At 39.4% G+C, this 72,089-nt stretch overlaps 1 protein-coding gene and 1 pseudogene across 1 annotated transcript; one reads left to right on the top strand and one right to left on the bottom strand.

Annotated features, from left to right (window-relative positions):
- The first annotated feature begins 24,379 nt into the window (after nt 1-24,379).
- On the top strand, nt 24,380-62,176 carry LOC127668494 (STAM-binding protein-like). The gene is made up of 6 exons (XM_052162133.1): nt 24,380-24,392; nt 40,529-40,653; nt 41,404-41,541; nt 47,039-47,151; nt 48,168-48,267; nt 62,141-62,176. The coding sequence occupies exons 1-6, from the start codon at nt 24,380-24,382 to the stop codon at nt 62,174-62,176; spliced, it is 525 nt and encodes a 174-aa protein (XP_052018093.1).
- Nucleotides 62,177-64,047: 1,871 nt separating this feature from the next.
- LOC127668814 (60S ribosomal protein L36-like) lies at nt 64,048-64,361 on the bottom strand (annotated as a pseudogene).
- Nucleotides 64,362-72,089: the final 7,728 nt, after the last annotated feature.

Genomic DNA, 72,089 nt, shown 5'->3' with positions numbered 1-72,089 from the left:
TCTGTCTGTCTCTCTGTCTCTGTCTCTCTCTCTGTGTCTCTGTGTCCCTCTATTTGTCTCTCTGTCTGTCTGTCTCTCTGTCTCTGTGTCTGTCTCTCTGCATCCTTTGGTTTATTATGAAAAACTCTGATATGACATCAGTGATTCTATCTGCTGCAGGAGGAAGCCTTTCTTATAATGGCTGAATAGGGAATTGATCAGTGGGATTAGAAGAATTGGACTGCTAGATTGTTTCTTTTATATAATTGTTTAGAACAGTAGGATTTGATTTTAAACTAGTTCTCTGGCCATCTACACTCTGTTTTTGTCACCTAAGCGGTGTCTTGTATGGATTCTATCTAATTAATTGGGCCCTAAGTCAAATCAGACATATCTATATTATACCTAGATGTTCTCTGACACCACTGCCCTAGCATATCTGGCAGGTAGAACTGCCCAATGAGACTGAATAACAGACTTTCAACAGAAAATATTGTAGGTCAAGGGTTTTGTGGCTGAATTGGTATTTGTTTCTCTTTTGGTGGCCAACAGAGAACTCTCATACAACAAAGAAACTAGAACATAAGGGTAAAGGTTTGAAGCATGCATCTGCTCAACTTCAATGTCAATGTGCTGAGTAGGTGTTGGTCTAAGCAATTGAACTCTACTCTCAGTTAGCAAACAGTGAACAGTTGTCTTAGCAACAGCCTGGGTTGTTTGTGTATTTCCATGGGATGACCTTGCAGAACAACTCAAATGTATGCAATGCAATCACTTTTCATGGAAGCTTTATTGGTGACAAAGAGTGGCCAGTAGAGATTTTGTTTCCCCATCAGTAGAAATCACTAAGATTGCCTTCCTATAATTTAGGATTTCCAGTACACTAGGTTTCCATGTTATGCCTCAAATGCCACTGCAACTGAACCTACATCTCCCAGGATTCTCTTCCTTCCCCTTAGCTCCCTTCCTATTCCTCAGGGACTGTGTCCATTGTCTTTCACATAGGTCACCTGTAAAATCTAATCAATCTCTCACTTCCATGGAGATATATGTATCCATCCTAGTTCATTTCTTCATACCCTATCTCTGGATGTATAGATTAAAGGTTGGTTAGTATCCTTTAGTGACTACTATCCAGATTTAAGTGCATACATAAAATATGTATATTTCTGGATCTTGGTTATGTCACTCTGGATGCTTTTTTTTTATTACCAAATTTTTTTCTGCAAATGCCATGATGTCATTATTTTTTAAAATATCTAATCTGCCACTATATAAATGTATCACATTTTCCCTAAAGGATCTTTTCAATCTAGGACCATGCTTTGGTTGTTGGAAATTGCCCAGTGAGATTGAATGACAAACTTTCAACAGTAATAACTTTGTTCAGCCTAGAGGTCTCTCTCCTTCTTCTTCCATTTCCTGATGATTTGAATGAGAACAGCCCCAAAGACTTATATATTTGCATCATTAGTCTCTTGTAATAACTGTATGGAAGGTCAGAAGGTATGGCCCTGTTGAAATTATGGTGTTTATTGGAAGAAGAATGAAACTTGGGGGACTGTAGGATAGGATGTGTCAATGGGAATCTGGAAGTATATATTAGAGGAGGTAGGTCCCTAGGGGAGACTTTTGGAGGAAGTATTTAACTGGGGGTAGGTTTTGAGAGTTAATATACCAGTTACAGGACCTGAATGTAACTCTGTTTCTCCTTATGTTTGTCTCTGTCTCCATCTCTCTCTGCCAGTCTCTGTCTGTCTGTATCTCATTCTATCTTGTTTCTGCCTCCCTTTATCTCTGTCTTCCTCTATCTCTCTGTCTATCTCTCTCAGTCTGTCTGTCACTGTTTCCCTCTGTCTCTCTAGCTGTCTGTCTGCCTGCCTGCCTGTCTGTCTGTCTGTTTCTCTTCTCTCTCTCTCTCTCTCTCTCTCTCTCTCTCTCTCTCTCTCTCTCTACTCTTTGGTTTATTACAGAAAGACTCTGATACGACATCAGTGATTCTATCTGTAAAACTATAAGGAAGCCCCAATTAAATACTTGCTGTTCAAAGAAATTCCCCAGTCATGGTGGTTCTTCACAGCAATTAAACAGCAAATAAACACACACTGAGGACATATCTGTGACTAGAACATACACTAATATTCTCTGTTAGGATGTATAATCACATTTCAATGATAAGTGTCTTATTAACACTTGCAAGAAATGTGTGACACTCTTTCTTAACTAAGAGCCCAGGAAATAGGAATTACCATCTTTGGGGTTTGTGCTTATAGCTGCCATCATTTCAGCCATGTCGGGCTGCCCTAGGCTTGCTTTCTAGCATGGTGTCAAGTCTGTCCCTTTTAAAACATGGCTTCTGAGATTACTGTTGGCTTTCATCTGCCTTCTGACATCAGATTCCTTTTCAGCCAATCAGCACTTAATAGAATCTTGAGGTTACCATGGAGCTGAGTAAACAAGTCTGGCTCAGTGTTCAGTTGAACTGCTTCAACGCATACACGTGACTTGTGCTTGTGAATCTCAATAACCCGTTGACCTTGTGAATCCCAATAACCCGTTTACCACCCCTTTATCCAAATCCTATACCTCTACTTGTCTTCCTGCCTCCACAATGTCAGGTAGGAAAGAAACTAACATGTTTATTTAATTGAAAGTTCCTCAAATAGGGAATCATCAAAATAAGGTGGGATTGGGAACAAAGTATTGAAGGACAAGACTGTGCCCTAACTAAGGTCTTGGCTCTGACCTTTCCTAGGGTTGTAACTTTGTCCTGAACCTTTACTTATCTACTTGCTGGCAGATTCTAGGGCTCTCTAGGGAATTGAGTATTTCGGAGGAGGGGATAGAGAAGGAATCCAGATAGTTCTTGGGGCTGTTTCAACTGAAGCAGAGAGAGAACTGTGTACAGACACAGGAGAATTGAGGCCCAAGAGGCTTTTCTTTTGATGACAGACTACAGAGTATTACACAATAGTACTTCAAAGATTAGCTGATCAACAGTAATGTTGAGATAAGGAGATTCAATCAAACATCTTCCACTGTTCAATTAGCAACTTAGATTGACTAGTTTTTGACAACTGGGTAGATGTATTTTCCTCCTACATGGTTTCACATTTGTGTTCTCTGAAGCTGTCAGGTGGAAACACGTCTTTCCCTGACAAAAGTATAGTTTGTTACATTCACCTGCACATGAACAGCTGTGTCCACCCTGGTGCTGCACACTGGGTTGAAGATGGGCACCTTTCTAATGGAGGAGGTTTCCACTCAATTTTGGCAAATGGTTTAAGATAATTACATTCCTTGATTGTCATTACAAACAAACTCCTAATGTGAATAGCTAGAGTATGGTGGCATACACCTTTAATGTTCGCCCTTGGGAACCAGAGGCATGAGAACCAAGGTGAACATGAGAGTTTCTCTTGGACAGTAACTTCAAGAAAGTCACTCAGGGGCTATAAGACGGTTCCTCGAGTAATAAAAGGAAATGGATTTTAAAAATTAGCATTCCCAGTATTAGGAATCTTACATCTGAAACCCACTAAGAAGGAAGTGTAGATCACAGGGCAGTAAACAAACTGATACTCTTGAGAAGGCAAGCTAGGGACCATTTATAAAAAGATCACACCACCTTTACCTAGATACAGTGAAGAACATGAAAAAATGGGCCAAGATTGCAGGAGAGGAGAATATGAAAGAATAGATGAAATGAGAAGACAGAACATAGAGGTGTTAGCCATGTAACACAGGAAGCTCACCACTGAATGCTCAAGGCAGACAAATGATATTCATAAATACATTTTCAAAGGAACACTGGCTAAAAATTACTGAGTACATGGCAAACATTGAAGGATTTAATGAAATATAGGTCAAGAGTTCAGGAATGATCCTGAGGCTGGGACAGGATGTGAGTAGAAGGACCAACTTATCAGGAAAATGCATTTCATGTTTAGTTATTGCCCTCTGATTCCCTAAACGCTGATGATGCTTTACAATTAGGAAATGAGCTTTCTATACATATATTGTAGAACCAATTCTTAGTGCAATGTCTGGGCTCAAGAGTAAAATTCTAGCTCGCAGGTGGCATAGGCAGAAGGATTAATGCTAGTTTATCCCCATTCTAGAAAGAATGATGAATTATAGGCAAACCCTGGCCATGAAGTCAAATTATTACTCAAAAGATATATAATTTTTTTTGAGAACTTGTGTTTGGGGATTTTGTTTTACTCTGACCTTGAGCATACACAGGAACTGGAGAAATGATGGTGATCTAGATATTCTTTAGTATTTGAGATCAAGCTAAAGCAAATTTCCTAGCTTTATACACATTTACCTCACTAGACACATTATAATCTTTGTAACAAGGAATTATAAATCTACGAAGATAAGACAGGAATCCATAAAGACACAGTTGTATATCACTCATAAACTTGTGCCTCCCCAACCAGTAATTCTTGGGATAGAGCTACCAGTACAGTTTCATGATACTATTCCACCTATTAGCCAATCAAAACCTGAATCATCTTGAGGTCCCTATGATAAGTACAAACCTGTTTTCCCAAACTGTGTACACATTGCCAACCTCACAATGTCTGGTATGGAAAGAAATGGGAACATTTCTTTAGCTGATATCCCCATATTTTGAGAAGTCCAGAATGTATGGATGCATAGGGAATGTACTGAATGAGAATCTAGTGCCAAGTGTCAGTTTTGGCTCTGATATATCTGAGATTATGATTTTGGACAGAGCATTCTCCCTGTCACTAAAAGGATCTTCACATTCCATAGTAGCAAAACTAACAGGCTGACCTGTTAGCACAAGTAGATATAGAGTGCTTAAGAGATTGCAGTATAGAGAATGCACCCAGCTAATTCATGGGAAGTTTTACAGATAAGCAGGCAGTGTTGGCGCACACTTTTATTCACAGTGCTTTGGAGGCAAATACAGGTGGATTTCTGAGTTCGAGGCCAGCCTGGTCTAAAGAGTGAGTTCCATGATAGTCAGGGCTACACACAGAAACCCTATCTGGAAAAAAAAAAAGAAAAAGGAAGCTACATTTGTTTGCAGATGTCCTGCAAAGGATCTTTGTAGACCCAGTTCTTTCTGCTTCTCCCAGTTCATGCTAGCTTTGCTCAAGTGAATTGGAGGGCTCTGTTCTTCTTTCATTTTGTCTGCTTTGACAGTATCTTGCCCTCATATTTCCCACAGTTCCCTAATGTATGAATGGGTCTGTATAGGGGGATTGATGAACACACATCACATAGGACTGTGCGTTTCATTCTCTGTCTCTGACTTTGTGTCTCTGTTTCTCTCACTCTGTCTGTCTCTGTCTCTTTGTCTCTCTGACTCTGTCTCTGTCGCTGTCTCTCTCTCTCTCTACCCACATAATATATTGGTATGGAACTCTATATATATTCCCATTTGCTGCAGGAGGAAGTCTTTCTTATACTGGCTGAATAGGGAATTGATCAGTGGGATTAGAAGAATTGGACTGCTAGATTGTTTCTTTTATTTAATTGTTTAGAGCAGTAGGATTTGATTTCAAACTAGGTCTCTGGCCATCTACACTCTGTTTTTGTCACCTAAGCAGTGTCTTATATGGATTCTATCTAATTAATTGGGCCTTAAGTCAAATCAGACATTTCTATACTATACCTAGATGTTCTCTGACACCACTGCCCTAGCATATCTGGCAGGTAGAACTGCCCAATGAGACTGAATAACAGACTTTCAACAGAAAATATTGTAGATCAAAGGTTTTTTGGCTGAATTGGTATTAGTTTCTCTTTTGTTGGCCAACAGAGAACTCTCATACAACAAAGAAACTAGAACATAAGGGTAAAGGTTTGAAGCATGGATCTGCTCAACTTCAATTTCAATGTGCTGAGTAGGTGTTGGTCTAAGCAATTGAACTCTACTCTCAGTTAACAAAGAGTAAACAGTTGTCTTAGCAACAGCCTGGGTTGTTTGTATATTTCCATGGGATGACCTTGCAGAACAACTCAAATGTATGCAATGCAGTCACTTTTCATGGAAGCTTTATTGGTGACAAAGAGTGGCCAGTAGAGATTTTGTTTCCCCATCAGTAGAAATCACTAAGATTGCCTTCCTATAATTTAGGATTTCCAGTACACTAGGTTTCCATGTTATGCCTCAAATGCCACTGCAACTGAACCTATATCTCCCAGGATTCTTATCCTTTCCCTGAGCTCCGTTTCTAATCCTCAGGGACTGTGTCCATTGTCTTTCACATAGGTCACCTGTAAAATCTAATCAATCTCTCACTTCCATGGAGATGCATGTATCCATCCTAGTTCATTTCTTCATACCCTATCTCTGGATGTATGGATTAAAGGTTGGTTAGTATCCTTTAGTGACTACTATCCAGATGTAAGTGCATACATAAAATATGTATATTTCTTGATCTTGGTTATGTCATTCTGGATGTTTTTTTTTTTCATTACCAAAGATTTTTCTGCAAATGCCATGATATAATTATTTTTTTAAAATATCTAATCTGCCACTATGTAAATGTATCACAGTTTCCCTAAAGGATCTTTTCAATCTAGGACCATGCTTTGGTTCTTGGAAATTGCCCAGTTACATTGAATGACAAACTTTCAACAGCAATATCTTTGTTCAGCCTAGAGATCTCTCTCCTTCTTCTTCCATTTCCTGATGATTTGAATGAGAACAGCCCCACAGACTTATATATTTGCATCATTAGTCTCCTGTAATGACTGTATGGAAGGTCAGAAGGTATGGCCCTGTTCAAATTATGGTGTTTATTGGAAGAAGAATGAATCTTGGGGGACTGTAGGATGGGATGTGTCAACGGGAGTCTGGAAGTATATATTAGAGGAGGTAGGTCACTGGGGGAGACTCTTGGAGGAAGTGTTTCACTGGGGGTAGGTTTTAATATTTAAGATACCAATAACAGGACCTGAATGTAACTCTGTTTCTCATTATGTCTGTCTCTGTCTCCATCTCTCTCTGTCTCTCTCTGTCTCTCTGTATCTCATTCTATCCTGTTTCTGCCTCCCTTTATCTCTGTCTGTCTCTGTCTATATCTTTCAGTCTATCTCTCTCAGTCTGTCTGTCTCTCTGTGTATCTATCTCTGTGTCCCTCTGTCTCTCTGCCTGTCTGTCTGTCTGTCTGTCTCTCTCTCTCACTCTTTCTCTCTCTGTCTCTATCTCTGTCTCTGTGCTCTTTGGTTTATTACAGAAAAATTCTGATATGACATCAGTGATTCTATCTGTAAAACTATAAGGAAGCCCCAACTAAATACTTGCTATTCAAAGAAAGTCCCCAGTCATGGTGGTTCTTCACAGCAATTAAACAGCAAATAAACACCCACTGCAGACATATCTGTGACGATAACATATACTAATATTTTCTGTTAGGATGTATAATCACATTTCAATGATAAGTGTCTTATTAACACTTGCAAGAAATATGTGACACTCTTTCTTAACTAAGAGCCCAAGAAATAGGAACTACCAACTTTGGGTTTTGTGCTTATAGCTGCCATCATTTCAGCCATGTCGGGCTGCACTAGGCTTGCTTTCTAGCATGGTGTCAAGCCTGTCCCTTTTAAAACATGGCTTCTGAGATTACTGTTGGCTTTCATCTGCCTTCTGACATCAGATTCCTTCTCAGCCAATCAGCACTTAATAGAATCTTGAGGTTACCATGGAGCCGAGTAAACAAGTCTGGCTCCCTGTTCAGTTGAACTGCTTCAATGCATACACGTGACTTGTGCTTGTGAATCTCAGCAACCCGTTTACCTTGTGAATCCCAATAACCCGTTTACCATCCCTTTATCCAAATCCTATACCTCTACTTGTCTTCCTGCCTCCACAATGTCAGGTAGGAAAGAAACTAACATGTTTATTTAATTGAAAGTCCCTCAAATAGGGAATCATCAAAATAAGTTGGGATTGGGAAGAAAGTATTGAAGGACAATACTGTGCCCTAACTAATGTCTTGGCTCTGACATTTCCTAGGGTTGAAACTTTGCAACTGAACCTTTACTTATTTACCTGCTGGCAGTTTCTAGGGCTCTCTAGGGAATTGAGTATTTAGGAGGAGGGGATAGAGAAGGAATCCAGATAGTTCTTGGGGCTGTTTCAACTGAAGCAGAGAGAGAACTGTGTATAGACACAGGAGAACTGAGGCCCAAGAGGCTTTTCTTTTGATGACAGACTACAGAGTATTACACAATAGTACTTCAAAGATTAGCTGATCAACAGTAATGTTGAGATAAGGAGATTCAATCAAACATCTTCCATTGTTCAGTTAGCAACTTAGATTGACTAGTTTTTGCCAACTGGATAGATGTATTTTCCTTGCACATGGTTTCACATTTGTGTTCTCTGAAGCTGTCAGGTGGAAACAAGTGGTTCCCTGACAAAAGTATAGTTTGTTACATTCACCTGCACATGAACAGCTGTGTCCACCCTGGTGCTGCACACTGGGTTGAAGATGGGCACCTTTCTAATGGAGGAGGTTTCCACTCAATTTTGGCAAATGGTTTAAGATAATTACATTCCTTGATTGTCATTACAAACAGACTCCTAATGTGAATAGCTAGAGTATGGTGGAATACACCTTTAATGTCCGCCCTCGGGAACCAGAGGCATGAGAACCAAGGTGAACATGAGAGGTTCTCTTGGACAGTAACTTCAAGAGAGTCACTCAGGGGCTATAAGATGGTTCCTGGAGTAATAAAAGGAAATGAATTTTAAAAATTAGCATTCCCAGTATTAGGAATCTTACATCTGAAACCCACTAAGAAGGAAGGGTGGATCACAGGGCAGTAAGCAAACTGATACTCTTGAGAAGGCAAGCTAGGTACAATTTATAAAAAGATCACACCACCTTTACCTAGAGACAGTGAACAAAAGGAAAAAATGGGGCAAGATTGCAGGAGAGGAGAATATGAAAGAATAGATGAAAGGAGAAGACAGAACATAGAGGTGTTAGCCATGTATAACACAGGAATCTCACCACTGAATGCTCAAGGCAGACAAATGATATTAATAAATACATTTTCAAAGGAACACTGGCTAAAAATTACTGAGTACATGGCAAACATTGAAGTATTTAATGAAAATATAGGTCAAGAGTTCAGGAATGATCCTGAGGCTGGAACAGGATGTGACTAGAAGGACCAACTTATCAGGAAAAATGCATTTCATGTTTACTTATTGTCGTCTGAGTCCCTAAACGCTGATGATGCTTTACTATTAGGAAATGAGCTTTCTATGCTTATGTTGTAGAACCAATTCTTAGTGCAATGTCTGGGCTCAAGAGTAAAATTCTAGCTCGCAGGTGGCATAGGCAGAAGGATTGATGCTAGTTTATCCCCATTCTAGAAAGAATGATGAATTATAGGCAAACCATGGCCATGAAGTCAAATTATTACTAAAAAGATATAGAATTTTTTTTGAGAAGTTGTGTTTGGGGATTTTGTTTTACTCTGACCTTGAGCATACACAGGAACTGGAAACATCATGGCGATCTAGATATTCTTTAGTATTGGAGATCAAGCTAAAGCAAATTTCCCAGCTTTATACTCATTTACCTCACTAGACACAGTTTAATCTTTGTAACAAGGAATTATAAATCTACGAAGATAAGACAAGAATCCATTAAGACAAAGTTGTATATCACTAATAAACTTGTGCCTCCCCAACCAGTAATTCTTGGGATAGAGCTACCAGTACATTTTCATGATACTATTTCACCTATTAGCCAATCAAAACCTGAATCATCTTGAGGTCCCTATGTTAAATACAAACCTGTTTTCCCAAACTGTGTACACATTGCCAACCTCACAATGTCTGGTATGGAAAGAAATGGGAACATTTCTTTAGCTGATATCCCCATATTTTTAGAAGTCCAGAATGTATGGACGCATAGGGAATGTACTGAATGAGAATCTAGTGCCAAGTGTCAGTTTTGGCCCTGATATATCTGAGATTATGATTTTGGACAGAGAATACTCCCTTTCACTATAAGGATCTTCACATTCCATAGTAGTAAAACTAACAGGCTGACCTGTTAGCACAAGTAGATATAGAGTGCAAATACAGGTGGATTTCTGAGTTCGAGGCCAGCCTAGTCAAAGAGTGAGTTCCATGACAGTCAGGGCTACACACAGAAACCCTATCTGGTAAAAAGAAAAAAAGAAGCTACATTTCTTTGTAGAGGTCCTGCAAAGGATCTATGTAGGCCCAGTTCTTTCTGCTTCTCCCAGTTCATGCTAGATTTGCTCACGTGAATTGGAGGGCTCTGTTCTTCTTTCATTTTGTCTGCTTTGACAGTATCTTGCCCTCATATTTCCCACTGTTCCCTAATGTATGAATGGGTCTGTATAGGGTGAATGGTGAACACACATCACATAGGACTGTGCGTTTCATTCTCTGTCTCTGTCTTTGTGTCTCTGTCTCACTCTGTCTGTCTCTGTCTCTTTGTCTCTCTGACTCTATCTCTGTCTCTGTCTCTGTCTCTCTCTCTCTCTCTACCCCCATAATATATTGGTATGGAACTCTATATATATTCCCATTTGCTGCAGGAGGAAGTCTTTCTTATACTGGCTGAATAGGGAATTGATCAGTGGGATTAGAAGAATTGGACTGCTAGATTGTTTCTTTTATTTAATTGTTTAGAGCAGTAGGATTTGATTTCAAACTAGGTCTCTGGCCATCTACACTCTGTTTTTGTCACCTAAGCAGTGTCTTGTATGGATTCTATCTAATTAATTGGCCTTAAGTCACATCAGACATTTCTATATTATACCTAGATGTTCTCTGACACCACTGCCCTAGCATATCTGGCAGGTAGAACTGCCCAATGAAACTGAATAACAGACTTTCAACAGAAAATACTGTAGCTCAAGGGTTTATGGCTGAATTTGTATTTGTTTCTCTTTTGTTGGCCAACAGAGAACTCTCATACAACAAAGAAACTAGAACATAAGGGTAAAGGTTTGAAGCATGGATCTGCTCAACTTCAATTTCAATGTGCTGAGTAGGTGTTGGTCTAAGCAATTGAACTCTACTCTCAGTTAGCAAAGAGTAAACAGTTGTCTTAGCGACAGCCTGGGTTGTTTGTATATTTCCATGGGATGACCTTGCAGAACAACTCAAATGTATGCAATGCAGTCACTTTTCATGGAAGCTTTATTGGTGACAAAGAGTGGTCAGTAGAGATTTTGTATCCCCATCAGTAGAAATCACTAAGATTGCCTTCCTATAATTTAGGATTTCCAGTACACTAGGTTTCCATGTTATGCCTCAAATGCCACTGCAACTGAACCTATATCTCCCAGGATTCTTATCCTTTCCCTGAGCTCCCTTCCTATTCCTCAGGGACTGTGTCCATTGTCTTTCACATAGGTCACCTGTAAAATATAATCAATCTCTCACTTCCATGGAGATATATGTATACATCCTAGTTCATTTCTTCATACCCTATCTCTGGATGTATGGATTAAAGGTTGGTTAGTATCCTTTAGTGACTACTATCCAGATGTAAGTGCATACATAAAATATGTATATTTCTTGATCTTGGTTATGTCATTCTGGATGTTTTTTTTTTCATTACCAAAGATTTTTCTGCAAATGCCATGATATAATTATTTTTTTAAAATATCTAATCTGCCACTATGTAAATGTATCACAGTTTCCCTAAAGGATCTTTTCAATCTAGGACCATGCTTTGGTTCTTGGATATTGCCCAGTTAGATTGAATGACAAACTTTCAACAGCAATATCTTTGTTCAGCCTAGAGATCTCTCTCCTTCTTCTTCCATTTCCTGATGATTTGAATGAGAACAGCCCCACAGACTTATATATTTGCATCATTAGTCTCCTGTAATGACTGTATGGAAGGTCAGAAGGTATGGCCCTGTTGAAATTATGGTGTTTATTGGAAGAAGAATGAATCTTGGAGGACTGTACGATGGGATGTGTTAACGGGAGTCTGGAAGTATATATTAGAGGAGGTAGGTCACTAGGGGAGACTCTTGGAGGAAGTGTTTCACTGGGGGTAGGTTTTGATATTTAAGATACCAGTAACAGGACAAATGTAACTCTGTTTCTCATTATACCTCTCTCTGTTTCCATCTCTCTCTGTCTCTGTCTCTGTCTCTCTGTATCTCATTCTATCCTGTTTCTGTCTCACTTTATCTCTGTCTGTCTCTGTCTCTATCTCTTGGTCTATCTCTCTCAGTCTGTCTGTCTCTTGTCTATCTGTCTCTGTGTCCCTCTGTCTCTCTGCCTGTCTGTCTGTCTATCTGTCTGTCTCTCTCTCTCACTCTTTCTCTCTCTGTCTCTATCTCTGTCTCTGTATTCTTTGGTTTATTACAGAAAAACTCTGATATGACATCAGTGATTCTATCTGTAAAACTATAAGGAAGCCCCAACTAAATACTTGCTATTCAAAGAAAGTCCCCAGTTATGGTGGTCCTTCACAGCAATTAAACAGCAAATAAACACCCACTGCGGACATATCTGTGACAATAACATATACTAATATTTTCTGTTAGGATGCATAATCACATTTCAATGATAAGTGTCTTATTAACACTTGCAAGAAATGTGTGACACTCTTTCTTAACCAAGAGCCCAGGAAATAGGAACTACCATCTTTGGGTTTTGTGCTTATAGCTGCCATCATTTCAGCCATGTCGGGCTGCCCTAGGCTTGCTTTCTAGCATGGTGTCAAGTCTGTCCCTTTTAAAACATGGCTTCTGAGATTACTGTTGGCTTTCATCTGCCTTCTGACATCAGATTCCTTCTCAGCCAATCAGCACTTAATAGAATCTTGAGGTTACCATGGAGCCGAGTAAACAAGTCTGGCTCCCTGTTCAGTTGAACTGCTTCAATGCATACACGTGACTTGTGCTTGTGAATCTCAGCAACCCGTTTACCTTGTGAATCCCAATAACCCGTTTACCATCCCTTTATCCAAATCCTATACCTCTACTTCACTTCCTGCCTCCACAATGTCAGGTAGGAAAGAAACTAACATGTTTATTTAATTGAAAGTCCCTCAAATAGGGAATCATCAAAATAAGTTGGGATTGGGAAGAAAGTATTGAAGGACAATACTGTGCCCTAACTAATGTCTTGGCTCTGACATTTCCTAGGGTTGAAACTTTGCAACTGAACCTTTACTTATTTACTTGCTGGCAGTTTCTAGGGCTTTCTAGGGAATTGAGTATTTAGGAGGAGGGGATAGAGAAGGAATCCAGATAGTTCTTGGGGCTGTTTCAACTGAAGCAGAGAGAGAACTGTGTATAGACACAGGAGAACTGAGGCCCAAGAGGCTTTTCTTTTGATGACAGACTACAGAGTATTACACAATAGTACTTCAAAGATTAGCTGATCAACAGTAATGTTGAGATAAGGAGATTCAATAAAACATTTTCCACTGTTCAGTTAGCAACTTAGATTGACTAGTTTTTGCCAACTGGATAGATGTATTTTCCTCGCACATGGTTTCACATTTGTGTTCTCTGAAGCTGTCAGGTAGAAACAAGTCTTTCCCTGACAAAGGATAGTTTGTTACATTCACCTGGACATGAACAGCTGTGTCCACCCTGGTGTTGCACACTGGGTTGAAGATGGGCACCTTTCTAATGGAGGAGGTTTCCACTCAATTTTGGCAAATGGTTTAAGATAATTACATTCCTTGATTGTCATTAAAAACAAACTCCTAATGTGAATAGCTAGAGTATGGTGGAATACACCTTTAATGTCCGCCCTCGGGAACCAGAGGCATGAGAACCAAGGTGAACATGAGAAGTTCTCTTAGACAGTAACTTCAAGAGAGTCACTCAGGGGCTATAAGATGGTTCCTGGAGTAATAAAAGGAAATGAATTTTAAAAATTAGCATTCCCAGTATTAGGAATCTTACATCTGAAACCCACTAAGAAGGAAGGGTGGATCACAGGGCAGTAAGCAAACTGATACTCTTGAGAAGGCAAGTTAGGTACAATTTATAAAAAGATCACACCACCTTTACCTAGAGACAGTGAACAAAATGAAAAAAATGGGGCAAGATTGCAGGAGAGGAGAATATGAAAGAATAGATGAAAGGAGAAGACAGAACATAGAGGTGTTAACCATGTAACACAGGAATCTCACCACTTAATGCTCAAGGCAGACATGATATTAATAAAGACATTTTCAAAGTAACACTGGCTAAAAATTACTGAGTACATAGCAAACATTGAAGGATTTAATGAAATATAGGTCAAGAGTTCAGGAATGATCCTGAGGCTGGAACAGGATGTGACTAGAGGGACCAACTTATCAGGAAAAATGCATTTCATGTTTACTTATTGTCGTCTGAGTCCCTAAACGCTGATGATGCTTTACTATTAGGAAATGAGCTTTCTATGCTCATATTGTAGAACCAATTCTTAGTGCAATGTCTGGGCTCAAGAGTAAAATTCTAGCTCGCAGGTGGCAAAGGCAGAAGGATTGATGCTAGTTTATCCCCATTCTAGAAAGAATGATGAATTATAATCAAACCATGGCCATGAAGTCAAATTATTACTAAAAAGATACAGAATATTTTTGAGAACTTGTGTTTGGGGATTTTGTTTTACTCTGATCTCGAGCATACACAGGAACTGGAGAAATGATGGTGATCTAGATATTCTTTAGTATTAGAGATCAAGCTAAAGCAAATTTCCCAGCTTTATACTCATTTACCTCACTAGACACAGTATACTCTTTGTAACAAAGAATTATAAATCTATGAAGATAAGACAAGAATCCATAAAGACACAGTTGTATATCACTAATAAACTTGTGCCTCCCCAACCAGTAATTCTTGGGATAGAGCTACCAGCACAGTTTCATGATACTATTCCACCTATTAGCCAATCAAAACCTGAATCATCTTGAGGTCCCTATGATAAGTAGAAACCCGTTTTCCCAAACTGTGTTCACATTGCCAACCTTACAATGTCTGGTATGGAAAGAAATAGGAACATTTCTTTAACTGATATCCACATATTTTGAGAAGTCCAGAAAGTATGAATACACTGAATGAGAATCTAGTGCCAAGGGAATGTACTGAATGAGAATCTAGTGCCAAGTGTCAGTTTTGGCCCTGATATATCTGAGATTATGATTTTGGACAGAGAATTCCCTCTTACACTATGGGAATCTTCACATTTCATAGTAGCAAAACTAACAGCCTGACCTGTGATCACAAATAGATATAGAGTGGTTAAGAGAACACAGTATAGAGAAAACACCCAGGTAGTTCATGTGAGGTTTTATAAAGAAGTAGGCAGTGGTGGCACACACTTTTTTCTTTTCTTTTTTCCTTAATTTGATATATTCTTTATTTACATTTCAATTGATTTTTCCCTTTCCAGGATCCCCCCTCCCGGACAACCTCATAAGCCTTCTTCTCTCCCTGTTCCACTATCCATAACTTCCCACTTGACTGTCCTGGTATTCCCAGGCACTGCTGCACTGATCTTTTACAGGAGTGAAGGCCACTCCTTCCTTCTTCTTGGACATCATTTGATATGTGCATTGTGTCTTGGGTACTCCAAGCTTCTAGGTTAATATCCATTTAACAGTGAGTGCATACCATGAGTTTTCTTTTGAGATTGTAATACCTCACTTCCGATGATGTTCTCCAGTTCCATCCATTTGTGTAAGAGTTTCATGAGTTCATTGTTTCTAATGGCTGAATAGTACTCCATTGTGTATAGATACCACATTTTCTGTATCCATTCCTCCGTTGAGGGACTTCTGGGTTCTTTCCAGCTTCTGGTTATTATAAATAGGGCTTCTATGAACATAGTGGAGCATGTATCCTTATTACATGCTTTGGAATCCTCTCGGTATATGCCCAGGAATGTTATAGTCGGCCCTCTGGAAGTATCATTCCCAGTTTTCTAAGGAACTGCCAGACTGCTTTCCAGAGCGGTAGTACCAGCTTGCAACACCACCAGCTGTGGAGGAGTGTTCCTCTTTCTCAAAATCCATGCCAGCACCTGTTTTCTCTTAACTTTTTCATCATAGCCATTCTGACTGGTGTGAGGTGAAATCTCAGGGTTGTTTTGATTTGCATTTCCCTCATGACTAAGGATGTTGAATATTTCTTTAGGTACTTCTCAGCCATTCAATATTCCTCAGGTGAAAACTCTTTGTTTAGCTCTGTACCCCATTTTTAAGAAGGATATTTGGCTCTATGGAGTCTAATTTCTTGAGTTCTTTGTATATCTTGGATAGAAGTCCTCTGTCAGATGCAGTGTTGGTAAAGATCTTTTCTAAATTTATTGGTTGATGTTTTGTCCGTTTGACAATGTCCTTTGCCTTACAGAAACTTTGTAGTTTTAAGAGGTCCCATTTGTCAATTCTAGATCTTAGAGGATAAGCTATTGGTGTTCTGTTGAGGAAATTTTCCCTTGTGCCCATGTCCTCAAGGGTCTTCCCCAGTTTCATTTCTATTACTTTCAGTGTGTCTGGTCTTATGTGGAGGTTCTTGAGCCACTTGGAATTGAGCTTAGTACAAGGTGATTAGAATGGATAAATTTGCATTCTTTTGCATGCTGACCTCCAATTGAATCAGCACCATTTGTTGAAGAGGCTAACTTTTTTCCACTGGATATTTTCTGCTCCTTTATCAAAGATCAAGTCAACATAATTCTGTGGGTCCATTTCTGGATCTTCAGTTCTATTCAATTGATCTACTTGCCTGTCACTGTACTAATACCAGGCAGTTTTTAACACAATTGCTCTGTATTCCTGCTTGAGGTTGGGGATACTGATTCACTCAGAACTTCTTTTACTGGTGAGAATAGTTTTAGCTATCCTGGGTTTTTTGCTATTCCAGATGAATTTGAGAATTGCTCTTTTTAAGTCTATGAAGAATTGAGTTGGGATTTTGATGGGGATTGCATTGAATCTGTAGATTGCTTTTGGCAAGATGGCCATTTTTACTATGTTAATCCTGCCAATCTAAAAGCAAGGAAGATTTTTCCATCTTCTTAGGTCTTCTTCAATTTCTTTCTTCAAAGACTTGAAATTCCTGTCATATGGATCTTTCAATTGTTTGGTTAGAGTCACACCAAGATACTTTATATTGTTTGTGGCTAGTGTGAAGACTGTCATTTCTCTAATTTCTGAGATTACTGTTGGCTTTCATCTGCCTAGTCACATCAGATTCCCTCTCATCCAATCAGCTCCTAATAGAATCTTGAGATTACCATGGAGCTGAGTAAACAAGTCTGGCTCAGTGTTTAGTTGAACTACTTCAACAGGCACATGTGAATTTTGCTTGTGAATCCCAATAACCTGTTTATCATCCCTTTATCTAAATCCCATACCTCTACTCATCTTCATGCCTCCACAATGTCAGAGAGGAAAAGAAACTAACGTGTGTATTTGACAGTCCCTCAAATAAGGAACCATTAAAGTAAGGTAGAATTGTTCAGAAAGTATTGAAGGACAAGACTGTGCCCTAACTAAGGTCTTGGCTCTGACATTTCCTAGGGGTGTAACTTTGTAACTGAACCTTTACTTATCTACTTGCTGGCAGATTCTAGGGCTCTCTAGGGAACTGAGTCTTTAGGAGGTGGGGATAGAGAAGGAATCCAGATAGTTCTTGGGCTGTTTCAACTGAAGCAGAGAGAGAACTGTGTATAGACACAGGAGAACTGAGGCCCAAGATGCTTCTATTTGTTGACAGACTACATAGTTTTCCACAATAGTACTGCAAAGTTGGCTTCTTTAAGAGTAATGTTGAAATGAGGAGATTCAATAAGACATCTTCCACTGTTCAATTAGCAATGTAGATTGACTAATTTTTGCCAACTGGGTAGATGTACTTTTCTCCTCCATGGTTGCACATTTGTTTTCTCTCATGCTGTCATGTGGAAAAAAGTATTTCTCTGACAAAAGAATAGTTTGTTACATTCCATTGCACAGGAACTACTGTGTTCTCCCTGGTGCTGCACACTGGGTTAATGAAGGGTACCTTACTGATGGAGTAGGTTGCCACTCAAATTTGGTAATGGTTTAAGACAATTACATATCCATGACTGTTAGCACAAACAAACTCCTAATGTGAATAGCTAGAGTAGTCTTGCATAGTCTTAATATCAGTCCTTGGGAACCAGAGGCATGAGGACGAAGGAGAACATGAGAGTGTCTATTGGACAGTAACTTCAAAAGAACCATTCTGGGGCTATAAGACAGTTACTCCAGAAATAAAATGAAATCCATTTTAAAACTTATCATTCTCAGTATTTGGAATCTTATGTCTGAAAACAACTGAGACCGAAGGGTTGATCACAGGCCAGTAAGGATACTCTTGAGAAGGCAAACTAGGGACCATTAATATAAAGATCACACCACCTACATAGAGGTCGTGAAGAAAATAAAAAAAGGGCCAAAACTGAAGGAGAAGAGAATATGAAAGAATAGATGAAAGGAGAGGACAGAATATAGAGGTGTTAACCATGTAACACAGAAAGCTCAGCACTGAATACTCAAGGCAGCCAAATGATATTAAAAATACATTTTAAAAGGAACAGTGTGTATAAATCGCTGAGTACATGGCAAACATTGAAGGATTTAATGAACAAATAGGTCAAGAGATCAGGAAGAAACCTGAGGCTGGGGCAGGGTTTGACTAGGAGGATCAGCTTATCAGGAAAAACCATTTTCATGTTTAGTTTTTGTCTTCCTAGACCCTAAACACTGATGATACATTACAATTAAGAAAATGAGAAAAAAAAGAAAGAAAATGAGAATTCTATGTATATGTTGTAGAACCAATTCTTAGTGCAATGTCTGGACTCAAGTGTAAAGTTCTAGTACCCAGGTGGCATAGGCAGAGAGATTGATGCTAGTTTATGTCCATTCTAGAAAGAATGACTAAATATAAGCAAATTCTGGCCATGAAGTCAAATCATTAATAAAAAGAAATAGAATTCTTTCTGAGCACTTGTTGTTCACAGGTGACAAATGGGTCAGACTGTGTGTGCTAGAGACTTTCTTTTACTCTGACCTGGGGCATACACAGGAACTGGAGAAATCATCTTGATCTGGATTCTCTTCAGTATTAGGCATCATGCTAAAGGCAATTTCCCAGCTTTATAATCATTTACCTCACTAGACACAATATAATCTTTGTAACCACACGGAATTATAAAGCTACAAATATGAGACAGGAATCCCTAAAGACTCTATTTTACATCACTGATATGTCTGTGTCACCTAAACCTGGAATTTTTTGGCTAAAACTACCAGTACAATTTCATGATACTATTCTACATACTAGCCAATCAAAACCTGAATTACCTTGGGGTACTTATGGTAAGGACAAACCTATTTTCCCAAACTGTGTTCATATTACAAACCTGAAAATATCTGGTAAGTAAAGAAATTTAACATTTCTTTAGCTGATATCCCCATATATTTTGAGAAGTCCAGACAGTGTGGAAGCATAGGGAATGTACTGAACTAAAACCTGGTGCCCTAGTGTGAGTTTTGGCCCTGATTGATCTGAGCTCATGATTTTGGACAGAGCATTCCTTCTTTCATTATAAGGATCTTCACATTCCATAGTAGCAAAGTAACAGGCTCTGGGCACACCTAGAGGTAGAGTGCTTAGGAGAGCACAATGTAGAGAAAGCACCCAGGTAGTTCATGGGAGGTTTTCCAGAGAAGCAGAAAGCTGGGGTGTACACAGGAACACTCAAATCCAAGATGTCTCATTGTGGTAGCCATCCTGCATTCAGTTTCCACATTAACCTTTGAACTGCAGTGCTCTTCAGTAGCAGTGTTGTGATGGGAGGGAAACTGGCTGCCACATCTGCCAACCCTCTACGGACAGGGTTGTCCTGGCTGACCTGCCAGGATTTGCAGCTGTGTCCTATTGGGGACTCAGAGTACAACTCTCATGGACTAGATCTTTATGGTTTGAATGGAAACTTCAGGACAGAAAATGTGACTGTGTGTCATGTCTAGGACACAGAGAAACTATATTACCTGCTGTGGTCCTCCAGGCAAAATCTTTAAAAGAAGTGCCAGTGCCAGCACTACTTGTGAAGATATGCCACCTGAGCACTAGGGGGCCATTGAGATATAGATTTTTAATTCTACAATTAAGTGATTGAAGCAGGATGGTAGACACAACCCATACTGCAGAGTAATAAACTTACAATTTTAATTGAAATATGGACTTAAGTCAACACTTATCATGTATAGGAATTTTCTCCTTTTTATTTTCTATATTCTTTGTTTATATTATATATGATTTTACCTTTCCCAGTTTTGCCCTCAGGATAAGTCCCATAAGCCCTCTTCCCTTTGCCTGTTCCCCAATCAACCCCTCTCACTTCTCTGTCCTGGAACATATCAAATCATTCCCAAAAAGAAACTAGGAGAGGAAGGAGAGAGCCCTGGTCCTGGAATGGCTTTTTGCAGCAATGTAGGGGATTACCAGGAATTTTCAATGGAGATTGATTTACTGTGACACAGTGGTTTATTTAGCAATGCATATATTAATATAACATTAATTTCAGAGAAGCAAAGTATCTCCTTTCCTAACTTATTGTTCATCTTGTGACAGGTGGGAACCTCCTGAACCCTAGGCACTCAGACCAACAGAGTCTAGGCAATGACGAATCTTTGTGTACAGTAACAACAAGTGTGGTCTCAACACAGTTACAAATAAAGGTAATTTGCATGGAATTCTTTGAGGCAAATTTAAACCTCAATGTCTTTTTCTGTGTTTAGACTAGTGATCCTCAAATGTTTTCACACAACTGGTAGTATATCATTATTTCCTTATATTTCCACTGGGATCAGAGAAAACAAGTCAATGCTCTATCCAGTTAGTCTATATTGAACTATATTGAACACTGCCCTCAAACACTCTAACCCAAGACAGCCTTGTACAATGCTGTGGTCCAAGGGGCTCAGAGTTCTCAAAGCCTGTATGGCCTACTCAAGATCCTCAGCCTTAGTTTCTCAACTTCTTAAACATCAGGATCTTAGTTTTCATTCCTCATGATCATGCAAATGCATAACCCTCCTATGTGTACACAACCACTTACAGCTATGTGAAGTCTTCTGGTCCTGATTTCAATAAATAGCCTATTTGTAACCCAACTCCTTAAGTTGAACATTCCCTCAGAGCTCCTTTGCATTATGTTTATAATCAGAAGAGACATTCCTAATCCCAAATCTATCACTTTACTAGCATAATAAGACATACCAAAGTATGATTATTCACTAAATTTATGAAGATGAATTGACACTTGGGGTGTTCTATTCACTCTAATTTCTTTAGGGAGAGAGGTTTGTGAATCTGACACAGATATACAAACGTAAATGGGGGGGAGCATTATTATGCTAGAAAGCTGGAATGGCAGAATGCCAGGCAAAGTGATTTGATGTGTCCTGTCTTCTCTTTTCTGTCTTAGAACATCGCCAGGCATGATAATGCCACTCTTCTTCCCCAAGAGCGGTTCCAACTGCTAAGTGCTCTTGGGCAGAACATCGAAATAAATAAGAATTTTTCATTGGCATTTTATACGAGCCTGAGTGAACACTTCTCCAAAATGGCAGCTGACCTTGATCACTGTGGACAAAAGGAAGCAGCCTTTGTGCTCTACCACAAATTCCTCACGTGAGAACCTGCAGTTTATATTCCTTTTCTCCAAAACTTTTTTTTGCTCAGACTGCTTTTCTATTCTGGGTTTTCTTCTTTGTTGACAGCTATAGAACTTGAGGATGTTATTATATCATCAGATTTCTGGCACTGTCCACGCAGACTTTTTCTTGTGATTCAAAGATATGAGGACCAAAATGGTGGTATTATAAATAAGGAATTTTAATGGTACACAAGGTCCAGCTCATAGTGGAAGAAAAGAGGGCTGAAAATCAGTGTGTATCTGAATTGATAGCTATTTTAATTTTCAAATCTCCCCTGATATAAACAGTCACAGGTTTGTCTCTGATGGGTGGCCATGCTTATTGAGTTCTATGGGAGAGAGGTAGGCATTCCTGTAGCTTCACAGTCACCAGAGGATTGTTGACTACCTGGCTTCTGTGTGGTTAACCATCCTTAGGGATTTCTCCAAACTGTTCATTGTATTGCACGGAAAGAGTGAAAAATATAATGTAAAGCTGTCACCATGAAATAGTTCTTACAGCCGCAGTGACAAGGGTGCTTTGACTTTAGTAAGGGGAAGATCAAAAAGTCTCACCAATCCTGATTGGCCTTAAAATTAATGAAACAGAATATAAGGAAATATACAGGAGCTCAGCTACTAGGGAGTGGTTTTCTGGACATGATTTCATTGATCTTCAGAAGACTGAATGTTTAGTAGGTACATCAATTGCTGTTCCACAACTACAAAACTTAGATTTATAGATGAGTTGAGGCACCACAGTTTGCATTCCCTTTGTTGTACACATACTACAACAGGGGTTCTCTTGGATTTCCACTGGTGGTTTCCAGTAAAATGAAGGCTTCCTCTTGAGATCATAATAAATCTCCTCTCATTTCTTCCCTTTTCAAAAAACAAGTCTCTCTTACCAAAAAGTCACATTTTCTCTCATACATCAGCTTCCCAGATTGAATTTCTGGTCATATCTTCTTCTCAAGCATAGTTTCTGACAAGACAGTGGATCTTGAATCTTAGACAGACATGAGCGTTGAAGCAGTTTACTAGCATCTTTTAGTGCATCATGAGACTAGGTGCCCAGGGCACATCAGCACCTAGAACTGAGAACCCTCAGTATCTCCTCTCATTGCCTAGTGATGTCTGAGGTGAGGTGGTAAACTCCCAGTAAGCAATACACAAAAGTGCTATGTGAGCAAAGATTAATATTGGGAATGAAAGACTGAGACCACTGTATTTTTTTTCTAGTTTAAGTCCAGGAGTCCATCCTGTTTCCTCAAGGATCTGTGGGTCTATCTGGTGCCTCCTGGGTTTTGAAATGACCAACTGGCACTGTGTCACATTAACTATGCTTATTGGCTGCTAATGTTTGCTGAATGTGCCAGTTTCATGGAAGAATTTTGATATTCTTTCTCTAGTCTCAGTAATGGAAATGGATGTGGGATCTCATGGTGTGCTTATTAAACACCAGTAACTTCTAAAGCAGTGACTACAGAGTCCAAATTTCCTCAGGGACTCATTTAGACAGTTTAATTTCTCTGCACAGCTTAGTCTCTCTGCTCTATTCCTTTAGACTCTATGTGGAAAAGCTCCCTGCAGATAAAAAGTACAAAGACGTTGTGGAGATTTATAAAAAATCAAATATTCTCAAGGTAGGTTTTCATTCTCAATGTGGTTGACCAATAACTCCAGAGCAGAACACAGCTGCTCACAGAAAAGCCACAGATGATGGCACTAGAAGGAATGGGGGGCAATGCTGCTTCAGGAATTCTGTATAGAGGGGATGGTTGGGAATGGGGTCCAAGTCATGCATGAGATACTGCTGCCCCTGCCAACTTCTTTTCTTTCTCTCTTTTCTGACATTAGCACTGTTCTAATTATACATTTTGGTTTTGTATTGCAGACAACAAAACAGATTTTTGTAAGGGCTGAGGAGCTGAAGAGAGACCTGATAAATGAATACACTGAAGAACATCTTGTTTACTTGACAGAAAAGGTCAGTGTGAGGAGAAGCATGGATATAGGAGGACTGTGTGACAACTACTCACTCTGTACCCAGGACTGTCTTGTTCAGTGTCTTTGAAGTGTGTGAGTCAATGAAAGGGCTCCACATGCCCTCTGTAATCCAATCAACACACATGAACATGCACAGGCACACACACACACACACACACACACAGACACATACAATGTCATGGCATACTAAGAAGACTGAGACATAACTTTATTAAAAACAGGAAAAGAGTAAGGTAGAAGAATGGATTTTCCAAAACTCCAGGGATACAAGGCCCTAGACTGAGATATCAGACTTTAACGGAACTACACTTTCCGTTCATAACTGGGCTGAAAAGACTTTCTTCCAAAATTTGAAGTTGTGGCCTAAATTCTTTTCCTTTCCTGCAGAAGAAAGAAGAAGAACTGTCCAAGAAGGCATCATTCTTGGAGAAAAAACAAAAGATCAGAACACGACTTTCAAAATGGGCTTCCTTTCCTTTTCAAAAATGGTATGGTTCTCAAGAAAAATAAACAAGGTGGGGAGGAGGGCTCTGGAGGACCAATTTCATCAAATGAAGCTCAGCCTTATTCAGTAACAAATGGAACCTTCAGTCCAACAGTGGTGCCTTCAGGAAAGATAACCTGCAATGAAGCAGCTCTAACAACATCACCAGCTGCCAAGGAGGCCGCAGAACTTGGCACCTTGAACAGGCCAGGTGAGTCACCATGAACAGGCCAGGTGAGTCACCACAGGTTTCTCACTAGGACAAGCCTTGTGTAGAAGTGGTTCCAATTGCATCTGGCTCAGGAAAACAGGATTGAGACTGAAGCTCACCAGTAATTTAAGGCAGAGTTGCTGGACAGGTCAAGTCAGGAACACTGGACCCCACAGAGAATCCTGAATCTCCTGCCATGTGATCAGTCTTCTGCTTGTGATTTAATGAACATATAGGTCAAGAGATCCGGAAGGATCCCTAGGCTGGCACAGGATGTTACTAGGAGGGCCAGCTTATCAGGAAAAAACACCTTTCATGTTTATCATCTTCTGAGTCCCTAAACACTGATGATGCTTTACAATTAGAAAATAAGCATTCTATGCATATATTGTAGAACCAAATCTTAGTGCAATGTCTGGGTTCAAGAGTAAAATTCTAGCACACAGGTGGCATAGGGAGAGGGATTGATGCTAGTTTATACCCATTCTAGAAAGAATGATGAATTATAGACAATCTCTGGCTATAAAGTCAAATTATTATTACAAAGAAATAGAAATTTTTCTGAGCACTTGTGGTTGACAGGTGCCAAATGGGTGGGACTGTGCTAGGGATTTTGTTTTACTCTGACTTTCAGCTGGAGTCATCGTGGTAATCTAGATTCTATTTAGTATTAGGGATCAAGCTAAATTGAATTTCCGAGCTTTATACTCATTTACCTTACTAGACACAGTATAATCTTTGTAACCACAAGGAATTATAAAGCTACAAAAATAAGACAGGAATCAATAAAGACTTGGTTGTATATCAAAATAAGACTGTGTCTCCCCAACCAGGAATTCTTGGACCAGAGCTACCAGTACAGTTTCATGATACTATTCTACCTACTAGCCAATCAAAATATGAACCATGTTGAGGTCCTTATGATAAGGACAAACCTGTTTCCCCAAACTGTGTTCACATTACAAACCTTACAATGTATTGTATGGAAAGAAATGGGAACATTTCTTTAGCTGATATGCCCATATTTTGAGAAGTCCGAACAGTGTAGAAGCATGGGGAATGTACTGAATTAGAATCTGGTGACCTAGTGTCAGTTTTGGCTCTGATATATCTGAGATTTTGATTTTGGACAGAGCATTTCCTTTTCCATTATAAGGATCTTCACATTCTATAGCAGCAAAACGGCAGCAAAACGAACAGGCTGACCTGTGAGCACAAGTAGATGCAGTGTGCTTAAGGGAGCACAGTATAGAGGAAGGACCCAGGTAGCTCATGGGAGGTTTTGCAGAGAAGCAGGCAGTGGTGGCACACACTTTTAATCCCATTACTTGGGAGGCAAATACAAGTGGATTTCCCAGTTGGAGGCCAGCCTGGTCTACAGAGTGAGTTCTATGAGAGCCTGGGATATACAGAGAAACACTATCTAGAAAAAAAAGAAAAAAGGAAGCTACATATTTTTGCAGATGTCCTGCAAAGGATCTGTGTAGGCCCAGTGCTTTCTGCTTCTCCCAGTTCATGCTAGCTCTGCTCAGATCAATTGGAGGGCTCTGTTCTTCTTTTCCTTCATTCTGTCTGCTTTGACATTATTTTGTCCTCCTATTCTGCACAGTTCCCTGATATATGAATGGGACTGGTAGGGGGATTGATGGAGACACATCACATAGTTCTGTGTCTTTCATTCCCTATCTCTGTCTGTTTCTGTTTCTCTGTTTGTACTGTCCTCCCCAAAAGCTCCCTCCCCAAAGATTCCCAACCCCTCCTCCCACCCACTGCATCCATGTATATGCCCCTCTACCTGACACACTTCCACCTCCTCCCCACCTCTGTCGGTTTCCCTTTTGGGGGCCTCTATTGAGCCTTTACCTGACCAAAGACCACTCCTGCAACTGATGCCCAACAACGCATTCCTATGCCACATTTTTGACTGGAACCATATGTACCCCTTGGTTGATGGTTCAGTCCCTGGGTTGATGGTTCTGTCACTGTGTCTGTCTGCTTCTCTCTTTACCTCTCTCTCTGTGTCTCTCTCTCTGTCTCTCTCTCTCTCTGTCTCTCTCTCTCTCTGTCTCTGTCTCTCTCTGTCTCTCTCTGTCTCTCTCTCTCTCTCTCTTCCTCCATAATATCTTGGTATTGGACACTATGTTCACACTTGCTGCAGAAGGAATCTTTTCTTATAATGGCTGAATAGGGCATTGATCAGTGGGATTAGAAGACTTGGACTGCTAGAATGTTTCTTTTATTTAATTTTTTAGACCAGTAGGATTTGATTTTAAACTAGATCTCTGGCCATCTAGACTCTATGTTTTTGTCACATAAGCAGTGTCTTGTATATATTCTGTCTCATTAATTGGGCCTTAAGTCAAATCAGACATTTTTATATTATTCCTAGAGGTTCTCTGACACCACTGCCCTAGTATATCTGGCAGGTATAACTGGCCAATGAGACTGAATAACAGACTTTCAACAGAAAATATTGTAGGTCAAGGGGTTTGGGGCTGAGTTGGTATTTGTTTCTGTTTCAGTAGCCAACAGAGTATGTTCCTATAACAAAGAAACAAGGACATAAGGGTAAAGGTTTCAAGCATGAATCAGCTCAAATTCAATTTCTTTTTTTAATTGAGTATCTTCTTCATTTACACTGTGGATGATAAAACCTTTCCCAATTTCTACCCTCCCAAAAGCTCCCTCCCCAAAGATTCCCAACCCCTCCTCCCACCCACTGCTTCCATGTATATGCCCCTCTACCTGACACACTTCCACCTCCTCCACACCTCTGTCGGTTTCCCTTTTGGGGGCCTCTATTGAGCCTTTACCTGACCAAAGACCACTCCTGCAACTGATGCCCAACAACGCATTCCTATGCCACATTTTTGCCTGGAACCATATGTACCCCTTGGTTGATGGTTCAGTCCCTGGGAGTCTTGGGGTGTCTGGGTGGCTGAAGTCATTGTTCTTCCCCTGGGGTGTAAACCCCTTCAGCTCCTCCAGATCCTGCATTGGACACCCCACGCCCAGTCCAATAGTTGGTTGCTAGTTTCTGCCTTTGTATTAGTAGGGCTCTGGCAGGGTCCCTCTGGAGACAGCCACGGCATGCTCCTTTTGTACATACTTCTTGTCATTGTGTCGGGGTTTGGTGACTGTTTATAGGATGAATCCCCAGGTAGGGCAGTCTCTGGGTGGCCTTTACTTCAATGTCTTGTCTCCCTTATTGCTCCTGTGAGTATTATGTTCCCTTTTTCAGAGGAACCGTAGCACCCTCAGTTAAGCCCTCCTACTTCTTGAGCTTCCTGTGCTAGGTGAATTGTAAATTGTTTCTTCTGAGCTTTGTACTAGCAACAGCTTATTAGTGAGTGCATACCATGTGTGTTCTTGTGACTGGGTTACCTTGCTCAGGGTGACACGTTCTAGTTCCATCCATTTGCCTAAGAATTTCATGAACTCATTGTTTCTAATGGCTGAATAGTACTCCATTGTGTATATATACCACATTTTCTGTATCCATTCCTCTGTTGAGGGGCATCAGGGTTCTATCTAGGTTCTGTCTATTATAAATAAAACTGCTAAGAACATAGTGGAGCATGTGTCCATATTACATGTAGGAGCATCTTCTGGGTACACGACCAAGAGTGGTATAGCTGGGTCCTCAGATAGTACTATGTTTAATTTTCTGAGGAATCACCAAACTAATTTCCAGAGTGGTTTTACCAGCTTGCAATCCCACCAACAATGGACAAGTGTTCTTCTTTCTCCACATCCTATCCAGCATCTGCTGACCCCAGAGTTTTTCATCTTAGCCATTCTGACTGGTGTAAGGTGTAATCCCAGGGTTGTTTTGATTTGCATTTCTCTAATAGCTAAGGATGCTGAACATTTCTTTAGGTGCTTTAGAGTCATTTGAGTTTCCTCAGTTGAGAATTCCCTGTTTAGCTCTGTACCCAATTTTTTAATAGGGTCATTTGATTCTCTGGAGTCTTCAATTCTTTGTATACATGGATATTAGCCCTCTATCGATGCAGGGTTAGTAAAGATCTTTTCACAATTTTTTGGTTGCCATTTTGTCCTATTGACTGTGTCCTTTGCCTTACAGAAGCTTTGCAGTTTTATGAGGTCCCATTTGTTGATTCTTGTTCTTAGAGCATAAGCCATTGGTGTTCTGCTCAGAAACTTTGCCCCTGTGACCATGTGTTCAAGGTTTGTCACCACTTCTTCTCTATAAGCTTCAGTGTGTCTGATTTTATCTGTAGATCCTTGGATTTATCTGTAGATCCACTTGGATTTGAGCTTTAGACAAGGAGATAAGAATGGGTCCATTTGCATTTTTCTGCATGCAGACCTCCAGTTGATCCAGCACCATTTTTTTAAATGCTCTCTTTTTTTCCACTGGATGTTTTTTAGCTCCTTTGTCAAATATCAAGTGACCATAGGTGTGTGGATTCTTTTCTGGGTCTTCAATTCTATTCCATTGATCTTCCTGTCTGTCTGCATACCAATACCAAACAGTTTTTATCACTATTGCTCTGTAGTAGCGCTTGAGGTCAGGGATGGTGATTTCCCCAGAATATCTTTTTTGGTGAAGAATAATTTTTGCTATCCTGGTTTTTTTGTTATTCCAGATGAATTTGTGAGTTGCTCTTTCTAGATCTATGAAGAACTGATTTGGAATTTTGATGAGGATTGCATTGAATCTGTGGATTGCTTTCGGCAAGATGGCCATTTTTACTATATTGATCCTGCCAATCCATGAACATGGGAGATCTTTCCATCTTCTGAGACTTTCTTCGATTTCTTTCTTCAGAGGCTTAAAGTTCTTCTCATATAGACACTTCACTTGCTTCATCAGGTTCACACCTAGGTGTGAAATATTATTTGGTACTATTGTGAAGGGTGTCATTTCCCTAATTTCTGTCTCATCTTGTTTATCCTTTGAGTAGAGTAAGGCTACTGATTTGTTTGAGTTAATTTTATATCCAGCCACTTTGCTGAAGTTGTTTATCAGCTTTAGGAGTTCTCTGGTGGAAGTCTTGGAGTTGCTTAAGTATACTATCATATCATCAGCAAATATTGATAGTTTGACTTCTTCCTTTCCAATTTGTATACCTTTGACCTCTTTTTGCTGCCTGATTGCTTTGGCTAGGACCTCAAGTACTATGATGACTAGATAGGGAAAGAGTGGGCAGCCTTGTCTGGTCCCCAATTTTAGTCTGATTGTTTTAAGTTTCTCTCCATTTAGTTTGATGTTGATTAGTTAGAATGGGTCAATTTGCATTTTTCTGCATGCAGGCCTCCAGTTGATCCAGCACCATTTTTTTTAAATGCTGTCTTTTTTCCACTGGATGTTTTTAGCTCCTTTGTCAAATATCAAGTGACTAGAGGTGTATGGATTCTTTGCTGGGTCTTCAATTCTTCAGTATGCAGTATATTGCTTTCACTATGTTTAGGTATAGGCTTTGGATTCCCGATCTCTCCAAGTCTTTAATCATGAAGGGATGCTGAATTTTTTCAAAAGCCTTTTCAGCATCTAATGAAATAATCATTGTTTTTTTTTCCCTTTGGGTTGTTAATGTAGTAAATTAGAACGACGGATTTCTATATGTTGAACCATCCCTGCCTCACTGGGATGAAGCCTACCTGATCATGGTGAATTATATACTTCTGATGCATTCTTGGATTCGGTTGGTCAGGGTGTTGTTCAGTATTTTTGGTTTGGTTTAGGTATAAGTGTGATTGTGGCTTCATAGAATGAGTTCAGTAGTGCTCCTTGAGTTTCTATTTCGTGAAAACGTTTGAAGAGTATCAGAATGAACTCTTCTTTGAAGATCTGATAGAATTCCCCACTAAACCCATCTGGTCCTGGGCCTTTTTTTGAAGGGAAACTATTCATGACTGCTTCTATTTCTTCAGGGCTTATGGGACTATTTATATGGTTTATCTGATCCTGTTTTGACATTGTCACCTGGTATGTATCTTGAAAGCTATCCATTTCATCGAGGTTTTCAAACTTTGTTGAGTATAAACTCTCGTACTAGGATCTGATGATTTTTTGAATTTCCACAGCTCCTGTTGTTATGTCTCCCTAATCATTTCTGATTTTATTAATTTGGATACTGTCTCCATGCCCCCTGGTTAGTCTGGCTAAGGGTTTATCTATCTTGATTTTCTCAAAGAACAAGCTCTTTGTTTTCTTGATTCTTTGTATAGCTCTTTTTACTTCTGCTTGGTTGATTTTGGATCTAAGTTTGATTATTTCCTGCAGTCTACTCCTCTTAGGGGTATTTGCTTCCTTTTGTTCTAGAGCCTTCAAGTGTGCTGTCAAGCTGTTAGTGTAAGCTCTCTCCATTCCCTTTTTGGAGGCACTTAGAGCTATGAGTTTTCCTCTTAGCACTGCTTTCATTGTGTCTCATAAATTTTGGTATGATGTGTCTTCGTTTTCATTGAATTCTAAAATGTCTTTAATTTCTTTATTTCTTCCTTGACCAAGCTATCATTGAGAAGAGCATTGTTCAAAGTCCATGTATATGTGTGTTTTCCATTGCTGTTGTTTGTGCTTAAGACCAGCCTTAGGCCAGGGTGATCTGATAAGATACATGGAATAATTTCAATATTTCTATATCTGTTGAGACCTGCTTTGTAACCAATTATATGGTCAATTTTGGATAAGGTACCATGAGGTGCTGAGAAGAAGGTATATTCTTTTGCTTTATGGTGGAATGTTCTATAAATATCTGTTAGATCCAGTTGGTCTATAACTTCAGTTAGTTTCACAGTATCTCTGTTTAGTTTCTGATTCCATGATTTGATCATTTTTTTGCAGTGGGGTGCTAAAATCTCCCACTAGTATCGTGTGGGGTGCAATGTGTGCTTTGAGCTTTATTAAAGTTGCTTTTATGAATGTGGGTGCCCTTATGTTCAGAGCATATATGTTCAGAATTGAGAGTTCATCTTGGAAGACTTTTCCTTTGAGCAGTATGAATTGTCCCTTCTTATAATTTTGGACATCACTACAAATTTCATGATACTATTCTACCTACTAGCCAATCAACACCTGCATCAATTTGGGGTCCTTATGATAAGGACAAACCTATATTCCCAAACTTTGCTCATATTACAAACCTTAAAATGTCTGGAAAGGAAAGAAATCTACACATTTCTTTAGCTGATATCCCCATATATTTTGAGAAGTCCAGAAAGTGTGGAAGCATAGGGAATGTACTGAACTAGAATCTGGTGCCCTAGTGTTAGTTTTGGCTCTGATATATCTGAGCTCATGATTTTGGAGAGAGCATTCCATCTTCCACTATAAGTATCTTCACATTCCATAGTAGCAAAACTAACAGTCTGGGCTCTGAGCCCACCTAGAGGTAGAGTGCATAGGAGAGAACAGTGTAGATAACACACCCAGGTAGTTCATGAGAGGTCTTCCAGAGAAGCAGACAGAGAGCTGGGGTGTTCACAGGAACACTCAAAGCCAAGATGTCTCATTGTGGTAGCCATCCTGCACTCAGTTTCCACATTAACCTTTGAACTGCAGTGCTCTTCAGTAGCAGTGTTGTGATGGGAGGGAAACTGGCTGCCACATCTGCCAACCCTCTATGGAAAGGGTTGTCCTGTCTGGCCTGCCAGGATTGGCAGCTGTGACCTACTGGGGACTCAGAGTATAACCCTCATGGACCAGATCTTTATGGTTTGAATGGAAATTTCAGGACAGAAAATGTGACTGTGTGTCATGTCTAGGACACAAAGAAACTATATTACCTGCTGTAATCCTCCAGGCAAAATCTTTAAAAGAAGTGCCAGTGCCAGCACAACTTGTGAAGACATGCCACCTGAGCACTTGGGAGCCATGGAGATACAGGCTTTTAATCCTACAATTAAGTGACTGAAGCAGGATGGTAGACACAACCCAAATTGCAGAATAATACACTTACAATTTTAATTGAAATAAATTGAAACTTATCATCTATAGGAATTTTCTCTTTTGTTATTTTCTATATTCTTTGTTTATATTATATATGATTTTCCCTTTTCCTGTTTGCCCCTCAGCATAATCCCATAAGCCCTCTTGCACTTGACTGTTCCCCAATCAACCCCCTCCCACTTCTCTGTCCTGTCACATATAAAATCATTCCCAAGAAGAAACTAGGAGAAGAAGGAGAGAGCCCTGGTCCTGGAATGGCTTTATGCAGCATTGTAGGGGATTACCAGGAATTTTCAATGGAGATTGACTTACTATGGCACAGTGGTTTATTTAGCAATGCATATATTAATGTAATATAACATTAATTCACAGAGAACAAAGTATCTCCTTTCCTAACTTATTGTTCATCTTGTGACAGGTGGGAACCTCCTGAACCCTAGACACTCAGACCAACAGAGTCTAGGCAATGACGAATCTTCGTGTACAGGAACAACAAGTGTGGTCTCAACACAGTTACAAATAAAGGTAATTTGCATGGAATTCTTTGAGGCAAATTTAAAATCTCAATGTCTTTTTTCTGTGTTTTGACTAGTAATTCTCAAATGTTTTCACCCAACTCCTCATATATCAATTTTTCTTTATATTGCCACTGGGATCAGAGAAAATAGGGAAGGTGATCAGAGTTCCCAAAGCCTGTATGGCCTACTGAAGATTCTCATCTTAATTTCTGAGGCTCTTAAACATCAGGAACTTGCTTTAGGGTGAAATGTTCTATAAATATCAGTCAAATCCAATTGGTCCAAAGCTTCAATTAGTTTTACTGTGTCCCTGTTTAGTTTCTGTTTTCCTGATCGGTCCATTGAGGAGAGTGGAGTGTTGAAGTCCCCCACAATTATTGTGTTAGGTGCAATGTGTGCTTTGAGCTTTAGTAAAGTTTCTTTTATGAATGTGGGTGCCCTTGCATTTGGAGCATAGATGTTCAGAATTGAAAGTTCTTCTTGGTGGATTTTTCCTTTGACCAGCAAGAAGTGTCCCTCGGTGTCTCTTTTGATGACTTTAGGTTGAAAGTCAAATTTATCTGATATTAGAATGGCTACTCTGGCTCGTTTCCCCGAGACCATTGGCTTGTAAAATTGTCTTCCAACCTTTTACTCTAAGGTAGTTTTTGTCTTTGACATTTAGGTGTGTTTCCTGTATGCAGCAAAATGTAGGGTCCTGTTTCCTTATCCAGTCTGTTAGTCTATGTCTGGATGCTCCAGTGTAGGGGAATGGCAGGACAGGGAAGCGGGTGTTGAACGGTTGGGTAGCAGGAGGAGGGAAGATGGGATAGGGAGTTTTGGAGGGGAAACTAGGAAAGAGGATAACAATTGTAATGTAAATAAAATAACTAAAAACAATTAAGGAAAAAAGGTAAAAAAAATCAATTGTATGAAAGAGACAAGGAGACTTGGCAATACATGAATTGAACAGTTCAGGAGGTTGTGTAAAAGAGAACTATGTAGAAAGTGAACTCAGAAGACTCAGTTACACAATCCCTCCCTGTGGGAAATCCAGCAGAAAGCAGGGGACAAGGACCTGGGATCATTGAATAGGTATATAATCGTGGGTATATAGGAGAAATCATGTCGTTTGCCACAAAGTGAGTGGAAAATATAACTTAATGTGATTTTGTGCAATTTCTGATGAGTCATATAAAAATAAAAGGACAACTTTCTGAGTGTGCAGTTCCTCTGAACTAGAGAGTGTAAAAGAGTCTGAGATAGTCTACCTAAGTGACCCAAAAAACTCCACTAGAGAACTCCTTGATAAACAACTTCAGCAAAGTGGCAGGTTATAAAATCAACTCAAGCAAATCAGTGGCCTTCCTATACTCAAAGGATAAGCAGGTTGAGAAAGAAATTAGGGAAATGACCCCCTTCACAATAGCCACAAACTGTATAAAGTACCTTGGGGTGACTCTTACCAAACATGTGAAAGATCTGTATGACAAGAACTTCAAGACTCTGAAGAAGGAAATGGAAGAAGACCTCAAAAAATGGGAAAATCTCCCATGCTCATGGATCGGCAGGATCAATATAGTTAAAATGGCCATTTTGTCAAAAGCAATATACAGATTCAATGCAATACCCATCAAAATCCCAACTCAATTCTTCACAGAGTTAGAAAGAGCAATTATCAAATTCATCTGGAATAACAAAAAAAGCCAGGATAGGTAAAACTATTCTCAGCAACAAAATAAATTCTGGGGGAATCAGTATCCCTGACCTCAAGCAATACTACAGAGCAATAGTGTTAAAAACTGCATGGTATTGGTACAGTGACAGGCAGGCAGATCAATGGAACAGGATTGAAGATCCAGAAATGAACCCACACACCTATGGCCACTTGATCCTCGACAAAGGGGCTGAAAACATCCAATGGAAAAAAGATAGCCTTTTCAACAAATGGTGCTGGTTCAACTGGAGGTCAGCATTCAGAAGAATGCAAATTGATCCATCCTTGTCTCCTTGTACTAAGCTCAAATCCAAATGGATCAAGGACCTCCACATAAAGTCAGACACCCTGAAGCTAATAGAAAAGAAACTGGGGAAGACCCTTAAGGACATCCATACAGGGAGAAAGTTTCTGAACAGAACTCCAGTAGCATATGCTCTAAGATCAAGAATTGACAAATGGGACCTCATAAAATTACAAAGTTTCTGTAAGGCAAAGGACAAATCAGCAACCAACAAATTGGGAAAAGATCTTCACAAATCCTACATTAGATAGAGGGCTAATATCCAATATATATAAAGAACTCAAGAAGTTAGACTCCAGAAAACCGAACAACCCTATTAAAAAATGGGGTACAGAGTTAAACAAAGAATTCTCACCTGAAGAACTTCGGATGGCAGAGAAATATCTTAAAAAATGCTCAGCTTCATTAGTCATTAGGGAAATGCAAATCAAAACAACCCTGAGATTGCACCTTACACCAGTCAGAATGGCTAAGATTAAAAGTTCAGGGGACAGCAGTTGTTGGGGAGGATGTGGAGAAAGAGGAACACTCCTCCACTGCTGGTGTGGTTGCAAATTGCTACAACCACTCTGGAAATCAGTCTGGCGGTTCCTCTGAAAACTGGGCACCTCACTTCCAGAAGATCCTGCTATACCACTCCTGGGCATATACCCAAAAGATTCTCCAGCATGTAATAAGGATACATGTTCGACTATGTTCATAGCAGCCCTATTTATAATTGCCAGAAGTTGGAAAGAACCCAGGTATCCCTCAACAGAAGAGTGGATGCAAAGATTGTGGTATATCTACACAATGGAGTACTATTCAGCCATTAGAAACAATGAATTCATGAAATTCTTAGGCAAATGGATGGAGCTGGAGAACATCATACTAAGTGAGGTAACCCAGACTCAAAAGATGAATCATGGTATGCACTCACTAATAAGTGGATATTAACCTAGAAAACTGGAATACCCAAAACATAATCCACACATCAAATGAGGTACAAGAAGAACGGAAGAGTGGCCCCTTGCTCTGAAAAGACTCAGTGAAGCAGTATAGAGCAAAATAAGAACAGGGAAGTGGGAAGGGTTGGGTGGGAAAACAGGGGGAGGGAAGGGGACTGATGGGACTTTTGGGGAGTGGGGGTCCAGAAAAGGGGAAATCATTTGAAATGTAAATAAATATATCAATAAATTAAAAAAAAACCATTCACGCCAAAAATGTTTGCAAACAAATAGCAAACAATTCCTTATAGAATAAAAATCTCCAAAAAAAAAAAATCAGGAATTTAGTTTTCATTCCTCATGATCATGCAAATGCATAACCCTCCTATGTGTACACAACCACTCACAGCTATGTGAAGTCTTCTGGTCCTGATTTCAATAAATAACCTATTTGTAAGCCGGCTTCTTAAGTTGAACATTCCCTCAGAGCTCCTTTGCAATATGTTTTTCAATGGGAACAGGCATCCCTAATCCCAAATCTACCATTTTACTAGCATAATAGGAAATCCCAAGGTGGGATTATTCACTAAATGTATGAAACTGAATTGACACAAGGGGTGTTCTATTCACTCTAATTTCTTCAGGGAGAGAGGTTTGTGAATCTGACACAGATATACATACACAGTTGTGTGTGTATATATGTGTGTATGTTTGTGTGTGGGGGGGGGGGGCAAAGGCATGAATGTGCTAGAGAGCTGAAATGCCAGCATGCCAGACAAAGTGTTTTGATGTTTCCTGTCTTTTCTTTTTTGTCTTAGAACATCGCCAGGCATGATAATGCCACTCTTCTTCCCCAAGAGCGGTTCCAACTGTTAAGTGCTCTTGGGCAGAACATTGAAATAAACAAGAATGTTTCATTGGCATTTTATATGAGCCTGAGCAAAAACTTCTATAAAATGGCAGCTGACCTTGATCAATGTGGACAAAAGGAAGCAGCCTTTGTGCTCTACCACAAGTACCTCACGTGAGAACCTGCAGTTTCTACTCCTTTTCTGGAACTCATTTTTTTGCTCACTCTGCTGTTTTATTCAGGGTTTTCTTCTTTGTTGACAGCTATAGAACTTAAGGATGTTATCTTTTCACCAGATTTTTGGAACTGCCCACACAGACTTTTTCTTGTGATTCAAAGATATGAGGAACAAAGGTGGTGGTGTTATAAATAAGGAAATATAATGGCACACAAGGTCCAGCTCATAGTGGAAGAAAAGAGGGCTGAAAATCAGTGTGTATCTGAACTGATAGCTATTTTTGATTTTCAAATCTCCCCTGATGTAAACAGTCACAGATTTGTCTCTGATGGGTGGCCACGCTTATTGAGTTCTATAGGAGAGAGGTAGGCATTCCTGTAGCTTCATAGTCACCAGAGGATTGTTGACTATCTAGCTTCAGTGTGGTTAACCATCCATAGGGATTTCTCCAAACTATTCATTGTATTGCATAAGAAGAGTGAAAAATAGATTGTAAAGCTGTCACCATGAAATAGTTCTTACAGCCTCAGTGACAAGGGTGCTTTGACTTTAGTAAGGGGAAGATGGAAAAGTCTCACCAATCCTAGTTGGCCTTAAATTTTGTGAAACAGAATATAAGGAGATATAGTATATATATATATATATATATATATATATATATATATATATATATATATATATATATATATAGTATAGGGAGGGGTTTTCTGGACATGATTTCATTGATCTTCAGAAGACTGAATGTTTAGTAGGTACATCAATTACTGTTCCACAACTAGAGAGCTTAGATTTACAGATGAGTTGAGGTACCACAGATTGTATTCCCTTTGTTGTACAAATACTACAACAGGGTTTCTCTTGGTTTTCCACTGGTGGTTTCCTGTAAAATGAAGGCATTCTCTTGAGATCATAAATAATCTACTCTCATTTCTTCCCTTCTCCAATAACAAATCTCTCTTACCAAAAAGTCCCAAGTTCTCCCATACATCAGCTTCCCAGACTGAGTTTCTGGTCATATCCTCTTCTCAAGAAGAGTTTTTGACAAGGCAGTGAATCTTGAATCTTGGACAGACATAAGGGTTGAAGCAGTTTACTAGCATCTTTCAGTGCATCATGAGACTAGGTACCCAGGGAACATCACCACCTAGAACTGAGCACCCTCAGTATCTCCTCTCATTACCTAGTGATGTCTGAGGTAAGGTGGTACACTCCCAGGAAGCAATAAACAAAAGTGCTATGTCAGCAAAGATTAATAGTGGGAATGAAAGACTCAGACCACTGTGTTTATTTCCTAGTATGAAGTCCAGGAGTACAACCTGTTTCCTCAAGGATTGTGGGTCTATCTGGTGCCTCCTGGGTGTTGAAATGACCAACTGGCACTGTATCACTTGAACTATGCTTATTGACAACAAATGTTTGCTGAATGTGCCAGAATCATGGAAGAATTTTGATAGTTTTTCTCCAGTCTAAGTAATGGAAATTGATGTGGGATCTCAGGGTGTGCCTTATTAAATACCAGTAACTTCTAAAGCAGTGACTACAGAGTCCAAATTTCCTCAGGGACTCATTTAGACATTTTAATTTCTCTGCACAGCTTAGTCTCTCTGCTCTATTCCTTTAGACTCTATGTGGAAAAGCTCCCGGCAGATAAAAAGTACAAAGAGATTCTGGAGATTTATAAAAAATCAAATATCCTCAAGGTAGGTTTTCATTCTCAATGTGGCTGACCAAAAATCTCCAAAGCAGAACACAGCTGCTCACCAAAAAGACACAGATGATGACACTAGAAGGAAGGGGGGGGCAATGCTGCTTCAGGAATTCTGTATAGAGGGGATGGCTGGGAATTGCGTTCAAGACATGCACGAGATACTGCTGCCCCTGCCATCTTCTTTTCTTTCTCTCTTTTCTGACATTAGCACTGTTCTAATTATACATTTTGGTTTTGTATTGCAGACAACAAAACAGATTTTTGTAAGGGCTGAGGAGCTGAAGAGAGACCTGATTAATGAATACACTGAAGAACATCTTGTTTACTTGACAGAAAAGGTCAGTGTGAGGAGAAGCATGGATATAGGAGGACTGTGTGACATCTACACAGTCTGATCCCAGGACTGTCTTGTGCAGTGTCTTTGAAGTGTGAGTCAATGACAGGGCTCCCTCTGTAATCCAATCAACACACATGAACATGCACACACACACACACACACACACACACACACACAATGTCATGGCATACTAAGAAGACTGAGACCTAACTTTATTAAAAACAGGAAAAGAGTAAGGTAGAAGAATGGATTTTCCAAAACACCAGGGATACTGGCCCTAGGCTCAAATGTCAGACTTTAACGGAACTACACTTTGCTCATATCTGGGCTGAAAAGACGTTTCTTCCAAAATTTGAAGTAGTGGCCTAAATTCTTTTCCTTTCCTACAGAAGAAGAAGGAAGAAGAAGAACTGTCCAAGAAGGCATCATTCTTGGAAGAAAAAAGGAAGACCAGAACACGAATTTCAAAATGGGCTTCCTTTCCTTTTCTAAAACGGTATGGTTCTCAAGAAAAATAAGCAAGGTGGGAGGTGGGCGCTGGAGCACCAATTTCATCAAAGGAAGCTCAGCCTTATTCAGTAAGAACTGGAACTTTCAGCCCAACAGTGGTGCCTTCATCAAAGGAAGCCTGTGATGAAGCAGCTCAAACAACATCACCAGCTGCCAAGGAGGCTGCAGAAACTGGCACCTTAGAATGTCCAGGTGAGTCATCATCGTTTTCTTACTTGGACAAGCCTTGTGTAGAAGTTGTTCAAATTGCATCTGGGTCAGGAAAACAGGAGTGAGACTGAAGCTCACCAGTAAGGTAAGGCAGAGGTGCTGGACAGGTGCCTCAAGTCTGGAACACTGGGCCCCACACGGAATCCTGAATCTCCTGCCATGTGCTCAGTCTTCTGCTTCCATGGATCTGCTGGCTATGCTGTGGTAACAGAACCTCATGAGATGAGTGCTGCTTTTATCTGTCTTGACAACCTGACTGTCTTGTCAGCATGTGGAGACAGAGCAATATTTCCATATGTATCTGTCAGATGTTGTTAAAAAATTTCTGAGCTTTCCCTCCAGTTCAGAGACCACATGGGTCTCCCTCGTCCTTAAACATTGCAAGATTGTGGACAGATTGTGGTAGTCTGACCCTGAGATAAGAAACTGTGTATATATTTGTGCTCTCTGCATCCTCTTATGACCTGAAGGACTTATTCACAGCCTCACAGATCTAGCATAAATGCTCCATATGATTGGGTATAACCACAGCTGGCTTCTTCAAGATGGATTCTATAGAATAAGTGTAGTTTGACTCAATGCATGCCAGGATGTCACAGATTGTAAGTCATTTGTGTGAGTCAAGGTCTAAGGCAACATTCAGGTGGACACAGGAAAATACAAGTCTAGACTTCAGAGCCTAAATGCCAAAAAATCTGGAGATATGAATGAAGAACCAAGGAGATGACTTTGTCCAATGAAGACTTTCACAGAGAAATTTTATATCAGCTCAGAGTCACATCCAAAAATATTGCTCCATCCACTTAAGCAGACAGTAAAGCCCATGGCCCCTTCTCCCAGACACCAGTAACCAGAGCTTGGAGTAAAACTCCCTGCCTATCATGAGGAGGGGGATGAAGAAAAGAATCTCAATGACTTTGCATTACTTTCCTAGGGTGATAGGCTTGAGTTCTCCTCAGGGATACCAGGCCCTGTCTCCTCATACTTTTCTCTCTTTTCCATTACAGTTGAGAAGGGCAGAGGCCTGCGCCAGGTGGTCCTCCCTCATGATTTGTGCGATAAATTCCTCACTGCAGCAGGAATGAACACCAAGAAAAAAATAGAGACATGTGGTGTTCTATGTGGAGCCCTGGTAAAGATATAAACACTTCTGATTTGAGGCTGTTGTTTTCCCCTTGACTTTACATGACTCTCAGGGAACATATCTAGGGTCTCTATCCATACACATCACCTTCCAGGAGGAACTATGGGTGACAAGGCTGGCCATCTTGTATTGGATGACTTTGTATTTGGTTGCTTTAGAGAGTCTTTTGAAATGAACAACGTGGTTCAATGCTATAGATAGAAATGTTCATTCTAGATGGGGGCTAGTGCCAGAAATTCCAGGCACTGGCAAACTGAGGCTGGAATCTTCTTGCAAGTTCAAATGAGCCTCAGCGTCAGAGTTCTATATTACCTACAGGTAAAAGAATGCAGACAGAAAGCAGAAATGCAGGTAGCCAGGCATAAGTCCCGGAAACAGACAAGTTGCCTAGTTGTAACCAGAAATCAATGGCTTTTAGGTCCTGGTCTGAGTATCTACTCTGGTAAGCTTTTGAGCACTAGTTTCCTAGGCATCTCTGGACTCCTGAGCAATCCTACTGGCTGCTACTGGAAAGACTCTAAGCCCAGGAGGTGTCAAGCTGGACATCTACATTTCTACTCAACATCTGTTCCTTTTTAACTGTATCTCAGCAAAGCACAAGAGTAGCCAAGAATTTGAAACCACAAAGGGAGAAAGAAAAATAAGATTCATGCACTTTCTGGTCTGGGGCCTATTGTGTGTGAGAGAGAATGGGTCTGAGACCTCCAAGAGTTGTAACAAGTTGTTTTCTCCTGGCAGGTTGGGGAGGAGTATCACATCAGCCATATCCTCATTCCTGTCCAGGAAGGAGGCCCAGATTATTGCTGTGCAAAGCATGAGGAGGATCTCTTCTTTATTCAAGAAGGACTGGGACTTATTACATTAGGATGGATACATGTAAGCAAAAGGACCTCTGGTAATGAGGGTTCCTTTTCTGTTTCTTCGAAACAGCCTACCTAAAACTTGCTGTGCACAGAGTCAGTTCATTCCAGATCATCGGCTCTTAGCATATATAATCAATAGTGTGCAGTTCAAATCAAAGGAGCATTTCCTGGCACTTTTACAGTTCTTTGTATTTTATGTTTACTAGGAGTAATTGTTCAAACTTTCAAATTCATGTTAATCTGTGTGGAGAATGGTAGCTTGCCAGGATATATGAGAAAATGTATATAGACCATATACCTAAAAGGTGTAGAAATGAAACTTAAGTAAGCCAAGAGTGTCTGTTCTAATGATTGTGGTTTTTATTTATGAAGAAGTACTTCCTTTGTGTACACTGAAATGATCTTACATGCAAGATTTTGAAGTGTTTGAACATGTTTGGACTTGTTTGGACTTTCAAGAAAACACATTTACTTGCCGAGAGAGTCCCTTGGATGATTCTGTTATTTTCAAAGACTGAAGTTCACAAAACTATTGAATTTATTCTAACAACGAATATAAGCCCCAAGAAGGAGCATTACTTGTGTTTTTTGTGAGATCAAAAACTTCTAGTCAGACCTTGGGAAGTGCTGATGCTCTTCATTCCAATTGTATAAATTCTTCCAGCTGTGCCAAGTTCAACAATATATTATGGCCAACTGATATTGGCCTTTTGTGGCTTGGGACTCAAAAGGGAAATCACACATAAAATGAGCACCATGTCACATGAGACAAAGTGCACAATATACTTCAGGTGAGAAATATAGGACAGTGAGGGTTGCAGAGGAAGAGCTGTCACATGTAAAGTGACATGATGACTTGGGAGGAGGAGCCCAAAATATTTATGGGAGAGGGGATAGCATTGGAGAGAGATACACTGAGATCCTATATCAGTGATCATTTCTGTTGGCTAGGATTTGTGGTTTGTTTTGGAAATGGATGCCTGATCTTCACATATATAACCAAAGAGAACCCTGGCATACCTTGTCTAGGATGGGATGTAAAAATAGAGAGTGATTTTGAGTAGAGAGAAAACTCTGGAATATTCTGAGCAAAAGAATGATGTAACCAACACCATACTCCAGAAGTTAAAATTAAGGAGTTGAAGGGCTCCTTGGGAAGGGAATGTCAGGTGTGGTTTGGGAGCTTATACCATGGAATGAGGATAAGAAGGTGATAGTCTTGTTTGTGTGTGTAGGAGGGATCTGGCTATTCAGATAGTAATTCAGATACCCAGGCAATAGGGGTAGAGGCTGAGGAGTCAGACTGGGCAGGATTTCAATTGGGCTCATGGAGTTAGAAGTGCTCCTCTCATAAACATGAATAGGGCTCTAGAAGAGGACAGACCTTGACAGCAGGGTTCAGTTATACTGTTTGGAATTGAAGGCACATGTTAGATATTCCAACTGCATCAACATTGGGAGGATGTTGTGAGAAGCCTAGAGAGGGACCTGAGCCACATGCAGGTGGCTCATGAACCTGGTAAATAGGGAGAACTGGCTGCAAGAGAAACAATTCCCTGGCAGATTAGGTGAATGTCTAATGAGGAAAGCAGGGTGTATAGGGATGAAGAAGAAACAAGGGTGAAGGAGAACTGGATAGGATGTTCTCAGAAGCCGCATAACAGGGATGCAGGAAGAATGACTTCAGGATTTGACCTGCTGGAGTTCCCAGGATATTGACTTAATGCTTTCTAAGTCATGGTGGACAGAGATTGCAATGTTCAATAATGTCATAAAATCTGGGTGTACTGTCACACTCCTGGACTCCCAGCATTCGGGACGATAAGACTTGTAGGTAGGGAATTTGGTGCCAACTTGATTGAACTGTAATATTGTGCCTCAAAACAAGAAGTCACTTGATTAGGAATTGGTCAATGTGGAGTCTGTCATAACGGTCATACTGAAGCAGACATCTAGGACCTAGAATCTAGGGGAATTTGAAGTGAGAAGGCTGCTCTTAGGAAATGGGTTAGCAGATTACTGACATGTAGGACCTGAGAGATGATTTGGACATGGTATCTTCTTGTTTGTTGTTTTCTTCAATTTTTCTTTGATTTCACTTTAGTTGTCAAAGGCTTGATGTTTTAAATTATAGCATAGCTGTGAGTATACATATGTAAAAAGAGTTGGGGTTGCAAATTGGTACAACCACTCTGGAAATCAGTTGGGCAGTTCCTCAGAAAACTGGGCACATCACTTCCGGAAGATTCTGCTATGCCCTCTCCTGGGCATATACCCAGAGGATTCCCCACCATGTAATAAGGATACAAGCTCCACTATATTCATAGCAGCCCTATTTATAATAGCCAGAAACTGGAAAGAACCCAGGTATTCCTCAGCAGAAGAATGGATGCAAAAAATGTGGTATATACACAATGGAGTACTATTCAGCCATTAGAACCAATGAATTCATGAAATTCTTAGGCAAATGGATGGAGCTGGAGAACATCATACACTAAGTGAAATAAGCCAGTCTCAAAAGATCAATCATAGGGTTGTTTTGATTTGCATTTCCCTAATGACTAATGAAGTTGAGCATTTTTTAAGATGTTTCTCCGCCATCCAAAGTTCTTCAGGTGAGAATTCTTTGTTTAACTCTGTACCCCATTTTTTTAATAGGGTTGTTTGGTTTTCTGGAGTCTAACTTCTTGAGTTCTTTATATATATTGGATATTAGCCCTCTATCTGATGTAGGATTGGTGAAGATCTTTTCCCAATTTGTTGGTTGCCGATCTGTCCTCTTGATGGTGTCCTTTGCCTTACAGAAACTTTGTAATTTTATGAGGTCCCATTTGTCAATTCTTGCTCTTAGAGCATACGCTATTGGTGTTCTGTTCAGAAACTTTCTCCCTGTACCGATGTCCTCAAGGGTCTTCCCCAATTTCTTTTCTATTAGCTTCAGAGTGTCTGGCTTTATGTGGAGGTCCTTGATCCATTTGGATTTGAGCTTAGTACAAGGAGACAAGGATGGATCAATTCGCATTCTTCTGCATGCTGACCTCCAGTTGAACCAGCACCATTTGTTGAAAAGGCTATCTTTTTTCCATTGGATGTTTTCAGCCTCTTTGTCGAGGATCAAGTGGCCATAGGTGTGTGGGTTCATTTCTGGATCTTCAATCCTGTTCCATTGATCCTCCTGCCTGTCACTGTACCAATACCATGCAGTTTTTAACACTATTGCTCTGTAGTATTGCTTGAGGTCAGGGATACTGATTCCCCCAGAAAGAGGAACACTCCTCCACTGCTGGTGGGGTTGCAAATTGGTACAACCACTCTGGAAATCAGTCTGGCGGTTCCTCCGAAAACTGGGTACCTTACTTCCAGAAGATCCTGCTATACCACTCCTGGGCATATACCCAGAAGACTCCCCACCATGTAATAAGGATGCATGTTCTACTATGTTCATAGCAGCCCTATTTGTAATTGCCAGATGCTGGAAAGAACCCAGGTATCCCTCAACAGAAGAGTGGATGCAAAAAATGTGGTATATCTACACAATGGAGTACTATTCAGCCATTAGAAACAATGAATTCATGAAATTCTTAGGCAAATGGATGGAGCTAGAGAATATCATACTAAGTGAGGTAACCCAGACTCAAAAGGTGAATCATGGTATGCACTCACTAATAAGTGGATATTAACCTAGAAAACTGGAATACCCAAATCATAATCCACACATCAAATAAGGTACAAGAAGAAAGGAGGAGTGGCCCCTGGTTCTGGAAAGACTCAGTGAAACAGTATTCAGCAAAACCAGAACGGGGAAGTGGGAAGGGGTGGGTGGGAGGACAGGGGAAGAGAAGGGGGTTTGCGGGACTTTCGGGGAGTGGGGGGGCTAGAAAAGGGGAAATCATTTGAAATGTAAATAAATTATATCGAATAAAAAAAAAAGATCAATCATGGTATTCACTCACTAATAAGTGGATATTAACCTAGAAAACTGGAATACCAAAAACATAATCCACATGAAATGAGGTACAAAAAGAACGGAGGAGTGGCCCCTGGTTCTGGAAAGACTCAATGTAGCAGTATAGGGCAAAACCAGAGCAGGGAAGTGGGAAGGGGAGGGTGGGAGAACAGGGGGAGTGAAAGGGGTTTATGGGACTTCTGGGGAGTGGGGGTCCAGAAAAGGGAAAATCATTTGAAATGTAAATAAAAATATATTGAATAAAAAAAGGAAAAAATAAGTTACAGCTTAGTTGTGAGTGTACATACATAAATAGAGTTGTTAAATGGCTCAAGGTGGAGGCATCTATATGCATAGACAACTTAGAAATGAAAATCTGCAAAAAGCCTGCTCCAAATTTCTCATTTCCTTCCTCTGAAATTGAAACCTCTCTTGATCTCACCATGTCTTCCTCCATTTTATATATGAACCTCCTCAATTCTAGTAGTACTTCGCCTTCATTGGGCAGAAATGTAACTTTTTTAACTGGGTTGCAACCATTACTCTCTGTAAGATTACTATCTGTAAGTGGGGACTCATGCATGTATTTGTCTGATGGGTAGTTACATCTGGTGACCCAGTGAGAATGGAAGGGAAGTAAAGGAAAGAGTATGATCGTGTGAGTAGTACAGTACCACATCAGAAGGAGTGTAGTAGCTCCTCTTCACATAGGGAGAAATCCCATGGGTCTCAGAGGAAGGATTCAATGTCAACAGCTGCATTCCCAGAGAGATTGTTGAAGTAGTCATCAGAAAAAAATGATGAATTAATCAGTGTGCTGTTGGCAGGAAGGAAGCAGAGATGGGTTAAACGTGAAGGACAAAACTTGAAATAGTTACTGTCTAGACATCAGGTTTATGTAGGCATGGATGATCAAAAGGAAGTGACACTATTAGAGGATATGGCCTTGTTGGAGTAGGAGTCTCATTCTTGGAGGAAGTGTGTCACTTTGGGCATGAACTCTGAAACCCTTCTTCCTTCCTGTGAGATTTTATGTTCCTGTTTGCTTTTCAAACAAGATGTAGAACTCTCTGCTCATCTGGCACCATGTTTGCCAGGATGATGCCATGCTATCTGCTATGATGATAATGGACTGAAGTTCTGGACCTGTAAGGGAGCCCTGATTAAATAGTGTTCTATATAAGTCTTGCATTGTTCATGGTGCCCATTCACAAAATTGAAAACAAAGAGACAGTAAATGAGAAAACTTTTTTTTAGTTTATGATGTTTCATTATGCATGCTAAGCAGGCACTTGGCCATGCCCATAGCGCCTTTACTGTATTTTTCATTAGATATATTACTTATTTACATTTCAAATAATTTTCTCTTTCCTCAGTTTATTTTGAATTTTATAATTTGCAGGACAAGGCAGATGGTTCAATTTTCCTTTTCCACATGACAGATGTGGGTTTGCATGGAGAGATTTTGGAAATCACAGGAGAGAACAGATTGTTCCCTTCCCTGGTGGATCAAGCATAGCTGACTGGGCTAACTTACAATTCTTGACTTCTTTTGTCTTCTCAGACCCATCCAACCCAGACAGCCTTTTTGTCAAGTGTAGATCTACACACACATTTTGCATACCAAACGATGCTCCCTGAATCCATAGCTGTGGTGTGTGCTCCCAAGTATAAACAGTAAGTATGTGAGATTCAAGTCTGGAATTTAGAATTACAAAATTGTCAATGGCTCCAAACTATTTAAAAATTGTCTATGTACAGAATGTCTTAATTGATTGCTATGAAAGCCTTCCTTTAAGGTGCATATTCTAATGATCACCAGCCACTCTTAAAAGAAAAGATGACACCACTCCTGGTTTTCTAAGACAACCTCTCAAGTAATTTACTCAAGAGGCAGAGATTGAAGAAATTCCACAGAAAACACTTTATAAGAGTTTTATGTCTTTTATTTCCCAATTCTGTGTTATTCTGAATTCTTCAGGAGAGGTAGTATTGGGCAAGCAATGAGTCATCCTGCTTTCTTTTATAATATTTTTGTACACTTTATGTGCTACAGGAATAAGATTGCTCTGGTTTTAGAATTTTGTCCCTTCTCCCTCAAATTTATTGGTTTAAACAGACCTAACTCATTGCTACATTGTTCTTCCTACATATTTCTACTGTTGACTTCCTCTGCCCACTTAGATTATTGTGCAAGAAAGGGATCCAGAGAGAGAGAGACAGAGATGCTTATATATGACAAAAGGAAGGAAAGTGAATAAATGAATAAATGAATGAATAAGAAAGTATAGATGGAAGATCAGGGGGAAAGGCATCAAAGAAAAAAAGAAAGGAGAAACAATAAGAAACTAGTGGATAATTAAAACTAGGACATGGATGTCAAGGTCTAGGAGGAGGACAGCGTGGACCATAATCAATTACAATAGGCAGACATACTCCGCAGTTTCTAAAATAGAAGGGAAACACTGTGCAAAGAAGATGAGAAGAGAGATAGGAGGTTTTGAGAGAAATGAGACGGTAAAAGAGAAAGAGGGAGAGACATCTATGAAAAAAGACATCTAAGAAAAAAAGAGAAATGAGTAAAAGAAAACAAACAAAAGAAAATGGTTGAGAGAAAGGTAGAAAAGAGAGACAGAGGAAACTAGGACTTGGAGGCAAATGTGTGCAACTGTGTCTGCCTTTTCTCATTTCAGAATTGGAATTTTCACACTGACACCTACTGGACTACAAGAAATATCCGATTGTCCACGGAGAGGGTTTCACGCCCACAGACAGGACACAGCTCTCTTCTGTGTATGTATCTTTGTACAAGTAATCAAGGGCGTGTTTTCAGCAGGACACAGTGCTGATTGGGTTCATCATTTTTTCCTTACCCTCCTGGCAGTTCATCTTCACCACCCTCTTCTTAACAATTCACAATAACCAAATATCTAGGATTCAGGTATCAGTGGATAGAAGTTTTCATATATTTGAAATCTAGTCATTGACTGTCTCTGAGATGCTAGTCCTTTCTGTCACTCAAACCTGATATCTGGGGTAACTAATAACATCAAGATAAGATTAAGGAAGCAAAACTTGAATGTACTTCAGGGTCAGAGTGTGAGAGCAGCATGCTTGAGGCTCTGAATTCTATCCCCAGTAACATGAGGAAAAGAACAAAGTATTAAATCCGTTAGCTTATTTAATGCTTTATCAATGTCATTAACTAACTCTTAGTCAGTGATCTGAATGCAAATGAAAAATATGCAAGATAGGTTAATTATGCAAATTTTGACCAGTAATTTTGTCTGGAAGAGTATGGTTCTAACTCTCTAGGGAGGTAGTTTCTTCTCCCATTTTATTTTCTCTGGTCACACACTTAGTTTGATCAGATCTTTGTGTGTCAGATCGGCCCCAGATAGCAAGATTCTTTCACTTTATTGCATATCAGCCAGGGCTCTTCCATTGAGTTTAGATTCAAAGGAAATGTATCAACATAGTGAAAGGATCAGAACCTGTCCCATAAAATATATAAGAACCAGAAATTCAGTCACAGAGATCCAAAGTAATCTAAGATCCTATATCAGACTGCTAATTCCAAGAGTCAGTCTATCTTTCTGTCTCTGTCTCTCTGTGTATGTGTGCTTTATATGTGTCATAATACATGTGTATGTATATATGTATATATATAGATATAGATATAGATATATCATTATACTCTTGATTATAACAAACAATTAAGACCTAATAAAATTTAAGATTTTTTTGTAAAACATGTATATTTCTATGTTTCTTTCTGTACCATCATTGTGTAGACTTGTGAAAGCAGATACCATTTTGAGTTTAAGCCTGTTATCTGTGGGTTCAGTACCTATAGTGCTGAGAAGAGTTTGTCAGATGCCCTAGATCTGGAGTCAGGTGATTGTGCAGTGCCTGCTTCTGTAAAGATCAGTGGATTCTGTTACACATTTTATCATCTCCCTTGTTCCCAGTTGAGTACTCTCATGGATCAAAAGCAGAGAACATTTTTCAGTCAGGTGGGAGGAAGAAGATCCGAACAGATGTATTCTAAACTACATAGCTCTGTCTTGTAATATAACAATGTTAAGTATTGCAAAGTTGAAAGAGATTGCATGATTATAAAAAAAAAGATGCCTAGAAATCTAATGCCAAGGTTCCAAGTTGTAACAACACTTTCTATTTCTGGCCAATGTAAAGCATACTGACAAAGCCAGCAGCAGGAAAGCTATAGCAGGTGAATCATGAGTTTAAAGCTATCTGACACTATGTAGCCAGACTGAGTCAGACTGATTACTCCTCATGTTTTTGTATGCCATATTTAAGCATTCCTCAAAGACTATTAGATAAATTTTATCATCTGATTTATACAATGACTCCAATAATACACTGGACTTACTGATCCTTTTAATAAGGCAATATTTTGCAAGTGACTCTGGAAAATATGTGCCAAGATATATGGTGACACACTGACTCTGATCATGAGGAGAACTAGGGAGGAGTACTGGGTCCCAGCCCCTTTCCCATAGCTGCCATCAACAAGATAATCTCACCTCTAAGATGACAATTATTGCTCTACAGTTAGCTTTTTACATTAGAGGATTGGGACAGGGCTATGCAGTGAGATTGCTTGTGTTTTAAACTTTAGGCCCTCTATTCAGTTCCCAGCATTTCCACTTCTGGAATCTGCCAAAGTGCTCCTTTCCTATAATACAGCACTGGAGAGCAGGTGTCAGGAGTTTAACACCAAGATTCTTCTGTGCTCTCTAGGATATATGGTGTAGACTAGATCACATGAGACTTTCCTTTGCTATAATATAAAAAGTATAAGTTGTTTCAAAATTGGAGCTTACCATGACTTATCCACATTTCCTTTTCTCCAATTGCAGGACTGCAGTCATGTCACCACCCGGAACATCATGGTGACTGTCACAGATTTGAGATGAGTCAAATCCCAAACACCTTCAGTTGTGAGTGTGTATGTGTGTGTGTGTGTATGTGTGTGTGTGTGTACGTGTGTGTATGCATGAGTACTTGTACACATGTATGTCTCTCTCTCTGAGTGTTTTATACATATGAATGTGTTATATGCATGTATGTAGGGTGGTATACATATCTGTTATGTTCAATGTGTTATACATGTTGCTTCTATCTCTTGAATGTTTAATCTACATCATGTATGTGTACCAGTCTGGATGGTTATACTTGGTGGCCAAAAGAAAACCTATCTTTTCTATATGAGGTTTATTAAAGTTAGGATAGTGTATTAGGAGTTCATAACAATTAGAAATTGATTTGGTTATAAAACATATTTATTAAGAGGTTAAGACAATATTTTTGGCCATGAACCATGAGCATACATTGTATATAAGGATTCAGTGCACCCAAAACTGGTCTGCATCATCTGTCACAGGGTAGATGTGGGACAGATTATAATTCCAAGACTCACTAACCAACTGCAGAAGGGAATCCCCTCAAAGGTCCCAGACATCAGCCTACATTTTTCATCTACTCAGAATGTTGCTCTGAGATAAATGGATTAATGAAGACTAAAGAGAATTTTCTGACTCAATAGAAACTTCGTTGCTTTTGGATTGACTTTAATCTGACATGAGTCGACCACCGGTATTCAGTTTCTAGTACAAACGGCATGATATGATGTCTCCCTACATGAGATTACTATAGTCTGGTACTGCAACATCATGGAAAACTGAAAAAGATGTATTTTCCAGAAAATATCCTAGGGATGTGTGTTTCTGCTAGGCTCCCTGAAGAACCTTTGAGGATGCGGTTTCAGGCTTATACCATTAAAGTGCTGACTTTGTTCTGTGATGTTCACTTCATATTGAATCTTCAGTTCATCACAGATGTGAAAAGAACTTTGGTAACAAAGTGACCACCTCTCAAACCCTGGAAGACAAGAGAAGATGACTACAGCCCTGTGCAATTTATCACATTTATAGAACATAAATAAGATGAGGAAGACTTTCTCCACTCCTCATACACCATGTCACCTGCTCCAGTTTGTCCAGTCCTACAACCAAGTTGTCCTGATGGATATACTACTGATTCAACAATCTTGCCACAAAACACAAGACAATACACCAGGGAAATCTGTCTGGCCTACACAGAGTAATGTGCTTGCCTGAACATGGTTCCTACAGCATGTGATTTCCCTGAATGCTTAATGACCTAATCAATGAGACTAGTACTTGCATTCACCTCACACAAAGATACTGTCCTCAACAAGAGATGGCAGGACAAACTCGCTGCTGGTGGCATGCTGGCAGAAAGAAGCTCACTATGACCTGTGGGTGGTCAACTATTCTATTCAATGCTTCTGACTTTGGCCCTGTTCAGAAGTGAAGCTAATCACAACACATTGATTTTTCCCTCAAATTGCACAGAAACCAATTTAAAAAGAAAAATCTCTTCAACTATCATGTCTCCTTTAAATGTACATTTATTCTCTGTCTCTGTCTCTGTCTCTCTCTGTGTGTGTGTGTGTGTGTATGTGTGTGTGTGTGTTTCTGTATATGTGTTTATTGTTTTGCTTCTAGAGAACATATGCTAGAGGTTCTCTCAAGTTCAGGAGCACTTGAAGGCATCAGGTATTTTCTACTACTATGTTAGATTCCATGATCAAACTCTGCTTGTCAGGCATGGTGCTAAGGTCCTTGTCCCTGGAAGCCAAGGGACATGTAACATTTAAAAACAAAAACAAAAACAAAAAACATAAAACCTGCTGTGTTCAATCAGGTGTGTTGCATGTCTTCCCTGTGGTGTCCCGTGGATGCTGGAAAAATTCTTCTCTCTCTACCCCTAAAGAAAAATGACTCATTATACCCAAAACACTTGATATTATTAGCTGTTCTTATAAAGCTGTTCTAGGAGCTTCTTTAATATGTATGATAGCATGCTGTAAGGGCTTCACTTTTTAAAGGTATAGTGCAAGTAAACACAGTTGCTGGGTTTTTATGAGTGCAATGGCTTATCCTGTCCAGAACAGACGTTTTCAAAGCGCTTCTCCTATTTTCCACCTTTTATACTGTTTCTAGGTCATGTTATACCATGGCCTCTGAGTAGTTAGGTCTGGTGTGTATTTGTGTGATTTAAATGTCTCATTTGGGGTCAAATGCTTAACATTTACTCTCAGCAACTGGAGGTAATTAAGGAAATAGGTATACATCTAAATAATCATCATAATAATAATAATAATGATGATGATGATAATGATGATAGTAATGATAAGGATAAAGAGAGTAGTAAAATACAAGTAATAATAATAAAAAAAACCAATGACAGTAAATTAGTCTATACATTGACAGATCCCCCTGCAAAAGTTGTTTCTCTGACCTTTGGGAAAAGTAGCACTAATCTATGAACATGAACACATTCAGGAAGCAGTTTGAAAGTATGTCCAAAAAGACAGCAGTATGTCTTTTCATGATCTGTTATGTACCAGAGTGTGGGTTTAGGACCAGATTAAAGATCTAGGTATGGATTTCATCTTGTCTAATGGCCAAAATTTTAACCAGACCATTTTGGTTACTGTTATAGCAAGACTATCATGATTGAATCTGTAGGCATATCCTACCAAGCACGTTAGAATAATAGCAGATAAAATCCACTAGTAGTCAGAACATGACTTTTCTCCCATGTATAGCACCACGCTTCACAGAGAATGCAAAGCAGCAGTCAGATGTCTACCAGACTCAGTTCATTTCTCTATGTACCAAGACTGAACTGTGGTTTCTTCAACAGTAGGTTCTTACCATCTACTTCTGGTATGTAACCAAGAGTAATAGTACTAGCTTATATTGTTTCTGTAGCTTCAGGGTTCACTGAATAAAAGTACAAGGTGGGTTTCTCACTCCTGGGACTGAATTTTTTGATCACAATCATCAGTTGCTGAAACAAGCTGCAAGTGTTCACTGCAGAGGGTCCTCCCTTTAACTTAAGATTCATGGTCTCCAGCTTGGATATTGAAGCCTGTGGACAGGGTGATTCCTATTGGATCCTTAAGAGCAGCTAGGGTCTCACTAACCATTGCTATCTGAGAATAATGAACTCTCAATTATTTCCACAAGTCCACACTCAGCAAATGCATCATATATAAAGGCCACACTGATAACTGTTCCATCACTACAGCACGAGGTTTTCTTACCACTGGTCCCTTTGCATGTCTGTGCCTAGATGAGGACAGAAAGTGAATCTCTAAGTGTCCTTTTTGCAATGCTTACATTCCATTCCACATCTGTCCCAGACACACACTTTTTCGTCACTTCTCCTATTAGATCCTTCCCTATTATTCTCACCTCTCCTTGCTTGTTGGTCTAAGTGAAGACAGAGATTAGGTCTTTTCATATCACAGCTGGCCCTGTACACATAGACACAACCCAATCCCCAGACTGACTTGCTGCTAGCCAGTGCAGAGTTGTAAGTGAGGTGGTACTCTAAGTACAGGACTAGGCTGAGGGGCCAGGTCATCACTTGTAAATGTTCCTAGATCAAAACATGAGGAGGACATAAAGCATTCTGATCTCCAATGCTCTGCAGAGTACAAATTAATTTATGGACAGTGCATGAGGCTCCAGACATGGCTCATTCCAAAAAAAAAAATATCATTCAATATGGATCCTATTTGAGCTCATCTCTCATATATTTGTTCATAAGTTCTCTACTCAGTTCCTAATTTTCTTGGGTAACCTTGGCTCTAGTAATGAATTCATATACCTATATATAGACCAAAAATTCACATGCGCAAAGTCTTCTGAGAAACAAAATAAATAGAAATCCTTAAACGTAGAACTCTATAAGCATTTACCTGCTCAAGAGCCTGCCTGGATTCCCTCAGTCTTGATGCATGTACCTGGATGTCGGGTGGGGGATCAGGCAGAGAACCCATGGGGAAGTAGAGAGTGTGGAGTTCTAGGGGAAGCTTAAAGTCCCTGAAAATCTCAAGACAGCAAGAGAAGGAGAACATGGAGCATTTTAACCAGTTGGGTAAGGACTTCCTACTCAGCCATTAGCTCTCCTTAATTTGAACCAGAGAAAGAATAATAGTATTTATGTTGTAGACTCTGAATGTGTTTTCTGGGGAGACCTTGTGGCGACAAGTTGAAGACCTGTTGGAGATATTGGAAGATAGGAAATCTTGCCAATTTTCCTATTGTTTAATCAGGTAAGTCACCCAGAAGACATCTCAAGTCCTGCTTCTTGGGATAGAGACAGAAATATACCAAGACATCTAGGTAGTGTGGTTTACATAGTTAGACCTGATCGAAAGTAAAGCCAATTCTAGAGAGGAGAGGAGGAATGTGTTGATATTTTGGTGATTCTCCATCAACAAGCAAAGAACCTCTCAGGTGATTTCATTAACAAACTTAAAGAGCAGTTAATCCTCCTTGCTGCTGACATTTTCCTGTTAGCATAGTAAGAGGCATTTGTAGTCTATGAGATGTCAGGTACAGTGACATTTCTGAATGACAATCATGCCGTTTTTGCAGTAGAATTTCCATATAAGGCAGGCTGGCCACATGATTTTCTTGCCTCAGCTTCAGTGAGGTTTGAGTGACAGTGATGTTGATGTTCTATTTAGGCCTGAGTTACTAATATAGCATGCTCAAGTTCTGGAGAACCAAACCTCACAAATCATCAATATAGGAACCAGAGGCTAAAAGATACTTCACAGTTAGGCAAAGGGACAGGCGACCATAAAGAAATACTCATTGCTCACAAGCTGTGTTGCCATGTCTCTTAGACAACTTACCTTTAATTGGTCAAGAGAGATTCCGAGGGAGCAGAGGGATGAAGTTCTCCACAGACTGACTGGAGACAACTAAGGAGACAGAGATTCTAAGCTGAATGAAGTAAGTGGCATGCCTGTTGCTTTCTGTTGAGTGCCTCTCCCCTCTCTGCCTTGTGAGAGCACTATGCATCTACCTCCATCTGTGACACTGCTATCTTCATAGATGTACACGGCTGAAAGATTGGCCACCACACTGGTCATAGAGTTTGCATTCCCGGACCCTTAGCTATTTTATCCAGAGATATCTGAAAGAGAACATGATTGGACAGTGGTTGATGGAAGTCCAGGAAAAGGAGGAAGCAGTGGGTGCCACAGTTATCATGAACTAATGCACAAGTCCCGTTTCTTGGCGGCTCAGGGCAGTTTCTCAAGTGTACAGTAGATTAAATGGCTATACAATTGTAAACAACCATTTTTCAGTATGTGTGTCTGCATGTGCCTCTCTGTCATGGGAGGTTTCTCCAATTGTGTGTGATACATGAGCATGTACAGAGATGAGGGTCTCCATGAGTGAGAGATTATGCTTGTAGATGTGAGTTTTCATACATGTGTACTTAGTTCTGTGTGGGCTTTCTCTGCCTCTATGCATACAGCACAAGCAATAAATCAAAGACTTTGTTCTCAGGGGCTCTATTGCTGCCCTGAGAGCCTGTTACCAAGGCTCAAAGGGTATGTGAGCAAGAGAGAAATGTGAGAAGGCTGGGCTACACTTGTTAGGCAGGAAGGTCAATTGTGTTTGGAAGAGGGATGGAAGCTTCTCTGGATTCCTCTATGTAGGAAACCATGAAATTGTCTATCAGTTTAATCATCCATACACCCAAGAAGCTGCATCACATACTGTTTTGCAGGTGTGTATTGTTGTGAGCATAGGTGAAAACAGGGCTTTTCACAGAGCAGCTTACAGCATAAATAAAACAGATTTCTGTGTAGGTCAAAGCTGTAGGCATTTTGATGGGACAGCTCATTTCAACTTACTTCAAGTTGTACAACAATCTACCTACCCATTTGGTTCTCACTGTTTACAGCTTTGTTCCCTATCTTCTGCTTCCATCAGTATCTTTTCATACTCCTGCATCTGCTTTTGTCCCCTCTGTCTGTCTCCTGCCCTGGTCAATCCCAGTAGTTTTGATCTTTCTATTGGCTGTCAGATATTTATAATTAGCAATTAGCAGTAAGACAGTGCCAGAATATCTCTTGGATTGCCATCAGGCAATGACATTCATGTTTTGAGCAAAGTCAGCAAAATTTAAATCAGCAAAATTTAAAATCTAAAGCACAGTGATGGTTCAGAAATGACAGTATCAAACTCCTGCCATCACTTAGCTCTTTATCAGTACAGATTTAACAATTGAAAATACAGAGATGCACCTTCATATACAGTAAGGAATGTCACCTGAACAATGGGTGGATATGTGCACACAGCATGCAAATGTGGAGGTCACAAGACAATTTCAGGTGTTGCTTTATGTTACCTTCCACTTTCATGGTTGTGAGCCAGCTTATGAAGTACTAAAAACTACAGTCGGGTCTTCTGAAAGAGTAGTGCATGGTCTTAATCACTAAAGCATCTATCTAACCCTCACCTAAGATACTTCACATTTGTTTGTTTGTGTGTTGATATTGATCATAAAGGGATAAATGGTTGGAGGTCAGCAGATAATTTCAGGAAGGTGGTTTCTTTTAGATCTGTATATTGAATTTAAGAATGAAACTTAGGTTACCACACAGAATAGCTCAACAAAGTAAGATTTGGCAAACCGACAGAAGAAAAGAGCTCAAGAAACTGAGACATATTTTTACACATTCAGGAGTCCTATAAAATACTAAACTGGGAAGACTTTGCACACACCAATACACCCAATGTCTGCTGCCTCACCGTCTATGTGTACAAATAAGTTTTGATCAGTTGACTTAGAAGGCTTTGTTCTCCTTGTGTCTAGTCTATCCTATGGTAAGTATATTATTTATTCTTATTTTTCTACTTCAGGATTCCTTGAGCTCTGAGGAGGGGAATTTAATGGAGAAATCTCATATGGAGTTGGGTGCTGCTCTTTCTTCCTCTCTGTCTCTGACTCTTTCGGTCTCTGTCTCTCTCTATTTCTGCCTCTATCTCTTTTCTCTGTGTGTGTCTGTCTGTCTGTTGGACATTCTGTATGTATCTCCGTCCCTCTGCATACATAATGTCTGATTGTCTATCTTTGCATTTTTTCCCATCAGATGCATGAGAAACCGGGGAAGATCCTTGAGGACATGGGCACAGGGGGAAAGTTCCTGAACATAATATATATTCAATTAATGACTTCACTGTACCTTTTAAAATGGTAAAAAATGTAAAATGTAAAAATATAAATAATGATGCATTTGGAGCTTCTAATATGTGTATATTTACTTTCTTTAAAGAATTGGACACGGAAGGCCTCCGTTCTCTCATTCAGCTTGGGAAAGAAATGCCAATGCTGCCATTACCCTTAGCAAGGCTGGATTTTTATAGACTGATTTTTAGAGCGGCTGTTCAGAACAGACTGCTTCTGGAACGCATGTAGTTGCAGGCTGATTTTGAGTGCAAGGGTAATACTATAAGTAGTGACAAAAACTTCAGATCCCAGAAATGTCAACAGGCAATGAAAACTTCATACTTGTCTGATTAGAAATGCAGTTGGCCCACACTACTGTCTAATATTTTGTGAGTGGATATTGAGAATGGTATTTCATATTGGGGTCACAGATAACTTCTGGTTCAAAGTTCAAAGTACTATAAAGGTGGGAGAATAGGAGCCTTTCCAAGACTCCCTGTTAGAACATAGGGTAACAAATGGATAAAGACAGCAAATCTAAAATAAGAACTGTGGGAGAGTCACAGGACATAAGATGAGTAGAGCATCTGGGAAAGGATCCTTCCACTCACCATCTGCACCCTGGAGCTGGGTGGTTTCATTGTCCTCTGAGCACAGCCTCCCAGGAGAGAGCTGGGATTCCAGCAGTGTTGTCACTTCTGGGTCACTTTCCCTCCAATAACAGTCCAGAGAGGGACAAGAAGCTCGTTTCATGGTTGTAGAAAGACAGCAAGAAGCTGCCATGCATAAGTGAGATCGTGAACTCAACACTTCCAGTGACTCCATCATGGAACTGTAAACCTTCAAAATGTAAGAAAAGCATGTATGTTACAAACCCTATTTAAGTAATGACAGTTTATTATATTAATGACATCTACTTTGTCTGAAACCGATGTAGCTGCCCTGGTTCATTTTTGTGTCTTTCACTGTCAACTTGGTACATCCTTCCAGACCCCTTTAGCCTATGTTTCTTATAGACAATGTATTATGAGAACTTTCTTTTTCATACATCAGGAAAGCTTTATGTTTGTAAAGAATAATGTGACCACATTTAATATTCCTTGTAATGTAGTTTTAATAAGTACCATTATTTTTATTTCTTACATGTTTACCTTGTTCTGTTTTGCATTTGTTTACATTATATTTTGTTTAACTTTTATTGTTTGTGGTGTTAATAGACCAAATTTTATGTAATTTAATCATGTATCCTCAATTAAAATATTAAGTATATTCTAAAAAAACAATAAATACAGACCTATCAGAATTATACCAGACTTCTTACCAGACACAATGAAAGCTACAAGGTCCAGGACAGATCTCATTCAGACCCTAAGAGAACACAAATAAAGCCTAGACTACTATATCCAGCAAAATTCAAAATTACCGTAATGAAGAAATCAAGATATTCCATGACAAAACCAAATTTATACAATATTGTTCCACAAATCCAGCCCTTCAAAGAATAATGCATAGAAAACTCCAACAGAATGATGGAAACTACACTAGAAAAAGCAATAATGTAATCTTCCATTAACAGACCAATAAGAAGGTAGCCACATAAACATAACTCCACTTTTAACAACAATACCAGGAAGCAACAATCAAAGACTAGAAACAAAGTGTTGAGCAGAGAGGGAAGGAATGACCTTACAGAGATTGCCCCCAAATAGGAATCCATTCCATATACAGTTACCAAACACAGACACTATTGTGCATGACAACAATGCTAGCTGACAGGAGCCTGATATAGCAGTCTCATGAGAGGCCTTGCCAGTACCTTACAGTACAGTGGGGGATTCTCTCAACCAACCATTGAACTGAGCAAAGGGTGTCCAATGGAGGAGCTAGAGAAAGGTCCCAAGGAGCTGTAGGGGTTTGCATCCCCATAGGAGGAACAATGATATTAACTGACAAGTACCCTCAGAGCTTTCAGCTATTTAACCACCAACCAAAGAGTACACAAGGAGAGGATGGTCTGGTTGGATATCAATGAGAGGAGAGGCCCTTGGACCTGTAATGAATCATTGCCCCAGTGTAGGTGATGTAGTAAGAGTAATGTGCGTGGGTGGGTTAGTGAGCAGGGTGAGGGGGTAGAGAATAGGGCGTTTGGGGAGGTGAAATGTGGAAAGGAGATAATATTTGAAATGTAAATAAAGAAAACACCTAATTAAAAAGGAAATGTGAGAGAGAAACAACCAGTTATGATTGTACATGCATTTAAAATAAAGATGCAACAATGGCTGAAGTTGAGGAAAGGGAGTGTGTGCTGACTGGTAGCTTATGGGAAAGGCGTTAAGGATCATATTGTTTTCCCTTCCATAATCTCATGGTGTCCATCTGCAATGGAATGGCCATCCTCTAAGACTTCAAGATCTTTCTATGGACATGGAGCTTCAATATGCAATCATTTTTTAACCACTTTCCTTGGAATTTATATCATTAGCTTTGCAACATGGTCTCACTATTGTGTCAAGACAGTCTCAGACCTGGGATGATCTCCCTGCTCCTGCCTTACAAGAGGCAGGGCTAAAATCATGTTCCAGCATACAGGATTTCTTTTCATTATCTTCTTTTTCATATTTGATTAGGAATTTTTATTTCTAACAAACTTCAAAGTTTTATAAAATGAAAATTATTTTTATTTAAGTAGCTCAAATTTTATGGATAAGAGTAATGCCTTCTCAAAAATAGCAAACATTGATTATATGACTAATCAGTTAATCCAGCCTCTGTCATAATGGGAAGCACTATTATGAGATGACATCATTTTTCTATAACTTGGACAGCAAACATACTTATTAATATAGCAGGCTATATGATTGCTAAATATATGTAGCTTCTTTTCTTATGATATTGGAAACATCTAGAGTAGAGTTCTATACAGGTATGCCTAAGGCCTTAGTAATAAGATGTAAGGGTGGAATTTCAGCTTCTTCGAAGTAGTTAATTGTGGCTAAATATAATTTCAGAATTGTCACTGACTAGTAACTATTCCATCTCTTCTACAATGGTAAATATCAACTATCAACTTGAGTGGATTTAAAATTACCATGGAAACATATCTTTAGGTATATCTTTCAGTATGTTTTCAGGAAAGCTTATCTGGGGAGAGAAAACATACCCTGAATGTGGGTCCATGCTCTCAGGGGCTGTGATCCTTGACAGATTAAAAAGGAAAAAATAAGCTGAGCACTGCCCTTCATCCCTCTCTGATTCATGAGTAGATGTAACGTGGCTAGCTGACCCATACCTCCTAAACCAAGATGGGCTGTGTCAGTTCAAACTCTAAGCAAAATGAAACTCTCCTGCTGTGGTCTAAGTCACAGTTAGTGACAGACTCCTAGGCACTGGCACAGAATGGCAAGTGATATGGATTCTTGTCATAATGAAGTAGACTGTACAGTGTGGAAGCAGATGACAGAATGTTGAGTAATGATTATGTAGTCCCTTCCAGCACTGTACTACAGCCTTGTGTATCTGACAGCATATGGCAAAAGTGATGATTTTAGGTTATGAAAGACTCTGTACTTCAGTTTACCCTCATGGTAGGAAAGGAATCATGTAGTTGAAAAAAATATGGGAATATGTCTGCCTGGGAAGGTAGGGAAGAACTCTGCTGCAAGCCTCTAAGATTCAAGGCCTCCCAAGAAGCCCTGTAGTAAGCTTAGACTCTACAGCTACAATCAAGCCTCAATATGAAGGCAGGCATGCAAACAAACTGCCATCACTTCCATCTTTTCCTCAATATCCTTAAGCCTCAGAACACCTGACCTGCTCCTGGATGTCTAAACTGTGGACAAGAATCAACATTTATTGTTTAAATGTTCTAAGTGTCCCAGTAAGTTAATCCACTGCATTTTTAACAGGATCACCACATGGCCATGATAGGACATACCTTTAATTCCAACACTTAGGCAGCTATGCCAAGAAGATCTGGAATTCAAGATGACTTTGAAAATCATATCTTCAAACTCTAAGAGCAAAAAGGGAAAAATAATTAATTTCATTTATAGGGGAACACGTATTACATTGCATAATAACCATTATGTTTAAATAAACAACATGTGAAGGAAACTGTATTTATCTCCATAACAACCTTGACATCATTTCCATGTCATATAGAAAATGATCGCTGTTTATAGAAAGTTGTGAGTATGATGCAAGTAATATATGTTTCTAATATTGTCATAAATAGAAAAGACATAAGTTACAGTAAAAAAAAAACCTGTAAGCTCATTAATCTCATCATGCCAAATCAAATAGAATATTTTTTCTGTAGGAAAATTTATGCTAAAAGATGGGACAGCATATTGTTTATACAATGGTATGCTATAGAGAAATAGTATGCAATATAAATCTTAAACAAATACATTTCACTCATTTACTTTAATTGAATTATTTTCAAAGAGAATACTTGAAGAATCCGAGGAAAAGATATGTGGATCTAAGAAAAAAACTTACAAGCACATATGAGAAGAAATAGCTGAATACATTATTTGAAGGTTGTCTATTGTTTTCCTTTTAGGACTTTGTAATCATGAGATTCAATGCAGAACTTTAAGAAAATGACTGATTTCAAAATAATGAATATTGTTCCTGAATATTGTTGCAAAACATACCAAGTACATATTAATGGGAATCACTACTACAAAACTGTGTGGAGACGAATGTGAAGGGTGCACTGTGATAGAAAGTGACTAAGAACACAGCATAATTACTCTTTCTTGTAAATAATGTTCTGCAGATGAACAGAGTTTTAGGCATATAAGCTGGCCTGTAATTCTCTCTCAGAGGCACAGACAGAAACTTAGGAGCAAGCAGCTAGCTGATCTGGACAATGCAGCAAGCTTAATTTATAAGACAGAGAGTGGTCAAGGAAGAGAGTCTTGTCAACCTCAGCTTCCCTACACATTAGCAAGTGTACACATGTGTAGTGAGTGCCAACACATGTGCAGTGCATATGAGCCTCCACACTATTAATATATCCAAAACTTGTTAACTCAAGTAATGCTAAGTAAACGTAACATCAGAAATCAGATTACCTCACTACTATAACAGGCTCTTTAATAACAAAGAAAGAATTATGGACAACTTTGTGTTACTGCTTTTCATTACCATATATGCAGAGTTTCTGTGGTAGTTTACAATTCTGTTTTCTGTATGGTTTCAGAAATCCAATGCCTATTACATTCTACCTGAACAAAATGTTGTATTTGTGGTATACAGGGGCAGGTTTGCTGGGCTACAAATTCACAGACATTCAACCTTCCTTACACACAACCTTACTGATTACCTTAGAATCTGCCCTGTCACAGGTGTAGTTCCTCTTTGCTACAGGGCAAAGCTTCCTGGATCAGTGCCTCAGCCTCTGGCCTTTTTACGTTTTACAGAGCTCTGGAAAATAGCTCAAATAAAGAACAGAAGGCTCAGGTCAGTGTAGGGTTGTTCAATATGAATCTCAAAGGCTTCTTACTAATACATTTATTTTCATTGTTAAAGAATCTTATTCTTTTCATTTGTGAGGCCCTATTACAGTATCTGAGAATGTGTTCTCACAAATCCCCAGTATGAAGCAATCATTATGAGCACAATTTCTCACCTCAGCCTTGAGACTGGATATTATTGTCCCTGAAATTTTAGGAACTGCAAGTGTAAAGAACATGTGTTTGGGGGGTCATGAATTCATTATGCGAGATGAATATAATATATGTAATGTCACCCTGTTTGACTCTGTTAGACAAAATATTAACCAGCATAATCCCAGACCCAAATCATGTGCAGATTATTTTAATTTCTGAGATAAAATTCTACTCACTCTATCACTCTTGGTGTCTTTATCTCTCTTCTCTCTCTTTTCTTAGTTTTGAACACAGGCCTGAACTAGTCGAGTCAGCACAACTTTGCATCTATGGTGTTCTAATTTTTTTCAGTTCTGCTGTGACACACATTTTTAAATAATGAGAAGCATTTTGCTCTGATTAAATGAAATACACAGAATTGGTAGTATAACTCAGTTGGTAAATTACTGGGTTAACAGACACAAAGTTTTGATATCTGTCCTCAGCACTGCATACAACTTGCTGGTGCTGAATCTTTGCAATCTCAGTATCCAGATCCAGTGAAAAGTAGAGCAGAAATCCTGTATCATCTTATATAACTTATTATGTCACCCTGTGCTACAGGGTTTCCTGCCCAAAGAAGCAAATGAACATATGGCAAGTCAAATATTAATGTTTATAAACAAATTATCCTGCCCATGCAGGCAAGTGAATTTGCTTCTTTTGAAGGATAAAAACCTCTATGACAGTTGTCTAGACAGGTAAACTGCAGTAATAGGAAAGGAAATAAAATGTGCACCTGCTGAAACTCTGCAGACTGCCATTTTGTTCTTTTTTTCTTCTTTTGGAACTATCTTTTATGGGGGATGGTTCATCAATCTTCCTTGGCGACTGCCTTCCTCATGGCTGACAGAACATTGCCAGCTCCTCCTGCTTTCTTGTGGCCTAGATGTTCGCGCCCACCCTCTTCTTGATGAACTAGAGTGCACACGCGTGTCTATGGACACTGAGCGACTCCAAGGCGCTCTGCTCTTGGGGAGCGAAGCCCTGCACCTCCCGGATCGCATCCCTCGCGAACTTGGTGCGCTTGGTGAGGCGCCCCGAGGCAGGCTGTGTCTTGGTTCCCCGATGTTCTTCTTCACCTTGTGGCTTTGTTGAGGCCATGGCCATGGGGTAGCGCAGGGCCATGGCTGATGCTCTCCTACCACGGCCAGGACAGGAAGCCCAGTTTGTTATTTCAAGCTTATTCTCTAGCCTACTTTCCTGGAAGTTGCTAGTTCCTTCTACTCGATTATCCAGGCTCCATCCGTTTACCTGTATCATATATTGTGCACTTCATGGTTTGTGGAGGACTAGGTTTATTTCATTATTTTCTATAAATAATATAGCATAGACAACAATAGAAAAAAATAAACAGGTTTTCTATTTATTAGTCTACTGCAAATAGACATTATATTTCTTTGTCTCTAATCTTGATATACATGTATGTTTAATCCAGAGAGCATTTTTATGAAGTGCAACAACATATTGCCTAAATAGGCTAATTGCTGAAACAATGTCACAGTCACTGGTGGTCACCATATCGCTTCTAAATCAATTTTGTTTCTAGGGCAATGAAGAGAAAACAATATTAAATTGTATTTCATATAGGTTCATCTTAAACTTTGCACTAGATAAATATGACGGTCATTTAATTGGCTATACTTTACATTAATTTATATGTGTGGACATTATAGTTTGCAATTAATATTATGAAATTGAAATCGTAAACTTTTTTGGTTTTGTATGCAAACCAATAAAGTTTCATATGATTCAAAGGAAAAAAGTTACATTATACATACTCATTTAAATAAGTAAAAAGTCTGTTATATAAAACAAAAGTAGTGAACATTTACATTTTTATTACTAAAACTACTAAAAAACTCAAGAAACATTTAAAAAATCTATTCATGTGTCTTTGTGCTGAACTAAAATAATTTTTATAGATTTATTTCCCCTTTTTATTTAACTATCTTTGATAAAATTAGTTGAAATCAGTAAACTCATTTTTCCAGTTTTCGCTTTTTGAATTCATAATTTCTAATAGTGTCTTGAGGGTAGTATAAGAGAATCACATAAATTGGAAAGTGTTTAACAGTTCTTTACTTTGATAGAGTAGAGTAAAGAAGGAGTTTATGTTATTGTGGAAACCACTAAGCTAAGACATTCACTCTCCTGGATGTTACCCTCACTATATACCTCCTATAAAGAATATTATGGACTTACAGTGAAAGAAAATATTTTGTCATCTCAGTAACACAGCCTTGTAAATCTTGGTCTATTTTGATGAGACACTTACAACTTGAAAAGGAACTATGGAATTGATGTATAAGCTTATAAACATTGAGGAATAAATGGACCTATAAACTAGATTTCAAACCTGCTGTATTGTGTATTGGGGGGCATCAGTAAACTTAAGATTTTATATAAAAAGCAAACATACAGTTTTATTATATGCAGAAGATGTTTCACCAGGCTTGATTTAATAATATTTTGTTCCTCTTTTTATTGATATTTTCTTTATTTACATTTCTACTGTTTTCCCCTTTCCATGTCTCCTCTATAAAAATTGGGTACAGAGCTAAACAAAATATTCTCAGCTGAAGAATACTGAATGGCGGAGAAGCACCTAGAGAGATGTTCAACATCCTTTATCATCAGCGAAATTAAAATCTAAACAACCCTGGGATTCAACCTCACACCAGTCTGAATGGGTAAGATCGAAAACTCAGGTGACAGCAGACTCTGGTGAGGATGTGGAGAAAGAGGAACACTCCTCCATTGTTGGTGGGATTGCAATCTGGTAAAACCACTCTAGAATTCAGTTTGGCAGTTCCTCAGAAAATTGAACATAGCACTATCTGAGGACCCAGATATACCACTCCTGGGCATATACCTAGAAGATGCTCCAACATGTAATAAGGACACATGCTCCACTATGTTCATAGCAGCCAATACATAATAGCCAGAAGCAACAAAGAACCCAGATGTTCCTCAACAGAGGAATGGAAACAGAAAACATTGTACAATTACACAATGGAGTACTACTCAGCTATTAAAAGCAATGGATTCATGAAATTGTTAGCAAATGGATGAAACTAGAAAATGTCTTCCTGAGTGAGGTAACGCAATCACAAGAGAACACACATGGAATGCACTCCCTGATCAGTGGATATTAGCCCAGAATCTTGGAATACCTAAGATACAATTCACAGATAGTGTGAAGCTCAAGAGGAGGAACACCAAAGTGTGGATACTTTGATCCTCTTAGAAGGAGGATCAAAATGCCCATGGTAGGAGATTCAGAGACAAATTGTGGAGCAGAGACTAAGGGAAAGGCCATTCAGAGACTGCCACACCTGGAGCCCAGCCCACATACAGTTACTAAACCCAGACACTATTGCAGACGCCAACAAATGCTTGCTGACAGGAGTCTGATACAGCTGCTCCCTGAGAGGCTCTGCTAGTGCCTGACAAATACAGAAGTGGATGCTAACTGCCAACCAATGGACTGAGCACAGGGACCCTAATGGAGGATCTAGAGAAAGAACCCAAGAAGCTATAGGTGTTTGCAGCCTCAGAGGAGGAAAAATATGAACCACCCAGTAACCCCAGAACTCTCAGGGACCAAACCACCATCAATCGAATACACATGGTGGGACCCCTGGCTCCAGTACCATATGTAGCAGAGGATGGCCTTGTTGGACACCAGTGAAAGGAGAGGCTCTTGGTGCTGTGAAGTCTGGATGCGCCAGTGTAGGGGAATGGCAGGACAGGGAAGCGGGTGTTGAGGGGTTGGGGAGCAAGAGGAGTGAAGACAGGATAGGGAGTTTTGGAGGGGAAACTAGGAAAGAGGATAACAATTGTGATGTAAATAAAATAACTAAAAACAATTAAGGAAAAAAGGTAAAAAAAAATCAATTGTATGAAAGAGACAAGAAGAGTTGTCAGTACATTAACTGAACAATTCAGGAGGCTGTGCAAAAGAGAACTATGTAGAAAGTGAACCCAGAAGACTCAGTTACACACTCCCTCCCTGTGGGAAATCCAGCAGAAAGCAGGGGACAAGGACCTGGGATCATTGAATAGGTATATAATCAGGGGTATATAGGAGAAATCATGTCATTTGCCACAAAGTGAGTGGAAAATATAACTTAATGTGATTTTGTGCAATCATATAAAATTTTCTGATAAGTCATATAAAAATAAAAGGACAACTTTCTGAGTGTGCAGTTCCTCTGAACTAAAGAGTGTAAAAGAGTCTGAGATTCCACTAACTTCATAATTCTTCCCTTTTATTTTTCAGTGCTGCACATTTCTAGTTACTATGTTTTTCCCTGAATTACTTTAACTTTCAGGGTATTTTGAGCTTCAATTGGAATTTTACATTTCCCCCCCCCTAGATCTGTGAAAAATATCAGTAGACTGCTGATGATCAGTGGAGATATAGACTGGAGACGCATATGGTGGTTATTGAAGAAACTAGCAATAAAGATGAAATCTGTTCCAGGTATACAACTTCTCAGTATAGATGATACTGAAAGGACTTTAAGTCAACAATACACAAATATACTTACACATATGTGTTTATTGATGTCATGTTTCAAGGAGTCATGTAGAAGTTTGAGCATAGCTGACCATCATATGAAGAAAACTGAAATAAAATAAGCACATGTTAAATAATCTTATTAGAATATCTCAGTTAACCTTGAGTGATATCTTGGCCTCACCTGAGAAGAGTGTAGCAACTATGGATCACCAAGATGAAAATGGTCTTTAGGCATGTCTGTGAGGGGTTGTTAATTGATGAAGGAGGACCCATGCAACTGTGGACATTGCCCACCATTCCTTGGAAGGAGGTCTTGGGCAACTAAGTATGAGCTTGTGAGTCAGCCAGCAAAAACAGTGCTCATTGCTGCAGAAGATTCTGTTCATCATGGCTGGGAGTAGAGTATGCTGGAGCACAGCATTTTAGCCTTGCAGAAAGGCAACAAAGAAGAAGGGGTGCACTCCTCTGGTGGCCATCTACTTTGGTACTGTTTATTTAACCTCAGCTTCTAGGTCAAAGGACACACACTTCCCACATTCAGAGTGGAACACCTGCCATTTGATAATCCCACCTGGAAAATCTCTGACACAATCAGAAATATGCTTCTATGATTTCCTAGATGATTTCAGTCAACTTGAAAGTGTATAAACCATCAAAACATTTAACAGTCTATTTATTATTATATACCTTTCTTCAACTTTGTTTGCAAAGAGAGTACTCAGGGAATTTAATCATCCCAGGAAGAAATTCCCATTAGCTGCAATTCCTGGCTGAAAGGCAAAGTAATTCCACACTAATACTTGAACATATATGTTAATTGCTGCAATGCTTCAATGAAACAAGAAATAGAATGGGTCGAGCTGACAATTATCTGAAGAACATGAAATGTTCCAATATACATATAATAAAATGTGCCAATCTACTAACAGAATTTATTTAAAATATTTCAGTTACACTTTAATTATTGCTTGGTACAGCTTAGAGTATGAAAAGTACAAAATTAGAATTTCTGGTACTCATACTTCAATATTCATTTTTTAAAAAATATTTTAAATGAAAATTATCAATTATAAACATTAATGAGATACAATATCATGAGTAAATAAATTTACACACTATTTCCTAAATAATATAAATTTCCTAGCTTCTTGTTTATCTTGTGACAGGTGGGAACCTAGTGATACCTAGGCACTCAGACCAAGGGAGTCTAAGGAAGAAAGGATCTTTCTCTACTGGAACAACAAATATGGTATGTCTCAATGCAGTTACAAATGAAGGTAATTTACGTGGTATTATGAGAGACAAATTTAAAATGTAAACGTTATTTTTGTGTTTACACTAATTATCCTCAAATGTTTTCACCCAAGTGGACATATATCACTTTTTCTTTATATTACCACTGGGATTAGATAACACAGGTCAATGCCCTTATCAGTTAGTCTTTAGCCTGCATTGCACTCTGTGCTCAAACACTGACCCAAGAAAGTCATGTACAATGCTGAGGTCCAAGGTGCTCAGATTACTCAAAGGTTTTATTGCCTACTGAGGAATTTCAGGATTAGGTTCTGAACTTTTTTGTTTGTTTTTTGTTTATTTTTTATTAGCTATTTCCTTTATTTATATTTCAAATGGTATTCCCTTTCCTTGTTTCCCCTCCAAAAACACCCTATCCCATCTCCCCTCCCCGTTTACCAACAGTCCCCCACACGCTTTCCTGACCTGGCATTCCCATACACTGGGGCATCGAGCCTTCATAGCAGCAATGGCCTCTCCTCTCATTGATGTCTGAAATGGCCATCCTCTGCAACATAAGTAGCTGGAGCCATGGGTTCTCTTTGTTTGGTGTTTTAGTCTTTCGGAGCTCTGGGGATACTTGTTGGTACTTGTTCCTCCTGTGGAGCTGAAAATCTCTTCAGCTCTTTGGGTCCTTTCTCTAACTGCTCCTTTGAGGAACCTATGCTCGGTCTATTGGTTGGTTGTAAGCCATCGTGTGTTGATCCACCTTTCAAGATGGATCAATGTACCCACACTTTGTATTACTTCTTCTTGAGCTTCATGTGGTCTCTGAGTTGTATATTGGGTATTGGGAGCTTTGGGGCTAATATCCACTTATCAGCAAGTGATTACTGTGTGTTTTCTTTTGTGATTGGGTTATCTCTGTCAGGGTGATATTTTCTAGTTCCAACCATTTGCCTAAGAATTTCTTGAATTCATTGTTTTTAATAGCTGAGCAGTACTCCATTGTGTAAATGTACCACATTTTCCATATCAATTCCTCTGAACTTCTTAGAGAGCAGAAACTGAGTTTTCCTTCCTCATGGTCATGAAAATGTATTACCCTCCTATGTGTACAAATCCACTCATAGCTATGTGAAGTTTTCTATTTTTCATTTCAATAAATAGGCTATTTGTAAGACAGCTCCTAAAGTTGAACATTCCCTAAAAACTCTCGTGCATTATATTTTTAGCAGATTACTGTCATGTAGGAGATGTGAAATAGTTTGGACATGGTTTCTTCTTGTTTATTGTTTTTTTTTAAATTTTATACTTTTTCATTAATTTCATTTTAGAGTTCCAAAAGCTTGATGTTTTAAATGATAGCTTAGGTGTGAGTATACATACATAAACACAGTAGTTTAATGGCTCATGTGGGAAGCCTCTGTGTTCATACACAACTTAGAGAAAGAAACGAGAATCTGCTAGAAGCCTGCTCGAAATTTCTCACTTTCTCCCTCGAAGACTGAAACCCCTCTTGCTCTCACCATGTCTTCCTCCATTTTACATGTGCACCGCTTCCATTCTAACAGTGATTCAATTGCAATGGGTAGAAATGTAACTTTTACAACTGGCTTGCAGGGCTTAACATCTGCAAGATTTATCACCATTCATGAAAGCAATTGTTTGGTGCGTTTTTACATATGGAGACCCAGTGAAGGAAGAAGAAAAGTAATGGAAAAAGACATAGTATGATCATATGACAGTAATACTATACCACATCAGAAGGACAGAAGTAGCTCCTTGTCACATAGGGAGAAATCCCATGGGTCTCAGGGGCAGGATTCAATAAAAACAGCTGCATTCTCAAAGAGATTGTTGAAGAAGTCATCAGAAATATTGATGAAGCAATCAGTCTGCTGTTGTCAGGGAGGAAGCAAAGATGGGTTAGAAGTGAAGACAAAACTTGGAATAGTTACTGTCTAGACATCAGGTTTAACTAAGCGTGGATGACCAAAAGGGCCTTGTCCTAACTGAGGGACAAGCTAAAAGTAAGTGTAGTGGTTGGAATACTCCTGTCCCAGGCAGGGTATTGTGGGGTATGGCCTTGATGGACTAGCATTGGCATTGTTGGAGGAAGTGTCTCTTTGCGCATGAACTTTGAGGTCCTCCTTGAGAGAGGAGGAGTCATTTTTCTACTTTTTGCCTTTCAAACAAGATGTAGAACTCTATGCTCACCAGGCACCATGTTTGCCTGAATGCTGCCATACTTTCTGCTTTGACGATAACAGACTGAACCTCAGTACCTGTAAGCCAGCCCCAATTAAATGTTGTCCTTTATAAGTGTTGGATTGACCATAATGTTGATTAACAAGAATGAAAACACTAAGGCACTAAATGAGAAAAATGCAGTACATTTTGAACATTATGAATTAGGAGGACAAAGAAGATGGTTCCATATTACTGCTACACATGACAGATGGCAGTCTACATTCAAGGATTTTGGAAATCACAGGAGAGAACAGATTGTTAATGCTCCTTGTGCCTCCCTTCCTTGGTGAATCAAGCATAGCTGGCTGGGCTAACTTAGAATTCTTTGCTTCTTTTGTCTTCTCAGACCCATCCAACCCAGAGAGTCTTCTGGTCAAGTGCAGAACTGCACACACATTTTGGATATCAAATGGTGCTCCCTGAATCCATTGCTGTGGTGTGTGCCCCCAAGTATAAACAGTAAGTATGTGAGATTCATGTCTGGAATTTACAAGTACAAAATCAACAATGTCTCAAAACTATTTAAAAACTGCCTTTGTACAGAATGTGTTGACTGATTGCTATGAAAGTCTTCCTTTTATGTGCATATTCGAATGATCACCAAGCACTCTTAAAAGACAGGTTGACACCACTGCTGGTTTTTAAGACAACCTTTTAAGAAGTAACTTTAAGAGGCAGAGATTGAAGAAATTCAACAGGAAACACTATATGGGAGTTCCATGTCTCTTCCTTCCCAACGCTGTATTCTTATGAATTCTTCAGGCAAGGTAGTGTTGGGTAAGCAATGAATATGATTTATTTTATAATATGTTTTGTCACTTGATGTCGTAAAGAAACAAGCT

Source organism: Apodemus sylvaticus, chromosome 18 (assembly GCF_947179515.1).
Source record: "Apodemus sylvaticus chromosome 18, mApoSyl1.1, whole genome shotgun sequence".
Taxonomy (NCBI): domain Eukaryota; kingdom Metazoa; phylum Chordata; class Mammalia; order Rodentia; family Muridae; genus Apodemus; species Apodemus sylvaticus.
This window is presented reverse-complemented; position numbering and strand designations above follow the sequence as displayed.

Excerpts from the sequence above, each read along its gene's own strand:
- LOC127668494 (XM_052162133.1), top strand. Across the intron at positions 41,542-47,038 it reads TTACATTAGGATGGATACAT|ACCCATCCAACCCAGACAGC; the intron begins GTAAGCAAAAGG and ends TTGTCTTCTCAG. Across the intron at positions 48,268-62,140 it reads AGGACACAGCTCTCTTCTGT|GACTTTGTAATCATGAGATT; the intron begins GTATGTATCTTT and ends TTTTCCTTTTAG.